Raw genomic sequence first — 72,089 nt, 5'->3', positions numbered from 1 at the left:
GAAAGAAAAGGGGACACACAAGGCACTTCCATGGATGATTCTACCTAAAAAGGGCAAGGGGTTATATTATAAAGGAACAGGTGACCATAGCTTCACTCTTGGGCCTGTAGCAAGACAAGCCTGGGAAGAAAGAAACAAGTCACTCGAACCCTAGAAGAGTGGGGCAGTCTAGCAGCATGTGTGCCTGATGCCACATCAACCAGCAGGAGAGTTAACTTAGTCACATGAGAGGTTGATCTCCTACAGGCCCTATCTTTGGCAGATGCTCAGGTCACAGTAGTAGGTTTGCAGTCCAAACACCGACTTCTGCATTCTCTGTCTTAATTAATTTAATCCCCAACACAGCCTCTGAGGCAGAATGTCATCACCATCCCTTATTATGCAGAGGAGAAGACTGAGACATGGAAATGTAAAGTAATTGATCCAAGGTCACACAGCTGGTTTTTGTCATGGCTGGGCTTTGAACACAGGTGGTCTGGCTCCCAAGCCTGTGCCTCTACCACCAGTCCAAGGCACAATGGTTTGATGGTGAGGTAGAGGACAAAGTGGTTTCACCCTCTTCATCATCAAGTCAGAGGCAGCCCTCAAAAATGGTGACCTCATCCCCATCCTTCTTGGAAATTTTCAGGGGCCTTAGCCACACAGGATTTACCGATAATGATAATAATAATAATAATAATAATAATAATAATAATAATAATAATAATACTAAAGCAAATAAAAAACCCAGAATTTGACAAACTCCTTCCCATGGGCCAACTTTTGTAAATAAATATTTATTGGATCCCAGTCACATTTGTTCATTTACATATTGACTGGCTAATTCCATGCCTTAATAGCAGAGTTCTATAATCGTGACTGAGATCATGTTGCCCACAAAGCCAGAAATATTTATTTTCTGGCACTTTGTCAAGAAAGCATGCAGACGCTTGCCTTAAATGACAAGACAATTATTTTACCATGAACCATGGCCATATAAAGTTACTATTCAAGGAAATAAAGCCACTTATTATTCTACCCATAATATCAGTTTAAATATCATTGCAAACATAAATTTAAAACAATGAACTCATGAATTAATTCTAGTTTTTTTACCAGTCCATAGCATAATGTCTTATCTAAACCCAATGATGAATTAATATTCCTTAGTCAAAAATGTTTTCTGGATACTCTTATAGCCACTATTATTGCTCTCACTGTTGCAGCAGCAATTGTCCTACAGCTGCCAGTATGTTAGCCACTTTCTTCCAAACAGCTTATAAATTGAATACTTATATGCAACACATTACATCAATGACAATTACGAGAAGATGCATATTGATATAGAAATATTAAAAAGATTATTATCGAGGAAAGTTAAGATAAAGAAAGCAAGGAATGTAGGAAGGAAGAAATAAATAGCTTTATTTTGGAAAATATGGCAACAATATGAGAGAATGAAATCTTCAATATTTGTGGCAAATACTTGGTATCATTAATGTATAAAGATTTCTTAAAGATATTTAAAAAGAAGACAAATACCACAATATAACATGGGCAAAAAATGAACAGGCAATTCAAAAAGGGGGAAAATTCAAATGACTTGATTATCAGCCTTAAAAGGTTCAACCTCACTAATGAAATAGATACATGAGCTGGGCATGAGGGTGCACATCTGTAGTAACAGTGATTCTGGAGGTTAAGGCAGGAGGATAGCAAATTCAAGCCCAGCCTGGGCAATTTATCAAGACTCTGACTCTCAAATGCTTTTATCTAATTCTGAAGACAGGGTAACCCAGTGTGAGAGAACTGGGATAAAACCGACTTTTTTCATTGTTTACACATGGAATATGGGCTCTGTAAACGTCAGAAATCTCTGAACTCTCAGGCAATTTACACATGTGGTTTGTGTTTATGGGCTTCTTTTTTATATCTTTCCTTTTTTCGGGGGGGGGGAGTTAAACTGTAGGTTTCCAAAAGGGTCTAAGATTCATGATTATAAAATTATTTAAGGGGTATGGAAAAGTTGAATAAACCCATGTCAGTTGAAGCTTGAGGGTCATGAAATTAACGATTTGCCTTTGAAGTATTTTTCTTTGGAAGAGAATCAAGTCAGGTCTGACTGGAGAGTTATAGCAAAACTAGACAGGAAAACTGGAGAATAGCTGAGAATTGGATTCAGAAAGGCCCATTGTATAAAATAGGGTAACATTCAATTATATAGAATATCTAAAAACATTAAAAGTGACTTGGCAGAATAAAAGTTTATTTCTCATTCACATAAAGATCAGTTTGGAAATTTCTAGTCAGTAGGCAGTCTTGTCTGCCATCATTCAGAGAACCAGGCTCATTGCATCCTGCCCCTGTCTTCTTGTATGGCCTTGGTTCTGTTAGAACCCTGAATCTAGACAGTCCATAGAGGAAGAGAGAGAAGGTGTGGGGCCAAAAAAAAAGAAGGACATCATTTATGCCCACATTCCTTTAGATAGATTTCAGTGACATGAGCAAATCTAACTGTAAGGGAAGTTAGAACATGCAGTCTAACTCTACACTCACAAGGCAGAAGAAATGAGTTTTTCTTAACACATAGCATCTCTACCCACTTAAATAAAACAACAGTATCAGGAAGCAGCTTGAGGTAAAAAAAAAAGGAAAAAGAAAAAAGAAACACTGCTTTAAACACCAAGATAAAGTCCAATGTCATAGACAGACAAGATAGTCCACAGATTAGGCAAAGTAGGCAGGCTTATAGAAAAAGGAAAGTGTACAAAAGACAGGATGTTCACAGTGATATTAAAACCTATGAGCAAAGTGCTCAGAGTTTCAGGCATGAAGGAAAAAGGAGTTTGGGGAATCAATCATTACAAGTGGAGTCGAAGTGACCCAATAGGTATTTAGGAAGATTAGGACTAGGAATGGGGAATAGGAACAGAGTAAAGCAGGAACTGGGATGGAATAACCAAGCTCTGGGAAGATCACAGACATGGGGAACAGAGCACAAGCGTAGATAGTCAGGACAGGTTATCTGTGAGATGGCTTATTCATAAATAGCATGTCAGACAAGAGCTGGTCAAGTTCATTTTGCCCAGGAACAGCATCATTCCTGGAATAATACACAGCCTCTTGACAAGTGTCAGCTGTGAGAGAAAGCATCAGGGAACAGGTAAGACCTGATATAATCCATCAAGTTTTACAGTAAGTTTTCTTAGCTTCTTGGTCACCAAAAACAGTCCTAACTATCACTAACTTCTTCCCAAATATCCTGGGATGAAACAGCATCATACAGTCAGGTCAAACCCTCTAGAGCAGAAATCAAATGCCAATTAAGAGGATGGAGGACCTGAGGTGGTTTCTTTTCTTAGAAGAAACAATAATAAAAATGATGTTCAATATGTGCAAGGCATAATTCTTAGGCTTTTGACATGCTTAAGCATTTAAATTATGATTAAGGTTCCTTTATTACCCCAATATTACAGATTAAACACTGAGCAATGGAGGTTTAAGTGGCTTATCAAAGCAAGTATTAGAGCTGAGATTCAAAGAGAACTGACTCCAGAGTGGATGATCTTAGAAAGACCACATTTAAGTTTCATGGAAACTTTTACTCACTCAGTGGATGAAGATGCACCCTGAAAATCTTTCCCAAATATCTGATGTAACATTTTGTGGTCAGAAACCTACCCCATCCTTGTGCAATGAAGACTGAGTCTCCCACGTCCAAGGAGAAGATATTAACAGTTCCCTAATGAGGCAATATTCTCAAATAATGTAAGCTATCTGCACTCAAAAGTTCTGAAGTAAAATATGTCACAAGGAATGATTGCAGAAAGTCAGGGTTAGAATGAATTTCAGACTTATCTACTTGCACTAGGAAACCACGTTACTCAGCATAACTGAGTCAAGAGGATTATGACTCAGAAACTTCTGACAGTGATACAACTGCTCTAGTTCTTAAATGGCTAAGGGACAATGATAAAAGGGCTCAATTTCATAGAATTTCATTTTTATGAATTGAGGAGTCAAGTATCTTGTCTAGATAATCAAGAATTATATAGTAATCTATTATTTATCTGTCCATGTGTTTATTCATTTGCGAAAATATTCACTCATTCAAAAATATCTACTGAACCAAAACTTGTACTAAATCCTATGAGTTTCTAATTCTTTCAAATGAGATTCTTCCTTATACCTTGTTTTTGAGATTTTGATAAGCTCATAGCTGGGATACCATAATATGTTAATAAAATTTATATTATTTTTCAGGAATCATAATCAGGTCATTAATTATGGCACAGTGTGAAGGTTCCTGCCAAAAAATCCAAAGTAAAGAATTCACTTTTTACTTTGGAATTCTAAGAAGATTTTTTAGAACCTAATTAAAATCCAAGGTGTCTTTTCCATGCCATATGCTTAGTCTCGAGGCATACATGAACAAGGTTCAATCAATGGTATGTTGTTTTCAGAACCAAATAAGTACTCAGTTTTCTTTCTTGTTTTTAAGTTTTCTTTTTTTTATCTTTATTATTTTATTTCCTTATTTTCGTGTGGTGTTAAGGATCAAATCCAGTACCTCACATGTGTGAGACAATGCTCTTTCACTGAACTACAGCCCCAGTCCCAGTACTCAGTTTTCTACAAACAGGGTCTACAAAAGTTGTAAGGTTCTTTTGGTCCTCAGTGAAAAGTGCATCACCCATGACAAAGACATGTATTCTGAGTTAACACCCTAGGCTTGCAGGAGAACAGGAACAAGGCCTAGAGAATGTCTCATGGCCTGGAATACTGACTGGCTTGAAAGACTTTCTACTATCTTGTCCTCAAAGTTATATGCATAGCCATGAAGAACTCACTTGACTAGCAGCATGTCAATCATTTAAAGACTGGATAAACAGAATTTCAGAATGCTATTTCCATTTTGGTTTTCCAAGTCATATGGTTCTAACAGATCATCTTCTAATGTTACATGATTTACTTGTTTTCCTCTGGACACAATTAATATCACAGTGTTGATGCACTGTGGATGAAGCTTATTTTTATTTGGGCTATAATTGATGGAAAAATAAGTTTTCCAGCAGGTTATAAAAGAGTCAACTCATTGCTCTCGACTAGATTATTTAAACAATCAAAGCAGGTTATGACTCTTCTTGTTAGGTACTAGAGCCAGGGTCAGTTGAAATGTGTTTGTTTTTATTATAGTATATACCTAATTAGAATCTTGAAATTGAACTCAGACTTTCTCCTCAGGTGCAAGAACACTGTAAGACAAAACTGGCTGAAAAGAGGCAAGACAATGTCTCTAGGCCTTTTTCCTGATCCTGCTAGCCTAGGGTGGTAAAGAGGCAAAGACATCCAGTTAATTCTGCAGAGGGGCTCTAGGTCAGTGTTTTTGTGGGGACAATACTGCCCTCCAGGGAGAGCTTGGAAACTTGCAGGAGCAGTTTATGGTTATCATAATATCTGAGGTTGCCAAAGGAACATACCGCTGAATTGTTTTTTTTTTTTTTTCTTTTGGTACAAGAGATTGAACCCAGGGTCTTTTAACTACTGAGTCACATTCCCAGTCCTTTTTATTTTACTTTTTTTTTATTTTGAGACACAGTCTTGGTAAGTTGCTTAGGGCCTGGTTAATTTGCTAAAGCTAGCATGAACTTGAGATTCTCCTGCCTTAACCTCCTGCACCACCATATCTGGTTGATATTTATGTAGGTGAAAGCATTAGATTTTTATCATTTTCTGAGTCTAGATAACAACTCTGACTTACACATTAAGAATCATTTGCATGGTGTAGTCATACATTGAGTATACTAGCCTTAGTTCTATCATCCACTGGCACCCTTCCTTATATTTTGTCTTTTGTACATGGAATAGCTTCTAACATTCTTACTTGTCTCACATCCAATATTTTCATTATCTGAGTAAGCATCTGACAATTTTTATATCTTTTCTTATGAAGATGTGCATGATTGTTATATTGAAAGTCATATTATTAAAAATTGTTTTTTTTTTATTTCTCCAGCCTCAAGCTAGTCTCTGAAGCAGGATTTATCTGTCCTAAAATAATCTTTCTGCTCAGTCCTCCTGCCCATACCTGTTGTTTATTTTTAAAAATATTATTAAATTCTGAGAAATACTAGCATTGTTATTGTGTAACAGGTAGCTTACAAACATCTACCTGAGCTTAAAGGAATAAAATTTAGTAATATTAATGAGGTAAAATTAAATTTGAAACCATAATATATAAAAACTGTATATTCATTTTATATAAAGTATCCAAGGATAATTTTTTTCAGAAGGGCCTTAAATTTATATTTCTTCAAACATCTTGGAAAATCATTGTTATTCTGATCTCACTCTGAAGTTTAATCTATATAATATAGCAAATTTATTTTAGTTAATTTGCATATTATTTGTCTACAAGTTTTGCTTGATTTCTGATTAAATTTAGTTTAATGGGCATAGTCCCTATTAGAACTACATTTTTTAAAAAAGATTATGAAAGCAGTGTGGATGGAAAAAAACTCTAAAATATCTAAAATGAGCCATAGAAGGATACAATCAAGACTTGTAAGCATCTTAATATTGATTTCAATTATGCAGATAATTTACACAATAAACGTTTTTTGGCCTTTGTTTTGTACTTTTGAAAAATCGTGTTATTCAAGTAGAAAAATAATTATTGTTATGTAAGATGTAGAAAACTTGCACATATTCTGAAATGAATTTGTGAAAAATTTTTGGCTATGATTTGAAAGACTTTTACTAGCTACCTGTGCCTTTCCTTTTATTCAGCAAGTCTATTCATCTAAAGTCACCCTCACACAATATCTTGAAAATACATGTTCAAGTTTTTTCATTGTAACTTTGTTTATAATAAAAGAAAATTGTTAAAAAATGAACCTAGCCTCAATTATATATAATTAAGGCATGCATATTATTTAGTTCCAATCTTAAGTTTTTACCCTACTCAAGTAATTGTCCTCAAGGCCTTCTCCCCATGCAGTGCCTTGGAGGGAATGTGAGCCAGGTCAGCAAAGCCACACACACCAACAGTTTGACCCAGGACTCAGGTTTCTGAATCTTTTAATCTTCAGAAAAGCAGGCTTTTAGAAATCTTTCCTCCCATCTTATCTTAATGAGAAAGATTTTCTTGAGCTTATTCCTGCCTTAAATATCATCTGGAACTTTTTTTAATGCCATGTATTCACAGAGAGTATAGCATACATCAGGCCCTAATTCTTACATGTGTGTACTAATTCTATTTCAGAGACATCCAGGTCCTAGTATAAGCTCATATAGAGAAAAAACTTGTGTGGTGACCTAGTTTTAATTATACCAGGTGTTGAACAGAGGCTGTGAAATTCCTTGCCAGGTTTGCTTTCTGGGAAAGCAAAGTGGTCACTTGTGGCAGTTTCCCTGAATGGTGATATCAACTTGTACAGCTTGGTTCTATATCCCAGCAAGCTCAGATTAAGGGTTAAGTTAGTAGAGGAAAATTCAAGGCATGGTGGAAATATAGAAATATTCAGAGGCAGCCATAGTAATTAGCCAGTCTCCTTGTCCCTTCAGCTTCAGCTTCTAGCCAGTTTCATTTCAGCCCCTCCTCACATCCATTTCCATAGGCTCTTTTTTATTGTTGGTTGTTCAAAACATTACAAAGTTTTTGATATAGCATATTTCACACTTTGATTCAAGTGGCTTATAAACTCCCATTTTTACCCCATATACAAATTGCAGAATCACATCAGTTACACTTCCATTGATTTACAAATTGCCATACTAGTGTCGTATTCTGCTGCCTTTCCTATCCTCTACTATCCCCCCTCCCCTGCCCTCTCCTCCCATCTTCTCTCTCTACCCCCTCTAATGTAATTCATTTCTCCCCCTTGTATTATTTTTTTCCTTTCCCTTCACTTCCTCTTGTATGTAGTTTTGTATAACCCTGAGGGTCTCCTTCTATTTCCATGCATTTTCCCTTCTCTTTTTTTTTCCCTCCCACCTTTCATCTCTGTTTAATGTTAATCTTTTTCTCATGCTCTTTGTCCCTACTCTGTTCTTAGTTACTCTCCTTATATAAAAGAAGAGATTTGGCATTTGTTTTTTAGGGATTGGCTAGCTTCAATTAGCATAATCTGCTCTAATGCCATCCATTTCCCTCCAAATTCTATGATCTTGTCATTTTTTAATGCAGAGTAATACTCCATTGTGTATAAATGCCACATTTTTTTATCCATTTGTCTATTGAAGGGCATCTAGGTTGGTTCCACAGTCTTGCTATTGTGTCCATAGGCTCTTTTTATATGCAGTTGAAACAAAGAAGGCAAACTACCAACAGGTTACATGGGGTGGGCAGGGGATGCTTCCAAGTTCATGTTTATGACCTTGAGTCTATATGGTGAATTACTGTGTTTCTGACCTTGACTAACCGTAAGAGCCAGTTCCTACCTCTGGATATATAACATAGCCCACCAGAATTCTCAGTGAGGCAGCCTAAATATAGTCATTTCTAGCTTGCCCCCAAATCTACCTCTTTAAGATTCCTTACTGTATAATCTACACATCTGAAGTCTTCTGCAATGATCCCTTTGCAAGGAGAGAAGAGCCCTGTATTCATAACAACATGAGCTGCAACAATATACAACTGAAAGAAAAGCCCCATCCCTTATGATTACTAAAAGTAATTTTCAATTTTATCCTATACTTAGATGGCAATTAAAGTCTTTCCAGCCATGTTCAATTTTTCAGGAATAGACTTGATTAACCAGGGTTGTTCAGCAAAGCTTACAAGCATTTCAGTGCATACCCAGAAAGAATGTCTGGTATAGGTGTGTGTACAGTTCACAATGGTGTTGGTGAGGACACACCTACAGATGAAAGAACAAAGCAGTTACAAGTATTAGCACAGGCAAATCACATGCATTTGGGGAAATTCATGGCAGCTTTCAGTCCTGGGAAAGCACAGTGGCTGCCTGTGGCAGCTTCCCTTATGGTGATATCACAGTTGTACAGCTTGGTCCTATACCCCAGCAAGTTCAGTGTGCACCAGCACCAGGGAACTCACAATGGGTCAAAAGGGAAAAACAAATGTGCACTTTAGAATTTGTGTCCCATCTGTGGTACCTGGGCCTAGTCATCCAGGGGGAGGAGCTTCATTAGTTATCCATGGCATTACAAAAATATCACACTCCAAACATGTTCCCTGTGGGGCTATAAGGGCTACCCAGTGAAGGTGGGAGAACTTTTCTGTCCATAGTCATGTCCAATCCACAGTCTTCCCCCTAGTCATTCCAGTGGTAGCAGGCAATAGAACATTCCTTCATTTCCCAAACCCAGTCTTAAGTTCAGCATCCTTTGTTTTCACCTGGATGCATATTGGTGTTGCTATGTGACACAGCAAAGCTTCCACAATAGCTGTTTTTCCTCACTGGGGACCCATATTCAGAGCTTTCACAGCTACCATAGGCACTGTGCCCACCCTCTTTGTGGAAGGTGTGTTGGCTGCAGACCTAAGTCCTTGCTTAAGCAACCCATTATATCTCTCTATCATGCCTGCAGCCTGTAGGTAACATAGAACACACAGCTTCCATTGAATCTGAATTGCTGATAACTATACATCCTGATCTGTAAAATGTGTACCTTAGTCACTTTCTATTGTGATGTGCTGGTTATTAAAGGCTGATAACACAGGGTGAAATCATAGTGCATTGTGTTGTTTGACCACTGGTTCAGGCAAACAACAAGCCTGTGGTCATATCCACTGCTGTCAAGGTGAACAATACAGGGTGATTGTTAACCTACAATTGTGTCAAAATAATGTGTCTCCACATTACCTGGCAATCTGGAAATTCAAAACATGGTGGGTGTGTACACTCTAGAGCCCAAACCACACATGCCTGGTAAGCCTCTACCAGGGCATCCCATATTAAAGTCAAACCCCACTCTTTGACTACATTACACATCATCTTCATACCTGCAATTTGAAGGCAGCAGTGCAACTAAGCCACAACTTTGGTGGGAGGCACCCACTCTAATTACTGCACCCTAGCCAAAGCATCTGCTTCATCATTCCCTGGGCTAGTCATGGGGGGAAATGGTCCATAACATGTTCCACAGTTACCTGTTCTTGGATGCTTAGCTCCCAAGGCTCTTGACACAGAACTTGTCCCAATACACAGCACAATTATCAGACATATCACTATGGGGAATTCTTCATTTGCTATCACCATTTAGTTCAACTAACTGGCTTTCTTGTCTTATACCTATATAAAACCAAACAGTGCTTGTTTCTGACTTCAGAGCCACTGCCAGCCACATGGGCAATTGTCCACTACTGGAATCATGAGTGTAACAAACACTAAAGAGTATGGATGCCTTACTTCTGAGGTATGGGCTTGTTTCTGGTTAACCTGCATAGGTAATAGGCCCTAGCACCTCTCTCTTTTTTGGCTCATGCCAGCTCCTTATTAGGGCTCTCTTGGCACTGGCTGGCTCCTGACACCTTTGTGTTCTCTGGTGCCTGCCAGCTTCTAGTATACAGTACTCTTCTGGCTCCTGCTGGCCTCCAGTACATCTAAGTCAGAAGTTTGTGCAGGATCCATAACATGTAGCACATGGGGTGTCTTGCCCCTCTTGGCCAGCAGAACCTTTAAATCTCACATACATAACAACAAATTGGCCAGGGGCTCTCTTGGCCTCTGTCCAAATTATTTTCTCAAGTCCACCATTTCCAACTCTACTACAGGTGGAATAAGGTGAACTTGACTACTGGGCCAACCCTGCTGGCAGCTGCCCATCAGAGCCATCGGCTGAACTGTTTGATTTTTCTCCTTGACCACTGGCTGGGCTTGCAGGCATTAGTTAACCTTCCTCCTTTTACTGGGACTCCATCAGCATGATGGGGAAGGCTGAGGGGTATTTTCAAGGTATGCAGATACTCTTCTGGAAACCATACTCTTGTTCTCAAGGCTTTTTTCTTATCTTGTGACTTCTTCTTGGCAGTCTCTGGTAAAGCTGCATCAGTGTTTGCTCTCAGAGTTGTAAGACACAGTTACCCCATGGCCCCAGAAGCTGTGCATGTAGCTCCTTAGTGTGTTACTCTGTCTCACTGGCACCACCACTGTCATCTTTGTCCTTGGCCATGGGCTGGCACCTGGGTACCATTGCTCAGTTCACAGTCTGCTCCAGCAGGTCCACATTCACTGCAGGGTAATCAGAAGTCTTCTCTATGCTCACAAGGGACCTATTCACCATATCCCAACTCTACACAGGAATTTGTGCTAATAGGACCATGGCAACTGAGTGCTACAAGGTGTTCATTAGCCACAGGTCTCTCCTGTCCACCAGGGTTAAAGCATCTCTCACTTGTGGAACATCCTGCCAACTATACCAATTATCATGTGGGGGCTCAGACCCAGGAAACAGATTTAGCAGGTAGAAGATGTAAGACATGGTGGGAATATTGGTCATCCTTTATTCAAAGGCAGCCATAGCCATTAGCCAGCTTCAGCTTCAGCCCCTAGCCAGTTCCATTTTAGCCCCTCCTCACAACCATTTCCATAGGCCCTTTTTATATGGACTTCAAACAAAGTAGTCACACTGCCAACAGGTTACATAAGGGGTGGGGGGTACATGTGTTGCTCCCTGCAACAAGGGTACATGGGAGACAGGCAAGACAACCCTGTCATCTCCAAGGGTTTGAGCGACAAGGTAAGGGTTGCAGCCCAGTCCCCACCCCAAGATTGGGAAGAAACCACACTGAGCCAGGAGTTATGTCTGCCATGAAGGCGCAGCAAATCTCAAGTTTATTGTGTCAGGGACAAGGTTATATAGTGATAGAAAAAGAGAAAGTATCAAGAACCAATAGGGGGCAGTTAGGTTAGTAACACTAGAGGCGTAGGCAGATTTCAGGTTAAACAGGTTGGGCTAAGGTCAAAAGCCCGCACGTGCGGGCTAAAAGCCTGTGTTCGCCAATCCAGCTAGGTCACTTATAGAAAAATGCTCTGGAGAAACCCATGAGGCCACCTCAGCCAACACCCAATAATGGCCGCAGTCCCAAAGGAGGTGAAAGGTTCCAACATACATGCTCACAAGTTCATGTTTATGACCTTGAGCCTATACCCTAAATCTATTTCTTGGGTCAGAGTCCCTGCACAACAGCAGGGCACATCTAAAAACACGACTGTCTGCTTTGCAGCTTCATTACCTAGCTGGTGAACTGTCTGTGGTGACAGTACAGGAAAGAGGTGTGGTCCGAACTGACTGAGATTAGACACTGGTGTTTTAATTTCTGTTTTACTTTTGTCTTTTTAAAGTTAATCAGACATTTCTGTACCTAAAGTATAGGTATGGGAGTGGCTTCATAGAAATTATTTTATGTAATCCCCTGGACACACACACATGCATACTTGACTAGTTTGGTGATAAGCATCAGTAATTTCTACCCATCCTCACTGACCTGAGCATAATAAAGACATAAAAAATCCTCACTTGTCTCCTAAAAAGAAGATCTAGTTCTGTTTGGCAACTGTGCACTAAATCATTTATCTACCATTGATCATTTTGGTATTTCAAAATTTAACTCTGGCTCCTAATATTATGAGCCAGGCTATCTGGGCAATGACCAAACAGACTCCATCTTGCCCTGAGATGCCACATCATGTAAGAAATGCTTTTCCCATGGAAAGCCCACTTCTGTACCCATTAACAGTGTCTGAGCATAGCCTATTTGGCAACACAAAATGGAAATTCTTATACAATGTAAAATTGTTCTCTCTTTGGTTTCTATTTTTTCTTGGACAATGTCTGAGATTGATTGTGTAGATGTTAGTAACCATTCTTTAAATTGTACTCACCTAGGGATGTTTTTGCCCACTCCTTTTTCTGCTTATGATTTTAGATCTCATGATATTTGTTTATGGTTTTGGATCATAGCAACAGCCACTTATGCCTTAATATGGTTTTGGTCTATAAAATAGTGTACTAAAACCCTGGGAAGGGGTCAAATTGTGTAGACATGCAGCCTACCTTTTGGCCCACCAGATGGTGGATCCCGAATGCTGGCTGGTGAATAAAGTTTCCATCTTCTGGTTTAAGATTTACTCAGTGATTTATTGTAATCTCTCCTTAACACTAATGACTTTTGAGAGGTTGTATAGCTGCTAGAAGTTAAATAAATTCAACAGTTCAGTAATGTTCTCTGAAGCTTAGCAGTTGAGTGTTTTTTTTCTATGAGTAATACACTTATATGTGAAAACAGTTTTTAATTATTATACTATTACTAATTAATTAATTGATCATACAGCCATTGTAAAAACAAAGAGTAGAGATTCATTTTATCCCCAAAAAGAAAAAAGAAAAAAGAAACTTTGTGTGTGTGTGTGTGTGTGTGTGTGTGTGTGTGTGTGTGTGCGTGCGCAGAGATGTAGCTCAGTGGCAGAGTGCTTGCCTATCATGCAAGAGGTTCTGTGTTCAATCCCAGCAGCAAGAGTGAAAACAGTGAGTGGTGAACAAAACACCTGTGTAATGAGCACAACAAGCATGTTTTTAAGGTTGTAAGTGTTCTGTATATGCTGCTGAATTTAATTGAAAAATCTTTAAGTGCAAGAGAAAAGCAATTATTTATAAATAAATTGCTTGAGTTGTATTGGACTTACACAGCTTGTGAGCTCAAAAATAGTTGTGAGAATTTGGATATGCAGGTCCACATACCTGTAGTCTCAGTTACTTTAGAAGTTGAGGCATGAGGATCACTTGAGTTTAGGAGTTGGAGGCAAGTCTGAGCAATAAACTGAGACCCTCTTTCAAAGATATACTTTTAAAAAGACATTCATGTAAAACATTGGAGATGTGTGATTTTGCCTTGATCCCCCTTCCTCTCAGCTGGGTGACCATGGGAGTATATATGGATATAGCCACTCTGCACTTGACTCTTTCCTTAAGAGCACATGCTTAATTTCAAAATCCTTAGCCCACTTACCCCCGATTATTTCAACCAGTTGGTGAAAGTGTCATGGATGATTAACCCTTAAATCGCCCAGGTAAGAATCAGAAAGCTGAGGCACAGGAGGATTACATCTTTAACCTGGGCCTACTGATATTTTCATCATTTTACATTTATTGCTAAAATGTAAATAAAATTTTCAAGAAATCCTTTAAAGGCAAAATTAAGCAACATTATCTGTTGAACAAATATGAAGGAAAAACTGATCCAGACATGGTGCTAGGTCCATTTCACTAAAATGGTGAGTTGAAAATAAGTTTAGTCTCTCATCATTTACAGTCTAGTGGAGAAAACATCTAGATCAGCTGTCAAATGAGATTATCAGCATTGGGTAATAAACTTATATGGGTATTACAAATTAGAATCCCATCATTCATTGAATGCATATTATTTCACAGGAGCACTGTCTAAAAATGAAATGGGAAAAAAATTTGACAAAATACAGCACACCTTCATATTCAAAATGCTAGAAAACCCAGGGATAGTAGGAACACACTTCAACATTGTAAAAGCTATATATGCTAAACCCAAGACCAACATCATTCTAAATGGAGAAAAATTGAAAATATTCCTGCTAAAAACTGGAACAAGAATGTTCTATTTTACCACTTCTATTGAATATCATCTTTGAAACTGTAGCCAGAGCAATTAACAAAAGAGATAAATTGAAGGGATACAAATAGAAAAAAAAGAACTCAAACTATCACTATTTGCTGATAACATGATTCTATATCTAGAAGATCCAAAAAATTCCAACAGACAACTGCTAGAACTAATAAATGAATTCAGCCAAGTAGCAGGATATCAAATCAACACCCATAAATCAAATGCATTGTTATATGTCAACAATGAGTTCACTAAAGAAAAAATTAGAAAAACTACTCCATTTCACAATAGTCTCAAAAAATAAAATACCTGGGAATCAATCTATCGAAAGAGGTTAAAGACCTCTACAATGAAAACTACAAAACACTAAAGAAAGAAATTGAAGAAAATCTCAGAAGATGGAAAGATCTCCCATGCTTCTGTATAGGCAGAATTAATATTGTCAAAATGGCCATACTACCAAAAATGTTATACAGATTTAATGCAATTCTTATGAAAATCTCAATGACATTCTTCATAGAAATAGAAAAAGAAATCATAAAATTTATTTAGAAAAATGAGAGACAAAAAATAGATAAAGCAATCCTTAGCAATAAAAATGAAGTAGGAGGCATACAATAGCAGACTTTAAACTATACTACAGAGCTTCAGTACTTAAAATGGCATGGTATTAGCACAAGAATAAACTTGTAGATCAATGGTACACAATAGAGGACACAGAGACAAACCCACATAAATACAGTTATCACATACTAGACAAGGGTGCCAAAAACATTCACTGGAGAAAAGATAGCCTATTCAACAAATGATGCTACACCCAAGTAAAATCTTACTCCACCACACTGTCCACCCACATGTCCCTTTTCAACTTTTATTACACTATTCTCTGACCCCCCTAGATTCTTACCTCCACAGGCATCCAACCCGGCCCATATCCCTGACCCCACTGGCCTTCCACATCTCCTTCACAAGTCCTCCCACTTGACTTCTCCCTCTAGACCTGCCCTTGGTCTCCTCTGTCCCTCCTCGGCTGTTTGCCCATCCCTACCCACCAAAAGCAGCTCTTCTCACGGTGGGCCCTTGGGACTGTGTGGATACGTCTAGGTATAGTCCAGGAATGCCATGTGCCTACTGTGCATGATGAAAACCATGCAGGTGGTCAGCATGGCACCAAAGTAGAGGCACAGGCACAGGAGGAGAAGCAGGAAGAGAAAGATGTTTTGGTGCCCCAAACAAATATTCACCCACCTGCAGTGGTGGTCGAACTCCTAGGGGAGAGGAGGCAGGACTGAGGATTTGTCTGGATTGGCCTTCATCACCCCCTAATCTTTAGGCATATGCCAAATCAACCCTCTAGGCCACCTGCTCTTGGGCCTACACACAGGTTCCAATCTCAGGGAGAACCTGGCATTTCCATGGTTTAGAGCACAGTTAGCCTTATACCTCATCAGTTCACCTGTCCTGAGTGAGGTCTTTAGAGACAAGACCTGCCTGGTATCACTTGGAGCAGGATAGAACATCTCTGGGCCTCCGTTTTCTCAGACACTGGATAAGGATGAAAAAACACCCTTGCCCAACCAGTCATCTGCACTTGTGAAACCATGCAGGGTGTGCACATCAGAGAAAGGCACTCATATTCCAGGAAACCCTCCAACTGTGACACCCAGACCAAGACAGGCAAAGATCCCCAGGACATGGCAGCAATAGCCTAAAGGGCTTAAGATCTACTATCAAAAAGCCAGGGGAGGGGACAGTCACTGCTTTTTCTCTCCCTGACTCCACAAGGCCCAGCCCAGTTGTGATGCCCTTCGCATATCAACACCTGTGCAAACAATGCCAGCCTCCCTGGACAGGTGCACACACAGAGGTGATGACATATATAAGTGCCCAACAGTGGCTGAGAGCCACTTGAAGAACTCTGGGAACATGGTTTGCCACCCCCACCTGGCCTACTCATGATGTGAGGTTCCTGGTCTTGGTCAGGTGCCAGGAGATAGGTTGTTGAGTGGACAGGGAGGAGTAGGAATCACCTCCACACAGATGTCACAGCTTTTGTAGTGGGCAGGTGGTGAAAAATAACAGGTGGGACACCACGGCATTTTGTATAACCTGCCATTCACTCGTGCCATGTAGGGAGACTCAGAATCCTGCTCAAAGGCGCCTGGTAGGGAAAGAGGTTTGAGCAGTGGAGGAGGCCATTGTATCACTCTGCTGCTCATGGCAACCCATAGTATCACTGGGCAATAAGAAGATGGGGAGGAGGTGGGCAGGGGAATCCTGGACCCTGTTGAGCAAACTGACCACTCAGATTAACGGGCAGTCAGAGAGAAGGACTTTCCAGCCAAAAGATATCTACATGGAGCTCCCCCCTTTCGAATAGTGACCAGTTCTTGGAGTCATGTGTGAAATAGGAATGAGGAAGAGTGAAGTTCATGGTTTTGGAATAGCCTGTTGGCCTCTTGTGCTAGTCTGCCCAGGCCTCTCTTCTAAGGCAACTGGGAAACCTCCAGTGTTCTGCTTTTTTCACAATACAGTGGCTTGGTAAATGAAGTGCCACGGCCCAAGTAATGATGACAGGGTAAGAAGAGACCCTGAGGCCAAGGAAGTCTCAGACCTTCAGAAATGACCCCTGTAGGCACCAGCCCTTGGGGTGCCACCTCCCTCTCCCACAGGTCTTAGCCTTACCTCTGTGTAAGATGCCTGGGTCTGAAGCATTCATACAAATGAGGCTGCACATAGTGAAGAGGCAGAGAAGCCCCATGGCCACCGGAAAGACCCACTCTCCATCTTGGGCCAGTGCTTGGCATCTTAAATTAGGGTCAGACTCAGGTCTAGTCTGGGGCAACCCAGAGCCCCCATGAGGCCCGGCTCACCTGAAATCAGACTTATGCAGCTTAATAGCAGATCTGAATATCCAGGCTAGAGACAGACCCCATTCCCTCCACTAAATGTCACAGAATTATCAGACTCCCATATCAGTGCTTCTCACTAAATATCCTCCTTCCCCTCCTGACCTCCCTCCACTTCCCTGGCTCTGCACTCTCACCGTCTATTTCCCATCTGTCTCTTGGAGAGAAAACCGACAGCTAGCATGGAGACTCATGGAAACGTGAAGAACACTAGGCTTAGAGAGACCAGTGCTGCCATAGTCCAACAAGCCCAAATGCTCGAGAAAAGCCAGGATCTGACTGGGGGTCTTGGTGGGGACCAGAAAGCATTTGAGATAGTCATGCTTAGCTGCCTTCTTTCAAACAAATGAGAGCTCCTTCTCCTGGCTTGGTATCCAGAGTACCATGACTACAAGTGTGACATAAGAGAGGATTTGGAATGGGGGCTCTAGCTGCTTCCAGTGCCCTCTGAGAGCAACCCTCCCCTGCCCTCACATACACACTACTAGACTGGGACATCCTGCTCTTACAATGGTGGCTTTGTTGGGGGTGGTGAGGATGGGATATGATTTGTCCCTCAAAGGTTCATAGGCTGGAGGCTTGGTCCTGGTGTGGCACTGTTGAGCTGGTAGCACCTGCAAGAGGTGGGGCCTAGAGGGAAGTAATTGTGCCACTGAAATTCTCATGGGCCCTCATTAGTTTCTGTGAGAGAGGCTTCTTCTAAAAAGAACAAGACTCATCCTCCTCAGTTTCTGGCCATAAGTCTCAACCCCTTGCATGTCCTCCCAATATGATGCCATTCACCATTTTGTGAGCACTCTCACCAAAGGTTAGTCACAGGGACTGCCAAATGTTGGACTTCAGCTAAATACACCTCATCTCTTAATAAAGTAACCATTCTTGGGTAATTTTTTAGAGCCAGAGAAATCAGGCTAATAAAGAGACCATATAATATGGTTCCTGAGGAGATGGCATGGGGAGAAGTTTGGTGATGGTTATCCACTCTCAGGCCCAGTGCTAATTGAACCAGGCAGTGCTGGTTGCTTATTCTATCTCTATTTCTTTCTCTTTCTGTTAAGAGAGAGAAAAAAATAGTATCACTGGGTAACAGAAAGGTGGAAAGGAGGTGGGCAATCTACAGAACTAAATAATCTCCCAGTTTCCCTCATTAACAGGGCAGGCTTTATGGCACAATTCTGTCTCAAAATAAAAAAAAATAAAATATGTTTGGGTTGTGACTCAATGGTTAAGCAACCCTGGGATCAATCCCTGATGATGATGACAATGATGATGATGATGATGATGATGATGATAACTTGTACATGATTATGGCATACAACATATCTTGAAACATATTCACTGAAGAATGGCTGAGTCAAGCTATTGAACATATACACCCTTTCATTACTTTTTTTTGTAATGAGAACCCTTAAAATTGACTGAGTCATTTTCAAGTGTATAAAACATTACCAACTGTAGTCATTCTGTTGTATGTTGTTAACTGTAGTAATTATATTGGATAGTAGACTGTTTTAACTCAACCCTCCCATCTAAGTGTAATTTGGTCTCCTGTGACCAGCACCTTACCAGTCCATAGCCCAACCACCCCTGGGCCCCTGGCAGTCATTATTCTGCTATTTTTTTCTGATTTTTTAAATTAATTACTGCAGAATACTTTATAATTATATTACACATATAGAGCACAATTTTTATACCTCTGGTTGTATAGAAAGTATGTTTACACCAATTCATATCTTCATACATGTACTTTGGATAATGATGTCCATCACATTCCACCATCATTTCTAACCCCCTGCCTTCTCTCTTCACATCCCACTATTCTGCCTTATCTAGAGTTTGTCTATTCCTCCCATGCTCCCCCACTCCCATCCCACTATAAATCAGTCACCTTATATCAGAAAAAAACATTTGGCATTTGTTTTTTGGGAATTGGCTTACTTAGTAATATTTCTTTTTCTCCAACTCCATTTATTTACTCAAATGCCAAGATTTTATTCTCTTTTATTGCTGATTAATATTCAATTTTGTATAAGCCACATTTTATTTTTTGTCCTTTCATCTACTGAAGGGCATCTAGATTAGTTCCATAGTTTAGCTATTTTGAATAGTGTGGCTAATCTTGATCCCGGTGGACAGTGCAGGACAGTATCCATTTGTCAAAGTCCTTGACCATAGATGAAAAAGAGTAAATTATACTGTGTGTAAATTATTCCTCAAGTAACAACTTAAAAAAACTTCTCCCATTGCTCCCAGCTTTTTACTGCATCTAAACTGAATTCCACTCTTGACTTTCTGGACCTTTTTAATCCTGACCCCCAGGAGGTCAACTTCACTGCCTATGCTACCTTGGGTTTCAGTTAGAGCCATATCCTCATCATTCCCTTAACATCCTACTTTTGGGATTCTGTGCCTTTTAGCACTGGTGTGTCTCTCAACAGGCCATGCACTCTGTCCTCTGCCTCTCCGCAATCACACCTAGGATAGGAAGTACGGCCTCGCCACGCTCTCAGCTCCTTTCACTCGGCTGCACCACTGAGGAACAACTGCTCACAGTGTTCCTGGGTGTCTCCGGTGTTATTGTGATTGCAGGTTGCTCATCAACAGAAGTGCACCATGTACTTACTCACAACTCTACCCATCGCTCAAATAACCCACAGCCTAGCACACCTAGCACACAGTAGGCTCTGGAAGAAATGCACCCAGGAGGGAAAAGGACCATCGAGCTCCAAGTGGATGAGAGGTCTGAGCTGCATCTGAAGAGGTAGGTGTGGAAGGACTAATGAGGCCAAGGGAAGTGGAGAAAGCATAGAAAGTAGCGGGTGGCAGAAGTGCAACTTCACTCTGCACAGCCAGGTATCCTGACATCGTCTCTGTGCCCCACTTATATGTCCCTCTGAGGCACCTTTTGGTGCTTACAGCTACAGCCTGGATCAACAGTCTCCAAATGAATGGCAGCAGGGTGGCTGTGGCGGGTACAGCTCCTGGGAATCTGTGCAGAAGCTAAGAAGCCAACCCTGGGACAGTTGCTCACTGGCCCCGCCCCTTGATGAGACTCTGCCCTCCATGGCCCTTCCCTCATATGACCCCACCCACCTACTCTACCTCCCTGCACTGGACAGTTACTCCAGTACACCAACGGAAACCTCACTGTACCACACTGTGTTCCTACCTCTCCCTTTCTTACCTTTATTACCGATCTCTCTGGCCACCTAGATTCTAAACTCCACAATATATCCTACCCTACCTAGCTCCCTGACTCCACTTACCTTCAACTCCTCCTGCACAAGTCCTCCCAAGGGACTTTTCCCTCTAGACCCGCCCACATCAGTCCAGCCCTCTGTTATCCAACCCCTTGGCTTCCTGCCCCTCCCTCCACAAACTGCTGCTGTTTCCAATGTGGGTCCTGGGGAGTGCATGGACAAGTCATGGCCTTGTCCAAGGACAACGGCATATCTCTGGGGTGCAAGAGGAATATGATACATGTCACCAGCAGGGCACCCAGGTACAGACAAAGAGACCCAAGCAGCAGCAGGATCTGCCTGATGTTACCATGCCACATGCAGTTTTTCACCCACCTACAGTGGTGATCAGACTTCTCTGGGGAGAGGAGGCAGACTTCGAGGTTCTATCTAGCCTGGCCTCCATCACCCTCAAATGATCAGGCCTTGCCCAACCCGACCCTCTAGGCTGCCTGTTCTTGGCCCCACATATTGGCTCCCATCTCAGGGAAAACCTGGCATTTCCACTGTTAGAGCACAGTTAGGATGCCATGGCTCATCAGGTCACCCGTCATGGGTGAGGTCTGGTGTCACATGGAACAGGATATACAAAAACTCTGGGCCTATGTTTTCTCAGATACAAGATAAGGACATAAAAATCACCCTTCCTCAGCCAGGCTTCTGCACTTGGAAAACTGTGCAAGGTGTGCTTATGAGAGAAGAGAATTCAGAACCCAGGAAACCCTCCCACTTGGACACCCAGACAAGGACAGGAAAGGATCCCCAGAAGAGGGCAGCTGGCCTAAGGGTCTAGGTATCTAGTATCAACAACCTAGGGGATGAGACGAGCGCTGCCTTTCCTCTCTGATTCCACCTGGCTCAGCACAGATGTGATGCCCACTGCATGTCAGTTCCTGTGTAAAGGGCCACCCTCTCAGGACAAGTGCAGACACAGAGGCAATAAGAAATGTAAGTGATCAAGAGTGGCTGGAATCCACTTTTAAGCAGTGTGGGAAGATAGTCTCATACCTACTCCTTATGCTGTGAGGTTCCTGGTCCTGGCCAGGTGCCCAGTGATGGATTGGTGAGGGGATAGGAAAGAGGGGTGCTCAGCTCCACACAAATATTATAATATTCACAGTGGAAGATCCTGGGTGGGTGGTGGAAGAAGCAATGGGAGCACTTGTGTATTTTAAATACCCTTCGATGCATCCAAGTGATGTATGCTGCCTCAGGATCCTGCTCAAAGTAGCCTGGCATGGGAAGAGGTTTGGGAAGTGACAGGAGGCGTTCCATCATGTGGCTGCCAGAGGCAGCCCCATAGCTTTTCTAGGGCAACAAGAAGGATTGGAAAGAGGCGGGCAGAGAAATCCTGGCCCTTGTTGAGCAAGCTGACCACTCTGATGGGTTGGCAGTCTAAGAGAAGGGGGTTTCCAGGCAAAAGAGCTCTGTATGGAGCTCTCCCCTTTGGAATAGTGACCAGTTCTTGAAGTCATGTGTGAAATGGGAAGAGGCAAGTGTGGAAGGACTAATGTGGTTTGGAAGAGCCTGCTGGTCCCTCTCTCCAGACTGCCCATTCCTCCCTTCCAAAGCAACTGGAAACCCTCCAGGATTCTATTTTTACACACCTCATTACCTTGGGAAACAAAATGCCACAACCTACGTAATGATGACATGGGGAGAATGGACCCTGAACCATAGGTGGGTTTAGCATTTTAGAAATTACTCTTGTGGGCATCAGCCCTTGTGATGCCACCTCCTTTTCTCAGTGGTCTGAGACCTCACCTCAATGTAAGATGCCAGTGTCAGAGAAGTTGAGAGACACCAGGCTGCTGAAGGTTACCAGAAAGAGGAGGCCAGTAACCAGGGTAAAGTCCCTCTCCCCACTCAGGGCAAGCCACCTGCACATGAAACCAGAGCCAGATTCAGTTGTAATCTAGAGCAACCAAGAGCTGTCTATGAGGCCTGGCTTACCTGAGGTCAGATTCACAGACCTTAAGGACAGATCTAAATATCCAGGCAAAAGACAGATCACAGAGACTCCACCAAATGTTCCCAGCATTACCAGCCTCCCACAGTTCCATAAATGCATCAGGTACTCTAAACCTCTGTGCTTCTAACTATAGATCCTTGTCCCCACTTCTGACCATGTCCACTTTCCTGATTCTGCATTATCTCCTTTTATGTCTTTGTAAGCAACTTGACAGCTTGCACGGAGACTCAGAGGAAGGCAAAAAACACTCCACTGACATTCAACAGCAGCTCCACATTGAACATGGCAGGAAGACTGGGTATGAACCAAGCATATCCAACTGAATGTTGGGTTGGGGACTTCAAGTAATTGAAGAACTCCATGGCTTGGCCTCCTTTTCCCAGCAAAATAAAGCCACCAGTGACTTCTGGGTTGCCACTCAGAGTACTGTGACAACAGCAGGAAAGGAAAAAAGTATCAAAGGAACATCACAGAGTTTCCAGAATGGGGGCTCTGGCTGCTTCCTGTGCCCTCTAATATCAACCCTCCCCTGCCCTCACATACACACTTGTAGACTTGGACATCCTGCTCTCACAATGGTGATTTTGTTGCAGCTTGTGAGGATGTGATGTGGTTTATCTCACAAAGGTTCATAGGCTGGAGGCTTGGTTCTCAGTGTGGCAGTATTGAGGGGGTAGAATCTGCAAGAGGTGGGGCGTACTAGGAGGTAATTGTGCCACTGGGGATGAGGCCCTTGGAGGGAGTAATGGACTTCTCATGGGCCCCCATTAGTTCCTGTGAGAGGGGGTTGTTCTAAAAAGAAAAAGACTCATCTTCCCCAGTTTCTGGCTATGCAGTCCTACCACCATGTTGCCATTCACCATGTTGTGATGATCCTCATCATAGTTCAGTTGCAGGGGCTGCCAAATGTTGGATTCTGAGCTAAATAAACCTCATCTCTTTACAGAATACCCATGCCTGGTTATTTTGTTAGAGCAATAGGAAGCTGACTAATACAGAATCTCTGGGGAGATGTCATGGAGAGGAGTCGGCTGATTCTTATCCCCCTTTTGGGCCCAGTGCTAATTGAAGAAGGCAGTGCTCATTGCTCATCCTATCTCCCCTTCTTCCTTTTTGTTCTGACAGAGTTCCAATTTGGGGAAGGAGGTAGCAATCTACCAACTAAATATCTTAGTTTCTCTCATTTATGGGGTGGAAAACTCTCACAATTTCAGAATTTCACAATTCTGGTGAAAAGGATGTGTGCAAATGTCTATTGAGGATTTCTGGAGAAGCTTTTGCATTCTCAATAAAAGGGAAGATGATGCAGTTGGCAGAGATGTGCACCCCCTTCCTTCTGTCTTGAGCCTAGACCTGCTGACTGGAGTGCCACTTGGAAGTGCCACCAAGAGTGCCATCCTTGAGGCAACAAGTCATGCTACCCAGACACTCCTTGGGATATTGTTGAGTCCCTGTCCTGTCCCTCAACTTCCTTCCCATGAGCTGCATATTATGAGAAAATAATTGTGTTTCTTTTATACTGACATGTGTCATTGTATTGGCCATGGAGCACCTAAACCTCTGTTTGGCAGATTCTTCCCACCATAAGACTTGGTGAGGGAAAGAAATCATCTTCCCATCCCAACTGGAGCTGAAAATGGCCATATATTTCTGGTTTTCTTCTCACAATGATTACAGAAACCTGTGATCCAGGTGACATCAATTTCACTCTAGAACTGCTACCACCAACTGACTGAGAAGTCTGTGCTGAGATGCAGCAACTGCACAGTTGTCTAAAGCCCATATGTAGTGACCCCCTTTTTCTGGACCCAGGGGCACTGAGCTACATCTGCAACCCTTCATATTTTGAGGCAGGGTCTCAAAACATTGCTGAAGCTGGCTTTCAACTTTCAATCCTCCTGCCTCAGCCTCCCAAGCCTGTGGGTTTAGAGGGATGTGCCACCACTGTGCCTGGACAAGAAAAATTAAATTGATGAAAGATAGAGCAGTGCTGGTTGCATTGAGACCAGAGCAAAAGGACAGTCAGTGTAGATAAAGGATTGGGTCAGAAAGATGGAGACTCTTTAAAAAGAAAATAAAATGCAAATATCTCCAGAGCACTTCCCCCTTCTCCAACCTGTTGCCAAAGTTACCTGCATCCAGGGAATTGTTTATCCCAGAAAGGAGTTGTTAATGAGTACCCGCTCAGTTGTTCCTTTCCTGACATATGTAAAACAGTTAGGAGGTACCAGCTGGATGGCTCCCTTCCCACCTTTTGGCCACATAGGCAGGATGGAAGTAGAGAGATTTGACAAGAAAGAAAAATCTGGAATCTATTAAAGGTGCAAGACATCTCCACTTCCTTGAGTACCAGCTCTGGATCCCCTCCTCTCCAGAAAACTCAATGTCTCTCTCTCTCTCTCTCTCTCTCTCTCTCTCTCTCTCTCTCTCTCTCTCTCGTGTGTGTGTGTGGGTGTTCTATTTTTTAAATAAAACATTTTACTCTTGCCTTAGTGTTTCTTGGGTGTTAATCTTCAACCTTGGGAGGAACAGAACTTGATCCTGATTTTCTGGTTCCACATTGGCACTCTGCAGGGATTATCACCAGGATAAGCTCCTGCTCACCCTACTTCTTTCAGAGATGCACCTTTCTTTCTTTCTGGAAGACAATAATGGGCACCTGTCAGCTAATTAAATGCAGTTATTGCAAGCCACAGTTCTACCAGACTCAGGTGAAAAGATTCATGACCTATGTGGCTCCTAACAACCTGTCCTGTCAGGCATGTTGGCTTATGGCAAAGCCATTTCTCATCATTGTACCCAGGCTTGTAGCATGTGTGGTATGAGTATACAGTGTCTCTTATCCCATCTGCTTTTGGATTTTGTGGAGCTGAACAAAGGGCTGGTGTAAGCAAAAATAACAAAACGGTTTGCCACTTTAATTAAAGCACAAATTACTGGGGCGGGCACAGACTTCATGGATTAGCTATGCCTTTTATTCAGTAGCAGAGTCAGGCATCAGAGAAGCCCAATTTCTGAGTACAAAATGGAACCTCAGTTACAGAAGGAATGTGGGATTTTTGTATGTTACATTGACAAATGACTTATCTTTTCAACAGAATGTGTCACTTTGGGCATTCAGAAAAGAGATTGAAAAAATTTGAAATTTGTTTTTATTGGGCAAGGGGGAGAGGCCCAGAGTTGATCTTTTCCCCCAGGGGATCACTGTACTGTCACTGGGAAAGGATTCATATCTGCCTTATTTCTCTGAGGCCTATTGTTAACTCAGAGCTTCACTATTTGTTTTTCTCCTTCACAAATAGGACTCATCAGCAATAAGAAAGGGTGAAAGTATTGAGGGCTGCTGCACCCTGGTGGCGGCTGCTCCAGGACTCCCAAGTCCTCCTCCGTGGTGTCCCCGCCTTCCCTCTCGGTGGCCCACCCCGTCTCCACTTCCCTCCGCAGCTCCAGCGGCAGTGGCCTTTTTGCCCGGTTCAGTGACGCCTGCCAGCGGGCAGGAAATCCACGCTGCCCACTACTCCTCCTCTGTGGCCGGGCTGAGGCAAGAGCGGGCCTTGTTCACAGGTGGTGGAGCAAGGAGCAAACCACTCTGAGGAGGCAAGATAGAGGGGCCAGGCTCCACCTGCTTAGCTGATTGGCTCCTCTGAGGTGATCTTCATTGGGCTGTTTCCCCGCCCTTTCAGACCACGGAGCTGCTCATTGGGGGACTCTTTTGGCTCCGCCCACACGACCCAGCCAATCTGCCTCAAGAGGGGGAAAATTGAAAATGACCTAAGAGTTCCCATTGAGTGTGCTCGCTGGAAGTGCTGCAGGTGGCGGTTGGGCTCTCGGGAATTCCTGGAGAGTTCCCGTGGTTTGGCGTGGGTGCTAAAAATAAAGTTCATTCCTGATTGACAAGTGGCTTGTGAATTGTGCCCAGCCAGACTGTGGCAGTCCAGAGTGGTGTCACATATCCACCTCCTCTCTTAAAGACCCATTGTCACTGGGAAGGGATGAATGTTTTGCTTTCTTCCAAAGTTATGGGCCAGGCTACATGGGCTGTGACCAAACAGACTCCATTTTTACCCTGAGACTCCATGTCATGAAAGAAGTGCTTCTCCCATTAGAAAACTCTACCTCTGCTATCTAGATCCTGTATCATATCTTGCTTACAAACACAAATATTTCTGTTCTTAGGCAATGTCAAATTGTTCTCCTTTGGGTTTTTTTGTGGACAATCTACCCTCTCAGAGAATGCTTGTCTAGACATTAGTAACCATTTTTCACTTGTACCCAACCAGGGTCCCCTTCTACTTATGCTTTTAGATATCATGATGTTTGTTTATGATTTTGAATCATAGCTACAGCCACTTATGATTAATGTACTGGCCTGGTATATTTATGGTTTTAAAAGTATACTCAAACCCCTGGAGTGGGTCAAAGGGTATAGAATTGCAATGTGGCTTTTCACCCAGCACTGCTAGATCCAGACAGCCAGTTGATGAATAAAGATGTTATAAGATCCATTCAGTAATTTATTTCAATCTCTCTACAACACCTCCCTCTTTCCTCCCAGGTCACATTGTCTTGGGGGCTGTCATTTTCCGTATCTTTCAGTTGGGACAAATGCGAGATTCTGGCTAGGGTCACTTCCCAGTGAAACTAAAAGGTTTCTCCCCCAGTTCCTGTCCCAATCCCATTTTGGGGTATCCTGTGGCGACTAGTGGATGAAAAGATGCTCTGAAAAAGCCCCAGTGACACACTTCAGAATGAGCCAAACTCTACTCTCCCACATTCATTTCTCTTGAGCATTCCTCTTCCCTCTCTGACCAAACTCTACCCATTGAGAGAGGGGCATTACCTGGAGTGGTTCCTCAGGAAATGGCTGGGTTCCCTTTGTTTGCTTATGAAGCCTTTATAAACCTGTACGGATTCTACCTACTGTTGTTTCTGTGCTCCATTGAGTTTTTTTGACTGCACAAGGGAGGCATTTTCAATTAACCCCTTCTGCAAACGTTAAGCATCTAACAACCATTAGCTGTCCTCCTTACCCTCCAGAGATTCTTTTGGCTAACAGAGTAGAGAAATATGTACCACAAGGGTCATTTTTTCCAGTGGATTATCACATTTGGACATTTATAGTGACAGGAGAGGTCAGTCATGCCTCTAAGTCTGAACTCTCCAAGGTCTTAGCATTAGGCAAAAACCTAAAAAGACCCTTGTTCATTGGGCCAAATGATGCCAGCAATAGATTTGATAGAACCAAGTGGTGAGAGACAGTTTTGCTGCCCATCAGAAGCTCATAGGGAGATGTTTTTAAAGAAAAAACATGACTTTTCTCTGGCCTGGGTGCCCGAGTTATGTTTCCTCCCAAAGCAGGTTTGGAAACTTCTGGACACTAGAGGCTCTGGGAGCTGGATGATCAACAAGTGCCTCATTTTCTTCTGCTGCCAGGCCCAGGAAATGACCTAATTTTCACATTTGGATAAAGGAAATGTCTCACATTTAACCTCACCTGATTACCAACTGGAGTAATGAAAATTGGTCTCCAAAAGGAAACAGAAACTATAGGACCACACCTTAAGAGTGGAGGCAGAGTGAAGATGCTTATGTTTAGATAAAATAGTAACAATCTTTGGTTTTCTTCAATTTTATTAGAATTTTCATAGAAACCAAGAAGGTGGTTCTTTCTTTCTCTCCCAGCTTCTTCAGTAGCCACACTGACTCTCCCCTGCCCAGGCCTGGCCCTTGGCTCTAATCACTCCACCTCCTGCTTCCTAGATAAGGGAGAAGAGATGGGACACTCATCTCCTCCTCATCCCCATGTATGCTCCTGTGCATTCTCTATGCCCTCATTCATTCTGAAAAACATGCTGTTTGGATAAAGGACTGGAGGAGGCAAGCAAAGCACTTGTAGCTCAGTGGTAGAGTGCTTGCCTACCACGTGTGAGGCACTGGGTTTGATCCTTAGCACCACGTATAAATGAATAAAATAAAGATCCATTGACAACTAAAAAAAAAAAAAGTTTTGAAAAAAGTCTTTTTATAAAAAAGCATGAAAGAACATAATTCTCAATGTATTCTTTAAATATAGTATTTTTAATTGAAGTTAATTGTAAAAATTATCAGCATTTTAAATAAGGCAGCATCCAATTATGCAAGTACACAGCATTCTCTCCACCCCGATGATTGTAGCTCTACCTGAGTACTTACTGAGTGCTTCTAACTAGTAGATGATCTTGATTGTGCATTCATAGCTACATCTGAAACAGTTTTACCAAACAATATTTATCATTACTATTTATCCTATATAGTTTCCAGTATCCCTCCCCAATCCCCAATTCTGGGGGCAACTCACTATGTGGATGCCATGAACAATTAATTAGTGAAGACCTGTAATTTTAAGAAAACACCAGTAGAGGGATCCACAGTTCTATCTTTAACTTGATACTTGGCAAAACAAAAGTAAATCCCCAAATTCCAGATAAGTAGGTGATATAATCCAAAAGCATGACTAGTGGATTATAATTGGGGGATATTATATGACTATCAAAAAAAAACCTATGTCATTTAATCATCCAATGTGACTCCAGATTTCTCCTTTTTAGGGAAGTGTAATGAAACGTGCTTATTTAAATGTATCTCTAGCTCCTCTATGTAAATGCACTCAAATTTAGGTCTCTTATTCTAGTCTGAATACACAGTCTGATGTGTATTAGGAAACTGGACTACTGTTCTAACTAAATAATCAGTCCAAGATTCAAAATACCCCATAAAACTGATGAGTTTAAGTTTTGAACATAACTGATAAAATTCCTCTAAGAAGCTACAGCAAAAATCGGTCATTATGCCTGTTACTTTTGCTTTTTAAATCCCATAGTAGGGTGATTCTTGGTTCTTGTCCAGGGATGGCTAGTGAAGAAAGATTAAATTATCTGTAAATTATTTATGTTATCAGTTTCTACATTCTATTTTTCCCTACCTTCTTGTGGTGATATATTCCTGACTAAAGCAATTTGTTCCTGTTAAAAGCAGTCCAGAAGCCAAACTGCTGTCACAAATCATTCAGCGTTGACTGGAAAACTTGTAATTTCAACTCCAGGAATTTTTTCTCAGTAAATCCATTGATACTGGAAAGTGTGAATAACTACTATTTAGTAGTAATTACTTATCCTATCTGCCTAAGAAAGGAGCAACCAACCTGAAGATCAAATTTTCAAACCACATTTTAAGTGTGGAAAAGTTCTGTATCCAGTTGTTATACCATTTATTAATTCAAATTTGAAGTCTTCCAATTTGTTGGCTCCTCTAGAGAAGATAAAATTTTACTTAATTTCTGTCTTTGGGTGTTTGATGACTGTGACTAGCCATGACTGGCTGAGGTCATAGGCAAAAATGAGGGATTTTTCACACAAACACACACACACACACACACACACACACACACACACACACACACTACAACTACAGAGAATTAATTCTTGATCAATGTTAGCCCAAAGACTAAATTGCAATTTTGTGTGAATGCTGGGCAAAGGGAAAACTTGGGTTCTGTTGCCATCTCTCTGTTGGCAACTTGAGACCTACTCTGTCAATTCGGTGACAAGATCCCCAGCTACATAAACTAGTTTATGTGTTTGGTCAGAGTTAAGCAGGAGTGCACAATTCTGTTCATTGGTGTGAAGGAATAAAGGCAGGAAACAGCCAAATGAACAAATAGACATAAGACCGAATATTTAGTTTTTAAAAAAGGATTATAGAGTGTCAATGTATTTTAAAAGAGTTATGTTAAAACCCATTTAAAATTCTCAGGACCTAGTTTGTGCAGACATATAAAACAGGTCTCAGTAAGTTCAGACTCTTGCTTTTTTCCATGGCTCCTGAGTCAGCACTCTTGAGAAAGTTGTCTTGCTGATGGGACTGCTTGTAAATGCCATTCTTGTCTTGTCAGTGTTTTTCTTGGCCCCTTAAGAAACAAAGGTCTCCTTTGGCAGGTTCCTTCCTTGTGTGTACTGCACGCCAGGCACTGTTCCAAGTACTTCACATCCCTGGTAATTCTTCAAGCCTCCCAGCAAATTATGAGGGAGAAATGATCTCTCTGTTTTACAGAAGAAATGGAAACACAAAGATACCTGATTATCCATGTCACCTCCATCAGTTTGAGACCCTATGGCAGTTCAGAGCAGAAAACTGCTCCCATCAGTCCCCAAGGTGCTCACTGGCCTTCCTGGCACTGCTACTCCTGCAGTTCCCATCAGGATGGGAAGGCAGGAAAGTGGGTGGGGCAGTGTCAAGAGCCTAGATCCTTAAAGTCAAAGAATTTCCTTCTCTGTCTAAAGTTTGCATTCATTTATGCTTCACCACTGCCTCATTTTGTTAGCACCTGTCTTCATTTTCTTCATAATGTATCCTTTTCCTAATCCTCTACCTTAACATTTTTAAGTAACTCCACTTAATAAAAGCCACTCTATAAAGTTTTCCCCAGGGAGAAAGTTGGATGACCCAGGAAAAGGACCTAGAGTGGCACTTGCTGCTGCTCTCAGGCATGAGGGGAGTTAAAAGAAAGAGAAGAAAGAGGAGGAGGAGAGAAAGGCATAGCATAAACCATAGCCTATCTATCAGAGAGTGTGTCTTAAAAGAAAATTTATCTTAATGAATTTATATGCTGCCGTACAGTTAGAGATATGTCTCTTCCTACCAAAGATAAATTTGCTTTATTAGAAAGCAAAATTAAAACTTAAAATCTATGTTGCATCCTTTTTTTTTTTTTTTGGTACTGAGGATTGAACTCAGAGGTGCTTAACCACTGAGCCACATCCCTAGCTATTTTTTATATTTTATTTAGAGATAGGGTTTCACTGAGTTTTTTAGGACCTCGCTAAATTGCTGAGGTTGTTGTTGAACTTAAGATCCTCCTGCCTCAGCCTCCAGAGCCACTGGGATTATAGACATGTGCCAGGTGCCAGACATGATTGCTTTCATAGAGCACCACAACATGATTTTTCAATCTTTCCATTTTTATTGTAGATCCCACACAGGGGCATGACTCAGCACTCAGTATTATTTACTTTCAGTGCAAAGTGTAGAGTTTATTGCCTCAAAGTATAAAACATTATTTGCCCATCGAATCATAAAAAGTACTAATTTATAATTTATATCTACAACTTGTTATAAAACCACCAGCATTAATCAATACTCATGTAATTCATTGTTGAATAGAGAACAAATCTCATCTGCTCCTTTGCTCCATCCACTTCAAATATCAATCCTGAGCAGAAGCAGCCTATATTTGGTATACTGAATATATTGTATGCTCAAATGCCCACACAAGTTTATCTTCCTCTCAGGTACTACTCACTTAAGTTCCCATGTCTGAATTGTACCTGCAAAAATACATAGGACCCCACCCCAATTACTTGTGGACTAATAGTCACACATTCAAAATTTAAAACCCACATAATCTTACATATAATAAATCAACCACATAAATAAACACTCTCAGAGTAAGTCAGGAGATTGTTGAAAGGATGTTTGGCTTTTTGTGGAAGAGAAGACAAACAGCGTACAGATGAGAGCTACAGACAACCAGAATGACCCAGAAGGCTCCTCCTGAGGCCCACACATGTACTCACACACAGGGAAGTGGGAGAAAAGGGAGGACCCTTTGCCCATCTGAAAACATTTTCTAGAGGAAACTGGATCCCCAGGGAAAGCCTTAAAGGATATAAACAGAGTAGTATGTTTTATGTTTCCGAACAAAGTGTTTCTGGTGGAAGAAATAGAGTATAGCTGGGCATGGTGGCACATGTCTATAATTCCAGAAACTCTGGAGGCTAAGACAGGAAGATCATAATTGAAACCCAGGCTCAGCAACTTAGTCAGGTCCTCAGCAACTTAATGAGACCCACCCAGACTCAATAAAAAATAAATAGGACTGGGGACAAATCTCAGTGATAAATCGTCTCCTGGTTAAATCCCTAGTACATACCCCCCAAAAATTGTTGTATAGGTGATAGTCTGAGACATTATCACCAAACTGGGAACTGGGGAGATGGCCAAGACTGACTTCAACATCATGGAGGATCACCTAGGTGGTGCTCTTGCAATGAATGCAAGATAAATGTCAGACCATGTCTCATCAGATCATTATAAGAATTGACAATATTGGTAATCACACTTATTATTGGGGAAAAAAGCATTCAAGACATTATAACTCATGCTGGGGTGAAAGACTTTGAAAACAGAAATAAGAGAGTTTCCATACAAAAGAGTTGAAGTTTGCTAGTAGTTTACCCTGAAATTTGGTATACCATTTTCCTAAGCTGAAAATGTTTTCCTGCAGCTAACTACTATGTGTTGAAAGATTTTATATTATAATGCTCATTCTTATCACTTACTATGTAGATAGTTTATACAGTAATTTTCCCCCAGTTTCTTGAACATAGTATCTTTGTGTCTTGGATCTGATCTGTCAAGCTATTAATTATTAAACACAAAAACTTGAAGAAATTGTCAATTATGTAGTACACCACATTAATAGTGGAGAAAAAATATCATACATGATCATTTGGCACAAAAAAAGCATTTGACAAAATCTAATACATTCCATAATTAAAAAAGACACACAAACACACACACACACACACACACACACAGATAAAAGGTAACTTCCTCAAACTTATAAAGGACATTTATGAAAAATATTTCATTATATTTATTAAAAGTTATAGCCACAGAAATTAGGCAAGAAAAATATTAATATCCAGGTGAGAAAGAAAAAAGAAAAACTATATGTTTTCAGGTGGCAAGATCTTGCACATAGAAAACTCTAAGAGACTCATGGCAGGTAACTCCTGTAACTTGGGAGCCTATGGGGAAGGTTGAGACAGGGGACCACAAGTTGGAGACCAGCCTGGCCAATTTAGTGAGAGCATGTCTGAAAATGAAAAAGGGCTCGGGATGTAACTCAGTAGTGAAGCACTTGCCTACCATGCATAAAGCCCTGGGTTTGATTTGATCCCCAGTACCACACACAGTCTCTCTCTCTCTCTCTCTCTCTCTCTCTCTCTCTCTCTCTCTCTCTCTCTCTCTTTCTCAAACACACACACACACACACACACACACACACACACACACACACACACACAGACACACACACACATACTCCTAAAGAGTACACACATGTGCACACACATTGGAGCTACTAATAGATAAGTTCCATTTCTATTTTTTGGAGTAGTAGTTTGTGGTGAACTGGTATTTTACAGGTTGGTCAGTTTTCTCTTCTCTCATCTCCAGCCCTTGCCAGGAAGGCAGACAGTTTAGTCACTGTGATTATTACTGTTGCCATATTTTAAGGATGAGAGAAATGCTAAGTGTCTTCCCAAGGTCAAAAATCCAGACAGTGTTGGTTTCTGAGCTTGGGTCTCCAGAGAGCAAGATCTTCCCTTCCATGAGGGCTCTGTCCAGCCCCTTACCCACAGGAAACTTGCTTCTCCAAACATAGAACAAACAGAGAGAAGTGATAAAAACCAACAAAAAATATATTCTATAAGGCTTAGATAACTGTGGGGGCCATGGCAGCCCCAACAGGGGATTTAGTGAGGGCTCAGGCCCAAGAGACCTTGATGTAGGGCTCACATCCTGGCATCACCGAATGGAATGTTGCAGCACTGGCCTGATGGGAAGATAAACACAGAGTCAGGACATGGGGGCTCTCCCTAATATCCATCCCACTGCTCACAGTCAAGTTCCTCATCTTTTGAAGGCAAAAAAAGGAGAGGGCTGGCACCACAAGTAATTGCAAGGGCCCTTGGGGGGCACTGGGTGTTACCAACCCCACTGCACTCCTAACTCTCCACTCCATCTGATTCATATGGGAATGAGTAAAAATTTCCAATTAAAAAAAAATTACTTTAAAACATTAGAAATTACTGGACTAATCTCAGACCTCATTAGTGGCTGAGGAGGGTAAGGGACTGTCCCAGGCTAACCAGCTAGTTAGCAGTGCAGTCTTTTCTCTTTGTCTATCCAGGGGCAACTGAGTGTGCTCTGAAGCCCTGTGACCTGGACCCTATATCCTCCAGGTCCATAATCCCACTCCTTAGGCTCCAAGGGCTTCAGCTTAAGGGCCAGCCTGACATCGGGGGCTTTCCCCAAAATATGTGCAACCACAGACTCCCATGTTTCAAAGCTCAACCGATACTCCTTACCTTCTCTAAGGGTGCAGACTTGCCACACCTGGGGAGGGCCTGAGTTGCAGACTTGGGCCCAAGGAAATCTTTTAAGATGTAATGTTGGCCCCCAGGTGGTGCCCTGCTTTACTTGAAGGCACAGAGCCTCTGACATGTACCTGGGAAGCAACACACCAAATGCAAGAAGTCACTACCCACCTTGGTCTGGTCTTGCTGACCACTCTCACCCCTCAGCTGGGAAAGCACAGAGCCCAGGGCTCTCATCCAGGAGCCTTATCCAGGCTGCCATTCCCATCTACCACATTTCTTTGGGAAAGAATCTTAAACACCAAGGAAGAATGAAATTCCCAGAAACTTCCAGAGTGCCCTGGAGAAAAGCCAAAAGCAAAGGAACAGGAAGTGTTAAGGCCTGGGAGCTGGGGACAGGGACCAGGGAAATAGACCCAGTGTCATACCATACCACCAGCCCCACTTGAGCCCTTGGATTACCTACTCACTTGGGTCCCAAGGGTGTGCAGAGAATGATGAAACATTTTCTTCTGCAGCCTGCATTATATGGGTTATCATGCTGCAGGAAGATGAGGAAAGGAAGAACAGCTCAGACACAGCAGGACTGGGTGAGGCCATCTCCCAGTGCCCCTCGCTAAGTTGGTCTGTTAAGCCAGGGCTCAACATGGCAAGGCTCAAAGAGTGACCAGGGCCTCCTGCCTTTCCAGGCTCCAAGGAAGAGTTACCTCCTTCGACGCACTTGTGAGCAGCTCTCCCGAGACAGTGGTGACTTAGCACCCACCTCTCCTGCCTTCTCAGGATTCCTCATCCCCTTGTGCTTCCCTTTGCAGAATCCTTGCTCTGTCTTCATTGGCCACACCTGTCCTCTCACCTCATCCTTCCAGGTACCTTTTAAGATCTTTCTAGTGCTGTTTTGCTCAACTGATCCAAAAATGGTTTCACCACCCTGCTTCCAATTTACTCTTTTATCTCAATTTTTTTCTAAAAATCTACTTCATTGAATTTAACTATCTGGGAGACTAGTAGCAGAAGGGAATGCCCAGACATATTTCCCTAATCAAAAATCAAATTTTCCAGGCAAATATGAGCTGAAGATCTTCAGTACACAAAGCAGGAAAGGTCAAGCTCAAAGGTCATGTCCTTCCCTGGATACTGACTGTCTTCTCCTCTCCCTTATTTTACTTTCTCTTTTCCCTGATTTCATCCATCACCCTCGAGCCCTCCTTCTTCCAGACAAAGTGGAGTTTCAATCCAACTTTATGAGCTTTAGGTAGCAAATACTCTGTTATAATGGCAGGTGGGCCAGCAGCACTTCTATCCACTTCTATCCAGCACCTCTATCCAACACTCTTCTCCACTAAAGGAAAGATGATTCCACATCAGAATAGCTCTGGAATATGTCCAAAAAGCAATATGATTCATTGTCCTCTATGATGTTCTGCCTCCTAAATGGTGTTCATAACACTTAAGAAATGAATATACCACCAGGTGCAATGGTGCAAACAGAATCCCAGAGACTTGGGATTCTGAGGCTGAAGGATCGCAAGTTCAATGCCAGCCTCAACAACTTAGCATGGCCCTCAACAATTTAGTGACACTCTATCTCAAAACAAAATATACTAAGAATTAGGGATGCAGCTTTGGTGGTAAAGCACCCCTGGGTTCAATCCCTAGTACCAGAAGAAATGAATTAATGTCAGAGTATTAAAAAGTTGCAGAATTTTTAAATTTAGAGAAAGAATGTTTGATTAGATATATATCATGCATAGGAAATATTGGTTGTACATAAGGCATACAAAATGCTTAAGGGAGCCAACATGGTGGAAGGCGGGGAGGCAGCGCTTTCAGTACCTCCTCAATAACAGGGTCAGAAAGTCGCATTAATACGTTCAGATTCTACCTGCTAAGAAACTTCTAGCAAAATTCCGCTGAAGTGAGACCTGTTAGTGAATTTGTAGGATTATTAGAGGTGAAGTTTGCCCCAGACGAGTGAATCTCTGCCACGCGGTGTGGAGGTCCATACCCGCCACCCACCGCTGCTGCGCAGGGACCAGCCTCTGGGGCAGTTCAACAGGCGCGGAGCTGAGACCCTATGAAGAGGTCTCGAACCAAGCCTTCATGAAATAGCAAACCTGGAACCAAAACCAACTGAGACTGGGTCAGACCAGAGACAGGCCAGACCCACCCCTCCCTTTGGATACTCAGGCAAGGAGCCTGGGGCCCGGCATGGCAGAGAGGTGATGTCACCAGAATTCAGCTGATGGTATTCCTTCCCAGCTGAATCGGCTTTAGAAGGTGTGTGTCTCCCACCCCCACCCCCACCAGATAAATACAGCCGGGAAAACTCAACCCAGAGCCCGTGGGCATGACTGTGGGGGCCGAGGGAAGCAGAGGAGACTCCCAACACCCAACTCCCCCTACCGCCAGTGGTGGATGTATCTGTAGGGGCCGAGGGAAGCAGAGGGGATTCTCGATCCCCAACTCCCCTTACCACCAGTGGCAACACCCAAGGTCTTAGCCACCAGTTCCCGGGGGCGTGCCCACCAAAGGGGTCCGGAAAAATTAAACTGTCAGTTCCCAGATCACCGCTCCACAGCACTGGAGCTTGTATGAGTGACAGAGAGAGTGCTCAGTTTTTCGGGAAATAGGGCATTCAGTGGGGCTGCAAGTGTAACCAGATCCTTAGAAAGCACCTCCGGTGAGCGGGCTGGGCTGACTGGCAGGAGGAATGGGGGGAGGGGCTGGTGAAGAGAAATGGCTCTGTACTAACAGGATTGAGAGAATCCAAGGAGCTGCCTTACAGGGATTGCTGCCGGCACAGAGGGCAGAAGCACTGCTCAGAGGGCACAGCTCCGCCTACTGGAAGAGAAAAAAATGAATCTCTAAGACTTCATTTCTTTTAAAATTTCTATTTTATTAGTTTTTCTCCCCTTTTCTTTCCTTCTTTTTTTCCCTTTTCAAGTTTTATTGTTCTTTCTGTTCTCCTCTATTCTATCTATCTCTCTCTCACACTCTTTCTTTTTAAGAGCACCTTCCTTCAAACTTCCCCTCAACTTTCATCCCAATTACATGTAATTGTCTAAATGCAAATAGGTGATTGTTTCGAGGCTGTCTATAGGGCTCCTAAATACCTAGCTATTACCAAACACCGTGATCCAATCGCCTGGTAATATTCCCCTTCAGTACAGCAATCTTCCAAAGTAACCAAGACATACTAACCTTCATACCATCATAGCAACTAACCTAAACATAAAGTCCTAAGACCAAAATGCTTAAGGAATGATAATTAATAAATTTCTAAGGACTGAGCAGTAAATTTGAATACCTTCCTCTCCCCACATGGAACCCTATCACACACAACTGGAATCCAACAGCTCTGAGGCACCCAGACAAGCCTCTCCCGCTGGCTCCACTCCTGGGACTCCTGTTCCAATTGTGTGTGTGTCAAACACCCTCACACTCCACAGGACCAAAATCCAGCAGCATCATCTTCTTGCCCCATCTTCTGACCAACTTCCTGCTGCCTCTTCTTCTTCCCCTTATCCTGGGGGATCAGGGCACCAGGCCTCTCTCTGTTTCTTTCTCTCTTTTTTTCTATTCCCAAATGTTGATTCTTATGTATGTAGCTTCACTCATTGATACAGAGGTCTTCTCAATCTGTGCTGGGGATTGAAGAATTCAGGGCCTTGCACATGCTAAGCACACACTCTACCACTAGGATGCACCCCCATCAGAAATATTTCAGGGCCTCAAAAATGCTTCTGTCCAACCAGGCATGGTGGCACACACCTGTAATCCCAGTGACTTGGGACACTGAGGCAGGTTTGAGAGCAGCCTCAGCAAATTAGCAACACCTTGATTTATAATAAATAGTAGCAGGGACTGGGGATATAGCTCAATGGTAAAGTGCCCCAGGGTTCATTACATAGTAGCAAAAAAATAAAACCCAGTCACTGCACTGGGGATGGAAAGCACCCTGCATACAGCATGGCCAGCCTCCTTTCGGTGGTGAGGGCAGCTGCAACACAAGGCCCTGAGCAACATGGAGAGTGCCCAGGGTAGAGAAGAGAGAGGGTATCATGGGAATCATGTAGGCAACCCAGCTCACAGCTCATGAATTAATCCATAATTTCCTGATTTACAGCTAGGAAAATTGAGTGACTAGGGGCTAAGTAGCATACCCAAGGTATCCCTGATGGTCAATTTTACAGCTGGAATTTGAACTTATGTGCTCTTTTCCAGAGTCTTTGCCACCAACCACCAAACAAGTGACTCCAGAAGGAGTTGCAGTCAGGGAATGGAGTATGGTTGGAGTAAAAGTTGGAGCATGGGATGAATGCCTGAAATGGGTGCTGCAGGTAATGGAAAGAAGCCCTGTCTGAAGAATCCAAGAGTGCATTTAGGTTCCTTGAGCCTTGGGGACCCTGGATTTGGAGGGCCTCACTCTGAGCAGATGAGGAAGGGCAATGGTGTATGGCCTAACCTGGGGCTGGAAGAAACACAGGATGGGGGAAGGGAAAAATCTGCCAGGAAAATTCAATGGTGATACTAGAAGCTGGAGAGAGGAGAAGAAAGGCAGACAACAGGGCTGAGGAATAAGGGTCAAGCACAGGAGTCACAGGTGGGAGGGAACCACATATGGCAGTGGTGGGCTAGTGACTAAAAAAAATGGGAGGTGATGAGCAGACAGGCTCCTCTGTCTGTTCAGCTGTCTTGGGGTCTTCAGCTTCTCCTCCCTCACTGATGCTGCCCACCAGTCTTCCTGAAAGAGCCTTTAGTCAAGTGATTGCCATACTAAAGGAATCCCATGGCAGAGATGCCCACTCATCATTCCTAGTCAAAGCTCAAAGAAAAAGCAATAAAGACACACAGATGGGGAAGAAAGCAATGAAAATGTTCCTCACAAAGGACATGAGGTTCCATTAAAAATGAACAACAAGGAATGCTGTTGAAGAATCACAGTGGTCCAGCACCCAGTCTTAATCCCCAGTGCTGGAAAAACAGCAACACTAAGGACTCCTGCTCTTTGGAAGATGCTATGAAGAAAATGAAATTACAAGCCATAAATTGCAAGAAAAGGTTTGCAAAACATAGATCTGATTTCAGTATACAGAACTCCTGAAACCCAATAAGAAAACAACATGAAAATATGCTGAACATCATTAGTCATTAGGAAAATACAGACTGGAGCCCTAGTGAGGTACCATTACTCATTTATTGGACAGGCTACAATTTGAAAACAAGAAAGAATAGTAACAAATGACAGTGTCAAAAGCTAGTGAGGTTGTGGAGATACTGGAATTCTCATTCATTGCTGGTAGTAAGTAGAAATGGTACAGTTGTTTTTCCCAGAAAGTCCCACATATGTTGACCTTATGACTCAGCAATGCCACCCTTAACAATTTATCTAACAGAAATATAAACTTATGTCCGCATGTCTGTGCACCAATAGATATTGTAGCAGCTTTATTTGTATCTGCCCAAAACTGGCTGGGCACAGTGGCCTGTGCCTGTACTTTCAGTGGCTTGGGAGGCAAAGGCAAGATGGTGGCAAGTTCAAAGCCTCAGAAACTTAGTAACTTAACAAGACCTTAAGCAACATAGTAAGACCCTTTCTCAGAATTTTAAAAATTTTTCAAAAAGGAAACATAAGGGTGCGGAGCGTGGTGGGGGGTGGAGGGGTCTGGGAATGTTGCTCAGTGGTTAAGCACATCTGGATTCAATTGTTTGTACAAAAACAAAACAAAATAGACCACAAAAACACTGCCAAAAACTAGATGCAAAGTAAAAATTCCTTCAGTTTGTAAATGTATAAATAATCTGTAGGGAAACACAATACTACACAGAAACAAAAGAAAATAAACTACTGATATGAGCAACTACATAGATGAATCTCAAATGTGTTGTGCTCAGTGAATGAAGGCACATTATAAAGCCCACAACACTATTTATGCATGATTCTGGAAAGAGAAATACCACAAGGACTTGGGGAGAGAATGTGACAAGAGATTAAAGGATTTTCTGGGGTAATGAAACTGGTTAACCTTGATCTTGGTGGAGAGTACATGTTGACATTAGTCAATATCCCTAACTATAGATTAAAATGGGTGAATTTTACTGTTTGTAATTACCCTCAATAATTGACATTTTTACAAAATTTTACCATGGCTCCCAGGTTTCCACTACTTGAAAACTACATTCCACACTTGAGGTTCTTGGTCTTTTTAATCTTGACCCCCTTGGGGTCAATGTCATGCCACCTTGTGCTTGAACTAGATCCGTTTCTTCATCATTCTGTTAATACCCTACTTTCAGTTTTCTGGGCCTTTCTGAAAAATTGTACCTCTCACAGTAAATGCCCTCCTGTCTCCTCTCCAAAAGCATTCAGGACACAGAGTGTGGCATGTTTACTCTACAGCATTGGCTTCGTCAAACTCCCAGTCTCTTCCAGCCTGTTACACCACTCAGGACTGACCCCTCTTTTCATAGTGTTCCTGGGTGTCTCCCGGTGTTATTCTGATTGCCGGTTACTGATCAACAAAAGTGCATGACATAATTACTCATCTCTACACCCATCCCTCAAATAACTGCCACCTAGCACACAGTAGGCTTCAATGCAATGCACCCAGGAGGGAGAATGGCCACCAAGCTCCAGGGTATAGAGATATCTGAGTTGCATCTTCAGAGGTGTGTCTGGAAGGACTCATGAAGCAACATCAGGGCAAAGGGCAGTGGAGAAAGCAAAGTGCCTAATTGCAGAGGTGCAAGATGCCTCCACACAGTCAGGGACACACACACAGACCAATTACCTGTTCCTTTTAGGGTCACCTGGCAGTGCCCACAAACACTCCCTTGATGAACAACTACAGGATGAGGGGTAGTAGGAGGGCCCCAGCAGGTACAGCCACTAGGATGCTGTGCACAGATTAAAAAGTGAAACCATTAAATAGCTCTTCCCTGGCCCCGCTTTTCTACCAAACACCTCCCTCACTCCTCCCACCCCAGTTAGCACTGCCCAAACACTCTCCCTTCCTGAATTGGACAGGTAGTCCAGTACACCCAAGTGAAACCTCACTCCATCAAACTGTCTGCCTACATGTCCCTTTTCAAATTTCATTACCCTATTCTGTAGCCCCCCTAGATTCTTAACTCCACAGGCATCCAACCCAGCCCATGTCACTGACCCCACTGGACTTTCACATCTCATTCACATGTCGTCCCAAGTGACTTCTCCCTCTAGCCCTTCCCTTGGTATCCTCTGTCCCTTCTTGGCTGTTTGCCCCTCCCTCCCCACCAGAAGCAGCTCTTCTTAAGGTGGGCCATTGGGACTGTGTGGATACGTCATAGTATAGTCCAGGAATGCCATGTGCCTCCTGTGCATAATGAAAACCTTGCAGGTGGTCAGCATGGCACCCAGGTAGAGGCACAGGCACAGTAAGAGTAGCAGGAAGAAGAAGATGTTTCGGTGCCCCACACAGTTATTCACACACCTGAAATAGTGGTTGAACTCTAAGGGAAGAAGAAGTAGGACTGCAGATCTTTTCAGATTGGCCTCCATCACCCCCTAATCCTGAAGCATCCCACAATTCAGTCCTCTAGGCTGCCTTCTCTTGGCCCTACACACAGGTTCCAGTCTCAAAGAGAACCTGGCATTTCCATGGTTAGAGCACAGTGAGCACAATAGCTCCTCAGTTCACCTGTCCTGAGTGAGGTCTTTAGAGACAAGACCTGCCTGGTATCACTTGGAGCACGATAGAACATCTCTGAGCCTCCGTTTTTTCAGACATTGGATGAGGATGAAAAAACACCCTTCACCAACCTGCCGTCTGCACTTGTGAACCCGAGTAGGGTGTGCACATCAGAGAAAGGCTCTCAGAATCCAGGAAACCCTCTAACTGGGACATCCAGACCAAGACAGGCAAAGATCCCCAGGACATGGTAGCAGTCAGCCAAAAGGGCTGGGGATCTACTATCAACAAGCCAGGGGAGGGGACAATCACTGATTTTCCTCCCACTGACTCCACAGGCTCAGCACAGTTGTGAAGACCTTTGCATATCAACACCTGTGCACACAATTCCAGCCTCCCTGGACAGGTGCACACACAGAGGTGATGACATATATAAGTGCCCAACAGTAGCTGAGAGCCACTTGAAGCACTCTGGGAACATGGTCTGATACTCCAACCTGGCCTACTCATGATGTGAGGTTCTTGGTCCTGGCCAGGTGCCCGGAGATAGGTTGGTGAGTGGACAGAAAGGAGGAGCACTCACCTCCACACAGATGTCATATTTTTTGCAATGGATGGTTCGGTGCAGGCAGTGAAAATAACAGGTGGGTCACCATGGCATTTTGTATAACCTGCCATTCACTTGTGCCATGTAGGGAGCCTCAGGGTCCTGCTCGAAGGCGCCTGGCAGGGGAAGAGGTTTGGGCAGTTGAAGAGGCCCTTTTATCACTCTGCTGCTCAGGGCAACCCATAGTCTCACTGGGCAACAAGAAGATGGGGAAGAGGTGAGAAGGGGAATCCTGGTCCCTGTTGAGCAAACTGACCACTCAGATGTATGGGCAGTCAGAGAAGAACTTTCCAGCCACAAGAGACCTTTCCAGCCAAAAAGCTCCCCGCTTTGGAATAGTGATCAGTGCTTGGAGTCATGTGTGAAATGGGAAGGAAGAAGAGTGAACTGCGTGGTTTTGGAAGAGCCTATTGGCCTCTCGTGCAAGTCTGCTCAGGACTCTCTTCTAAAGCAACTGGGAAACCTCCAGGATTCTGTTTTTTCACAATTCAGTGGCTTGGGAAATGAAGTGCCAGGGCCCAAATAATGATGACAGAGTAAGAAAGGATCATGAGGCCACAGGGGACCTCAGCCCTTTAGAAATGACCCCTGTAGGCACCAGCCCTTGGGGTGCCACCTTCCTCTCCCACAGGTCTGAGGCCTTACCTCTGTGTAGGATGCCTGAGTCTGAAGCATTCATACAAATGAGGCTGTACATAGTGAGGAGGCAGAGAAGCCCTGTGGCCATGGGAAAGCCCACACTCCATCTTGGGCCAGTGCTCAGCATTTGAAATCAGGGCCAGACTCTGTTCTACTCTGGGGCAACCCAGAGCCCCCATGAGGCCTAGCTCACCTGAGATCAGACTTACCCACATTAAGGGCAGATCTGAATATCCAGGGTAGAGACAGACCCCATTCCCTCCACCAAATGTCACCACAATTACCAGCCTCCCATAGTTCCCAGATAGGCTCCCCAAATCTCTGTGCTTCTCACTAAATATCCTCCTTCTCCTCCTGGCCTCCCTCCACTTCCCTGCCTCTGCACTCTCTCAGTCTATTTCCCATCTGTCTCTTGGAGAGAAACCCAACTGCTGGCATGGAGACTCACGGAAATGTGAAGAACACTAGGCTTAGAGAGACCAGTGCTGCCATAGTCCAACAAGTCCAAAGGCTCGAGAAAAGCCAGGATCTGGCTGGGGGTCTGGGTGGGGACCAGAAAGCTTTTGAGATACTCATGCTGAGCCTGCTCTCAAACAAATGAGAGCCAACCCCTCCTTCTCCTGGCTTGGCACCCAGAGTACCATGACTACAAGTGTGACATCAGAGAGGTTCCAGAATGGGGGCTCTGGCTGCTTCCAGTGCCCTCTGAGACCAACCCTCCCCTGCCCTCACATACATACCTATAGACTGGGAAATCCTACTCTTACAATGGTGGCTTTTTTGTAACTGGTGAGGATGAGATGTGGTTTGTCCCTCAAAGGTTCATAGGCTGGAGTCTTGGTCCTGGGTGTGGCACTGTTGAGCTGGTAGCACCTGTAAGAGGTGGGGCCTAGAGGGAAGTAATTGTGCCACTGGGGATGAGGCCCTTGGAAGAGAGTAATGAAATTCTTAATGGCCCCCATTAGTTCCTGTGAGAGAGGCTTGTTCTAAAAAGAACAAGACCCATCCTCCCCAGTTTCTGCCATGAAGTCTGGACCCCTTTCATGTCCTCCCACCATGATGCCATTCACCATTTTGTGAGCACTCTCACTGAAGTTCAGTCAGAGGTGCTGCCAAATGTTGGACTCTGATCTAAATAAACCTCATCTCTTAATAAAGTACCCATTTTTGGGTAATTTGTTAGAGTCAGAGAAATCAGGCTAATACAGAGACAATATAATATGGTTCCTGGGGAGATGGCATGGGGAGAAGTTTGGTGATGGTTATCAACTCTCAGGCCCAGTGCAAATTGAACCAGGCAATGCAGGTTGCTCATCCTATCTCTATTTATTTCTTTCTGTTAACAGAGTTCCAGTTTGGGGAAGGAGGTAGCAATCTACATAACTAAATAATCTCCCAGCTTCCCTCATTAACAGGGTGGGCATTATGACAGAATTCTGATAAAAATAAAAAATAAAGTATGTTGAGGATGTGACTCAATGGTTAAGCAACCCTGGGATCAATCCCTGATGATGATGACAATGATGATTATGATGATAAATTGAACATGATTATGGCATACAACATATCTTGAAACATATTCACTGAAGAATGGCTGAGTCAAGCTATTGAACATATACACTCTTTCATTACTTTTTTATGATGAGAACCCTTAAAATCAACTCTCTGATTCATTTTCAAGTGTATATAACATTACCAACTGTAGTCATTCTGTTGTATGTTGTTAACTGTAGTCATTATATTGGATAGTACACCCTTTAAACTCAACCCTCTCATCTAAGTGTAATTTGGTCTCCTGTGACCAGCACCTTACCAGTCCACAGCCCAACCACCCCTGGGCCCCTGGCAGTCATTATTCTGCTACTTCATTTTTTTCTGATTTTTTAAATAAATTACTGCAGAATACATTACAATTATATTACACATATAGAGCACAATTTTTATACCTCTGATTGTATAGAAAATATGTTCACACCAATTCGTATTTTCATACATGTACTTTGGATAATGATGTCCATCACATTCCACCATCAATTCTAACCCCCTGCCTCTTCTCTTCCCATCCCACTACTCTGCCTTAGAGTTTGTCTATTCCTTCCATGCTCCCCCACCCCCACCCCACTATGAGTCAGTCACCTTATATCAAAGAAAACATTTGGCATTTGTTTTTTGGGAATTGGATTACGTCACTTAGTATTATCTTCTCCAACTCCATTAATTTACCTCAAATGCCAAGATTTTATTCTCTTTTATTGCTGAGTAATATGAGACACATTTCTTTGTCCATTCATCTACTGAAGGGCATCTAGGTTTGTTCCACAGTTTAGTTATTGTGAATTGTGCTAGTACTTTTAGCACAATTCACAATAGTACTTCTATCCTAAGTACCAATTATTATGCATGGGCTTATTGCAGAAAGGCAGTAGGCATTCAGTGAATTGATTTAATAGTAATTCTAGGTTGGGAAATAAATCAAGGCTGTGGTATTGATTTTGGCTGAATCTGTTAAAGATGTAACTTTTGGAATAGGATTATTGGAAGTGAATTTTCAAGGGTGTGTAGAATTGGAGAGATGTGAAAGACAGTGATATAATACTGACCTTACTCAGGGATCAAAAATTTTTTCTGAAAAGGGCCAGATCAATAATACATTTTTGTTTGTGTGTGTGTGCCTCTGTGTGTGTGTGTGTGTGTGTGTGTATGTGTGTGTGTATGCCCAGTAATTAAACTCAGTGGCACTTAACTACTAAGCCACATCCCTAGCCCCCCCCTTTTTATTTTATCTAGACACAGGGTCTCACAGAGTTGCTTAAAACCTTATTAAGTTGCTGAGGCTAGTTCTGAATTGACATTCTTCCTGCCTCAGACTTCCAAGCTGCTGGGATTACAAGTGTGCACCACCTTGCCAGGCAGGGATGGTAAATACTTCAGGCTTATGCATCACATGGTTTCATCACGATTACTCAACTGTGTCCTGGTAGCACAAAATCAGTCATAGACAACAGGGAAACAGTGTCCATGGCTGTTCCCATAAAACTTTGTTTATGATCAATAAAATTTAAATTTCATTTACTTTTTATGTGTCACAAAATAGTATTCATGTTCTGAATTTTTCAACCACTTAAAATGCAAATACTATTTTCAGCTGTGGACCATACAAAACCAGCATTTGATCTGAAAGTTATATTTGTTGAGACATGATAGGAAAAAAAAACACAGAAAGAAAGTGGGAGTGATTTGAGTGCTGCAAAGGACAGAAACAATGCTTGGAAAAAGAAAAAAGAAAAAGAAGAAATCAGATGACATTAGAGAGATAAATAATTAGAAATGGGGCTGTATAAGATTCTATAGGGGGGCTGGGGATGTGGTTCAAGCAGTAGCGCACTCGCCTGGCATGCGTGTGTCCCAGGTTTGATCCTCAGCACCACATAGAAACAAAGATGTTGTGTCTGCCGAAAACTAAAAAATAAATATCAAAAAAATTCTCTCTCTCTCTCTCTCTCTCTCTGTCTCTCTCTCTCTCTCTCTCTCTTTCTTTCTCTCTCAAAAAAAAAAGATTCTATAGGTTTTTTTTTTTTTCTTGAGAACTCGGCTTTAGCAAAATAGTGAATCATTAAAAAGTTTTAGGTTTGAACAGAGAAATGCCCTGATTTGATTTATAGTCTGTAGAGGATCATGAAGTCCAAGTTTAAGCTGGTTTTGGAATAGGAAGTAGTTAAACCTGAATGGATGAATTTATGAGTGAAAAACCTAAGGGAGATTCTCTTCTGATACAAAAATCAATTTTATCCCCATTGTGTGTGCTCAAATAATTCATGGTTTGGGTAAATCACTGGGGGCGGGGTGCAGTAAGGAGGTGGCACTTTCAGAGACTGTCCTTATAGCTTTCAGCCAGAATGAATTTAATTCTCTCCAATTTGGAAAGACTTTTCTCTATTGAATTCAATGCATAACAGGAAGGCATTTGAATCCCATTTAATCCTGACTGATCAGAAACCGGCTGCAAAGTCTAAATACTCATGCTGAAAAAACTAGTTTTCTTCTCTGGAACCAGTTTGGGTAAATTCAGCAATGGAAGTTCTTTTTTATCACAAACTCTATAGAGGCAAAGCACTAAGGTTTATATTTCTGTATTAGTCTCCACTTTCCTTAACAGAATGTTGGTGCAGAGATAAGGCCTGAATAAATAACCTCAGTGACTCAGTGCAATTGCCTTGTGCACCCTACATCAAAGCATGACTGTTAGGAGTCAGTGAGGCTTACATCCAGGTGAGGAACCTGGCAGATGCTGATTCAGTGTCCCTCCTACTGCTGTGTTACTTGGAAGCCAGATAACCAGATTGGAAGAAAAAAGGCCTTGGCCAATGGCTTTTGTGATTACTGGCTCCCACAGCTCTGGCTCTTTGTTTCTGGATCAGGCTGTGTGTTAAGTCAATTATCCAGAAGTTATCTGCCTGTTTGCTCAAGAAGTATAGAACTCTATCACATTAGTTCTCACTGCCAGGAATGAAAAGTTGAGCACCTCCAAAGAGGTCTCTTTCTAGTGTCACTAGATTTACTCTCCCAGGCTGATCCTTCATTTGAGCCTGGTAGTTATATCTGAAATACATATGCCTAGAGAATGTCCAGACAACAAAATGATGGCACTTTTCAATCAAAACAGAAGTGACACTTTAGAGTCCCCTGTGCAAAATAAATAAATGAAGTTCACAGAATAGCACCTGGCTTAGTGTCAATTTTCTCTCATAATGTTCCTTTCTCCAAAATAAGAAATGCTTTAGGTTCAGACCTTCAGTCAGGGAAATGGAAAACTTCAGTGTGTTATAGAGGGTCCTTGGAAAATTGTGCATAAATTCTTGACCTTTCTTTCTGGAAGGAAAAGAAAAATCTTGGATGGAACCAAATTTCCTCATTTTAAACCTGTGTGAGAAGAGCTGACACTGAACTGTGGGACCTGCTGTGGTCCCATTCCACCATCTAGCGAACATGAAGAGAAATGCCAAATTTAGAGTAAAATTGGCAAACATGTCATAATTTTGTTTTCAAAATCTGTAATTCACCAAATATGTGTTTTCTGATCCAGATAACTAAAATCCTATGTTATGTTTGCTCACGAAGGTATTTCACTTGTGAACCTAAATAACAATCAGAGATTCTCTAAAGATTAATAAAGTTTACTGAAGAAAAGCAGACCTATTCCAGAGGAAACTATGGGTGTATTCAAAGAGATTGAGGCAAAAGGAAGTTTTGTTTTTGTTTTTGTTTTTAATAAATAAGATATTTTGAACAATAATATTTAGATGCAAGGATCAATGAAAGGGTGGTGTCAGTCCAAGGTAAACAGAGTTTACACAATTTTCTGTGTAAGGTTGTGGTGGCCTTTGTCTGAGGTTTGGATTCTGGCACAGTCTTTTCTGAATAATAGTTCTTGTGACCATCACACATGTATGAGACCCCTTCTTTATAACTGCCTGGCATGGTTATATTCTTATTGTTAGGGCTTGACAAAAAAAAAACTCCATTTTTATTCTGAAAATTTTCACATATTCAATTTTTTAAACAAAAATGACTACTAGGTTTTAAATGCTAAGCCCCCCCCCAAATGATTTCCTAAATTATTTTCTGTGATTGCCTCTGAGGGGAAGAACAGGGCTTCCCATCACTCACATAAATTTTTCCTCCACCTTTCCCATTCCTCTTATCCTTTTGTCCCAACATACTGTATTTATTCTGGTGCATAGACTGGGAGTGGCTCAGAGGCCAGGATTATATCCTCCCAGCATACCAGGGGGCTTGGGCTGGAACCAGAGTCTTTCTGTTTATTTTCCAAGAATGCAGCTATCACTTGTAACCAAAGGAAATGCTTGTCATGGGCTTGTGTCCTCTGCTTGGTTTCATGTGTGTTTTTCCTCTCCTTTTATTATTCAACCTGTTCACAAACATAATCTGCTTCCTCCCCGAAGTTTTTATGAAAGTTTTCTTTTTGCTTGGGATGATGCAAAAAATGGCAACCAAATTTCCTCCAAAGCTATCACAGAGAGTTATCCAGAGTTGTTTTGAGACCCACCAGTTAGAATCATTGTGATTACTATTAACAATAATCATAGCATGTGCCATTTTTTAGTTCACATCAATTCAAAAGAATTGTACATTAGATATATTTTTTCCTCTTCCTCACACTAACCCTACAAAATAGGCAGTGTCAGCCCCATTTTAGAAATAAGGAAACATGGACTGGGATTTTGGCTCAGTAGTAGAGCACTTGCCTAGCACATGTGAGGCCCTCAGTTTGATCCTAAGTTCAACATAAAGATACATAAATAAAGATATTGTGTCTATCTACAACTAAAAAAAAGAAATAAGGAAAGTGTATATAGTGTCAAAGGAGCATACCCCAAATCACAGCTTGTGATGGCAAAGGCAGAAACACACTCAGGTCTGGCTGGCACCAAAGCCCCTTATTCCACCAGTGGGCAATGGGGAGTGAAAAGTGGGCCTCTTCTCTGTTCATTCACACTCATGCCCATGACTGGCCAGACCCTGAGTCTGAGATTCTGTGTTGTGTCTCTGTGCCAGCTCTTTAGAATCTAAGACTTAATACCAAAAACTCAGGTCTGCAGGGCCCAGGGCCATAAACCAGGAATAAATTAAATGTACAAGTGATTTTAACTAGAGTAAAAGGCAGCCCTGGGAGCTGAGACTGGAAGGGTCAAAGTAAGGAAGGAACATAGTCTAGGGGCCAGGACCCACAGCCCCTAACCCCAATTTGTGAACTGAGAAGTCCCCACAGGTCAATTACCATAGCTGGCTGGATGCTTGTGAGCCGAACCTTCCTCCCCATAAACCAGACTTTGCCCCCAGGATCTTTTCCAAGGTTTGCAGATTCTAAGAATTCCAAGTTTCTTCCAGGAGCCATCAGGATAGAGAGTGAATAGGGCATTGTCTCTGCTGCCCAGAGCCCAGGGCCATAGGAGAAGACACCCAGAGCAGCTGCAGTTTGGGACTCACCCTGGAAGAACTCTGGTGACCCCTCACACATGCCCACAGAGCTTCACCTGCTTTGCCTCTAGAGTAGAGCAGAACACATGGGGATGGGGTGGGAAGGACAGATGAGGCCATCACACTAAGGGTAAATATCATCCAGGAAGCTGTTGGTTTAATTTCATAAATGTACTTATAAGTGTACACTGTGTTATGGTGTAAAGTTTTGCATCTCCCTTTAGGGAGAAAGAAAATTCAGTTCTACAAAAACTGAGGTTCTTGTGGGTGCCCCAGTTGTCCCCATCCTCACCTGAGGCACTAGGAGCTGAGGGAACCCAGTTCCTCCATTACTATCCAACATTGGTCTTCTTCTTTCTCTCCCCTGTCACAGGCAGCACTGACACTGGGAGATGGGATCTGGGTCTTTATGGAGCTCAGAGTATCCTTTCTTTCTCCAGGCTAAGGCAAACCTTGGAGTGGGGGCAGGGTGGCCTAGATGACCCGTTACATGGTTCAGTCAAGTGTCTGAGACCCTCTTGTGTCCTGACCTGCATCCCCACCCCTCCTCTTTCCTGTAGGGCCCAGCAGAAGAGTGGGACAGCAGCCCCAGCTCCAGGTGATCACCTCAGCTCAAGGTGCCAGCTGCCTGCAGGCCTCTCAGTTCCCATCCTGCCCACCTGTGGGGGTTCCAGGCTAAGCCAGGCCTCAGAGCCAGGCCAGGATCACCACCAAAGCCTCCCAGCAGGGAGCTCTGTGGTCCCTGACAACCCCTGCAATGTCTGGGACACTGAGGCTATTGAACCCTGGAGGCTCAGCCCCTCTGGTTCCCGCAGGGGGTGATATAGGACACAGCTCCCTCCATCCCTCCAAGACTCCCTTTCAGACCTCTCAGGAAAAAAGTCATTTTACTCTTCTCACTATTTGCTGCTTGAGTAAGGGACCACTGAACTGGATGATAGCCCAGAAGAGGAGTCTCATGGGGTTCCTGCAGAGTCTTATCTGGAGAATGAAGGTAGGGCACATCCCTGAGCCAGGTCCCTGCTGACAACTACCCTTCACCCTCTATATGTGTATGTATTTGTTATCCACATCTATAAATGTAGTAAGTTCATTAATAAAAATAATTAGTTTCAGTAATAAATTCCCTGATCCTTAGTAGCTTAAAACACTAAATGCTTATTATCACAGTTTCTCTTACAACTCAATCATTGGAAAACAAAATAGCCCAATTTAAAAGAAACAAAAGATTTAAACAGACATTTCTTCAAAGATATTTGAATGGCCTATAAGCAGAAAGATACTCATTATTGATCATTAGGAAAATACACATTTAAAAGAGTAGTATGAGGAGATACAACTACAGACTCACTGGGATGGCTATAATGGAAAAGACAGACAACAGCACGGGCTAACAAGAAGACAGAGAAATTGGAGAGCTACACTTTGCTGGAGGGAATACAAAATGGTTCTGCTACTTTGAAAAATAGTTTGGCTGTTTCTTGGAATATCAAGCAAGGAGTTACACTGTGGCCCAGCAATTTTATTCCAAGGTATATATCTGAGAGAAATGAAAAATATGTCTACACAAAAATTTGTATTTAAATATCTAGAGTGGCCTTATTTATAATAGCCCAAGTGTGAAAGTAACCAAAATTTTTATCAATGGATAAATTTGGTATACCCACATAATGGAATACTGTTCAGACACGAAAAAAAGGAAGCATTCAAGAAATATTGTATTGTATATCATTCAACTACATAAAATATGTTTTATATTGTGTTGAATGTATTGTGTTATATGTATTATATATTTTATGTACATACACATTTTGTATCATTCAACTATATTAAAAGTTAAGAATAGGCAAACCTGTACAGACAGTACAGAAGTGGTTGCCTAAGGATCAGGATGGAAATGTATGATTTCAAAGAGGTATCAGTTGTCTTTGCAAATGATGGAAATGTTCTAAAATTAGAACATTGGTGATGTATGCATAGCTCTGTACATATAATGAAAACCATTGGATCATTCACTTAAATTGGATGAATTTTATGGAAGGTAAATAATATTTCAATAAGGGCTGTTTCCTTTTTTTAATATTTACTTTTTCAGTATAGTTGGACACAATACATTTATTTTACTTATTTATTTTTATGTGGTGCTGAGGATTGAACCCAGAGCCTCACACGTAGTAGGTAAGTGCTCCACTGCTGAGCCACAACTCAGCCCTGTTTTCTATTTTTTAAAGAAAAAAAAATTAGTGTTTTGATACAAACAATAATGATAAATCTCAAAAGAATTGCTGAGTGAAAGAAGCTAGAGGAGGTGAAAGGCATATATTTACAATTACATTTATACTAGAAAGTGCAAACTGATCTGTACTGACAGAAAGCAGATCCCTGGCTGCCTGTATACAGGAACGGAGGAGGGGATGTGTTCGCAGGAGGGGTTGTAAAGAGGCAGGAGGAAACTTTTGGACTGGACCGTTTCATTACCATGTTTGTGATAATGGTTTCAGATATATGAGGACATGTACTTTAAGTGCAGTTTATGGTATGTCAATTATACTCCCATAAAGACTTTCTAAGAAATTATTTAATGATAATAATGCTCTGATTTGGCATTGAAACCAAGTTATATTCAGAAAAGCATAGAAATAGAGCAATGGTTCCTGGAGAGACGGCATTGGGAGAAGTTTGGTGATGGTTATTCACTCTCAGGCCCAGTGCTCACTGCTCATCCTATCTCTGTTTCTTTCTCTTTCTTTTAACGGAGTTCCAGTTTGGGGAAGGAGGTAGCAATCTACACAACTAAATAACTTCCCAGTTTTCCTCATTAACAGGGTGGGCTTTATAACACAATTCTGTCTGAAAATAAAACATAAAATATGTTTGGGATGTGACTCAATGGTTAAGCAACCCTGGGATTAATCTCTGATGATGATGATGATGATGATGATGATGATGATGATAACTTGTACATGATTATGGCATACACCATATCTTGAAACATATTCACTGAAGAATGGCTGAGACAAGCTATTGAACAGATACATTCTTTCATATAATTATTTGTGATGAGAACCCTTATAATTGAGTCTCTGAGTCATTTTCAAGTGTATATAACATTGCCAACTGTAGTCATTCTTTTGTATGTTGTTATTAACATTATTCATTATATTGCACAGTAGATCCCTTAATTGTCTCCTTCCCATCTAAGTATAATTTTATCTCCTGTGACCAGCATCTCCCCAGTCCAAGACCAGCCACTCCTGGGCCCTGGCAGTCATTATTCTGATCTCTATTTTTTTCGTTCTTTTTTAATTTTTAAAAATAAATTATAGCAAAGTGCATTACAATTCATATTAGACATATAAAGCACAATTTTTATACCTCTGATTCTATATATACTATGTTCACACCAAATCATGACTTCATATATACACATTAGATAATGATGTCCACCACATTTCACCATCATTACTAACCTTCTGCCCACTCCCTTCCTGTCCCACCCCTCTGCCTTATCTAAAGTTTGTCTCTTCCTCCCATGCTCCCCTCCCTATGCAACTATTAGTCAGCCTCCTTATATCATAGAAAACATTCACCATTTGGTTTTTTTTTTCTGGGGGGGGATTGGCTCACTTCTCTTAGCATTATCTTCTCCAATTCCACACATTTATCTGCAAATGCCATAATTTTAATCGCTTTTATTGCTGAGTAATATTCAATTGGGTATATTTGCCATATTTTTTTATCCATTCTTTTCTGAAGAGCATCTAGGTTTGTTCCACAGTTTAGTTATTGTGAATTGTGCTGTTGTAAACATTGATGTTGCTGTGACCCTTTAGTATGCTTTTTTTTTTTTAAGTTCTATGAGTTCAACTTTTCTAGATCCCACATGTAGCTGAGTTCATGGGATATTTTCCCTGTGCTTGCCTTATATCACCTAGTAAAATGTTATTTGGGCTCATTCATTTAACACAAATGACAGGAGTTCCTTATTTGTTTAAAGACTGAGTAGTGTTCCCTTATGTTTCTAAACCATATTTTCGGTGTCCATTCATCCAAGACTGCTTTTTCCATATCTTGGTTATGAGAATAGTGTTGAAATGAACATGGGGTACAGATGTCTTTTAACACACTGATGCCATTTCTTTGGATATATACCAAGTAGAGAGATTGCTGCACCATAGGGAAGTTGGGTTTTTTTTTTTTGTTTTGTTTTGTTTTGTTTTTTGTTTTTTGTTTTGTTTTGTTTTTGTGCTAGGGATCAAACCCAGAGCCTTGTGCATGCAAGGAAAGCACTCTAACATCTGAGCTCTATTTGTAATTTTTAAAGACACTTCCCATACTGATTTTCATAATGGTTGTGTTAATTTACATTCCCTCAAACATTGTACACGAATTCCAATTTCTCCACATCCTGACCACACCTCAATATTCTTTTGTCTTTTTTTCTTTTTCTTTTATATTTACTGGGAGTTGAACCCAGGGGTACTTTACCCCTGTGATACATCTGTAACCCTTTTTATTTTTTTATTCTGAGACCAGGTCTCACTAAGTTGCTGAGGTTTACCTTGAACTTGTAATCCTTTTGCCTCAGCCTCCTGAATTACTGGGATTAAAGGCATGTGCCACCAAGCCTGCTTCTTTTGTCCATTTAATAATATACATTCTAATAGGTATGTGATGGTGTCTCATTTGGGGTTTAATTCTCATTTCTGTAATGATTAGGAATGTTGAGCCTCTTTTTCAAATTTCTGTTGGCCAGTTGGGTTTCTACTGAGATGCAGTAATGTTTAGGCCATAGTCTACCATTAATTTTTATGTTGATTTCTGTTATAGCACAGGAAGGAGGAATCATATGCATTGGTTCATGAAAGAAGGTCAGAAGTGGTACTAGAATCATACTAACCAGTTTTATTGAGCTTTGGGGCACATCATGCAAGCCTTAGTTTTCTTTTTAATTAGGTATATAAGACAGCAGAAAGCATTTTAATTAATCATGCACAATTGTAGCACAACTTTACATTTCTATGGTTGTACACGATATAGCATCGCACCATATGTGCAGTCATACATCTCCTTATGGTAATGATTTCCATCTCATTGCACCATCATTTCTAAAAATATGCCCCATCCCCACCTCTGCCTCCACTTTGCCCCACTAAAGTGCCTCCAATTATCCTATGCCCCCCACCCTCATTATGGATCAGTGTCCAATTATAAGAGAGAGAACATTCGACCTTTGGTGTTGGGGGATGGGCTTACTTCACTTAGCATAATATTCTCTAATTTCATCCATTTATCTGCACATGTCATAATTTTATTCTCTTTTAATGCTGAGAATAATTTTATTCTCTTTTAATGATGAAGGACATCCAGACTGTTTCCACAGTTTAGTTATTGGGAATTGAGCTGCTATAAATATTGATGTAGCTGTGTCCCTGTAGTACGCTACTTTTAAGTCTTTTGGGTATAGACCAAGCAATTAAATAGCTGCGTCAAAGAGTGGCTCCATTACAAGTTTTCTAAAAATTCTCCATACTGCTTTCCAGATTGGTTGCACAATTTGAAGTCCCATCTGTAATGAATGAGTGTGCCTTTCCCCCCATATCCTCACCAACATTGTCTGTATTCTTGATAACTACCATTCTGACTGGCGTGTGATGAAATCTTAGAGTATGTTTGATTTGCATTTATCTAATTACAACAGATGTTGAACATTTCTTCAATATTTGTTGCTTGAATGTATCAAAATCAAATTTATTTCTACATCTCAATGATGAATCCCCTGAGAGAGAATTAGTAAAACTCCCCCATTCACAATAGCCTCAAATAAAATAAAATACTTGGGAATCAACTTTATAAAAGAGATGAAAGACCTCTAAAATAAAAACTATGAAACACTAAAGAAAGAAATTGAATAAGACTTTAGAAGATGGACAGATCTCCCATGCTCTTGGATAGGCAAAATGAATAATGTCAAAATGGTGATACTACTTAAAGTGCTACAGAGATTCAAAGAAAATCCAATTAAAATTCCATCATCATTTATTTTAGTAATAGAAAACGGAATAATGAAATTTATTTGGATAAATAAGAGACTCAGAATAGCAAAAGCAATCCTTAGCAACAAGAGTGAAGCAGGAGGTATCACAATACCAGACCTTCAACTATACAACAAAGCTACAGGAACAAAAATGGCATGGTATTGGCACCAAAATAGACATGTAGACCAATGGTACAGAACAGAAGACACAGACAAACCCACATAAATACAGTAATCTCATAGTAGACAAAGGTGCCAAAAACATACTTTGGAGAAAGGATTGCCTATTCAACAAATGGTGCTGGGTGAACTGGATATCTATATGCAACAAAATGAAAATAAACCCCTCTTCCTCACCATGCACAGTACTCAATTCAAAGTGGATCAAAGACCTAGGAATTAGACCAGAGCCACTGCACCTAATAGAGGAAAAACTTGGCCCAAATCTCCATCATGCCAATTAGGCCTTGACTTTCTTAACAAGGCTCCTAAAGTGAAAGAAAGAAATTCAAGGAATGATAAATGGGAGGGTCTCAAACTAAAAAGCTTCTTCTCAGCAAAAGAAACATCAATGAGGTGAAGAGGGAACCTACAATTTGGGAGCCAATTTTTACCACAGACATGTCAGATAGAACAATAATCTCCAGGATATGTAAAGAACTCAAAAAACTTAACACTAAAAAGAAAAATGGCATGAGGTTTCATTGGACCAAAGACTTCCTACCACTACAATTTTTTTAAATTTATTCATTTGTTTATTTTGTCTGTCTCAACAGAAATCCTTCCTTGAATGTGGGAGTCCATTCCATATGGTTATCCCCTTCCTTCCTTCTATAAGGCTTATGGCAACTCTGGACTCTGGCCCAGCCAGTGTACCCTCCCTGACATTTTAATAATAGTATAATTATTTCTAAATATTACTAATGTTCATAAGTTGGCACATGATCCAAGCAGAGCCAAACTGTTTACACCAAATCATCTCATTGAGCTGATTTGGTAGCCCCTTTGCCATAAGACAGGGGGAGTCTACTGGAGGATAAAATCATAGAAGGGGAAAGCAGGTGAGGAGGAGATGAGGATAAATAAATGTGTTGTTGATGGTGTCCTTTGGACCCTTGAATCCAATCAAGTGTTCAACCTGTTGCACCCTTCCAGATTTTCTAGTTATTAATTTACTAGTTATGAGAATTTACTAGTTATTAATTTACTAGTTATGAGAATTGATATACCCCTTTCTCACTGGACATGCTAGTTTGATTTTCTATGATTTGCAATTGCAAGGATACTGACAACAAATGCACTGGGTGGGATATGGGGAAAGATGGTGGGGCTGACCTCTATGCAAACTCATAGCCAGCACATGGCCAGCACAGGGCCCACCATGCCCCCAGCATGCTGCTGAGTGGACTTGAAGAAACACCTACATAGTGAAGCTGGCTGGTAATACAAAATCACAGAGGCTGGTCTGACCCTTTTTCCATGGGTGGGAAGCAGGGTCTGCCTGGGTGACCTGGCAGCATCCCCTCTCTGCCTGCTTTAGGATGTAGAGCATTTTTTTTTTATCTTGCAGAGCCAGCTCATCAGGACAGCTTTGAGATGAAGGAAAAAACCCAACACCACATCTGGAAAAGCACCTACTTCCCCATTCTTCCCAGGCCCTGAGCCTTGGGGAGGTGGACTCCCAACTTTAGCCCCAGCCAACCCTTTAAGAGTTCCCTAAGTTCCAGAAACTATTTTTAATAATTAACTGAGAGGACACAAACACACACAAAAAAAATCACAGGATATCATATGATAGGGCCTTAGAAAGCATCTAGCTGGGGAAGTGTCCCAGCTCTAGTTGCCATAACAAAGTGCCACCAGTTGGGTTTATTAAACCACAGAAGCTTAACAAATAATCAGATTGACAGGGTTAAACAAGAGGGGGATTTCTTTCTTTCTTTTTTTTTTTTTTTTTTTTTTTTTTTTTTTTTTTTTGCAGAAATGAAGGGTGAAAGTCTGAGGTCAAGGGACCTGAGGCCTCTACTCAGCTTAAGATGTGCTGCTTTCTCCCTAGGTTGTGAGGACACAGGCCCATGTGTCCATGTTTCCTCTTCTTATCAGAGACCATCATATTGGATTTTATACATGATCATTTTTCTGCAGGCCATTTTTCCTATGACCAACCCAAAATGTACATGGTTGGAGAGGCCGATCCTTAGACCCCTGCAGGGTCTGACATCAGAATGGGGTGTGACACCAACTCTGGGTAAGTTTCATGGCAATACACCCAATTCATCTCAGCTGGACACCCCAGTAAGGTGAAAGTGGCCCATACTTTTCTTCCCAAGAAGCAGGAGATGGACACCAACATGCAATAAATGAGGTAGGACTAGGCACCAGCCCTCAGGGGTGGAAGACATTAAAGAAATCATACATTCAACAGAATGATTTTGTTTTGTTAAGTGTTAGAAGCTGTAAAACTGAAGCAAGCCCTCTCACAGAGCTTTTACCTAACAGAAAATAAGAAATTTCCAGCAAAGACAAAGAGAGACTCAAGAAGCCATAATTTCAATTCTGGGCACTCTGAAATCCAGAGGCTAATTTCCCTCAACACAGACATCTCTTTGGCAAGGATAGGGATAAAGCAAAATAGAAGCAAAAGTTCTATAATTGGGGATCAAGAGAGCTGGGTGTGAAGCTGAACCTGGCCTCCCCATCTCCCTGGCCTCTTTTCTGCCAAACTGTGAAATGAGTGCACCAGACCTATGAGCACTGATTTCTCCAGCTCCAAGATTCTGTGACTTTTCCCAGGGACAGGCCCTTCTCTCTTACTCTTTGGTTCCAGAACAAACAGAAAGTTTCTCAGCCAGTTCTCACCCCTGAGCCTGAAGGGAATGCTTTTCTTAGAGTCTGAACTTAGCTCATTGTACCGTATTGCCAGCTTGTGACAATGAAGAGTGTCCATCTCCACCAAGCACTCCTAGCCCCAGGTGAGCTCCAGCTCCTGCTGTCCAGAAGGTTGCCCAGTAAAGACCACCATCCAACCCCAACATTCTAAAATACAAAATTCAAAACACAAAAGACTTTCTAAAGTCTGTTTCAATATAATTCATATACAACCTGGGAAATTACCCCAACTGTGTAAAGCTCTGAAGCATCTCATCTGGAAATAACAAGATCTACAACAAAGTTGTGGCAACAGGTAAGAGGTCCCTGTGTTATTCATCAGCTGCCACAACCTTGCCACATCTTCCCTGACCACACACTTCTCAAACCAAGAGGCTGCTGCAGGGATTGACTGTTAGCCACTCATTCTGTTCCAGCGTCCAGCCCAGGGTACCACAACATTCTGCAACCTCCAATTTGACTATCACTTCTGTTTTGTTCAGTCCCAGCATGAATCTCAGCCCTAGCTGTTTGCTCAAATCACCTAAAAAGCCTTAGAAAGGCACCAAGTTCAGAGCCACAATGCCAGTAACATGAGAGTTCCTGCTGGAGGCAGGACTGGCACCTGAAGCTCTGGAAATTCTGATGCACAGACATTTAGTATTGAGCTATGCTGCCCTCAGAATGCCAGCAGGTGTCCATCCCACCAAGCTCTTGATGTGGACATGTGTCTATTTCTAAATTAACTTTAAATGACACATGAATCTTCAATACATTCCTCACACAGTGCTCACTAGTGCTCTATCTCTATTTAATTAAATTAGAACATTACAACTAAAAGTTAAGTCCTTTTAATTAATCCCTCAATTATATTCTCTCAACTCTTCTCTGGAGAAACTCATCTTTCTGTCTTTGGCCTGTACCCTTACAGCCTTTTTGCTCTAATTTTTTTTGTTGTTGTTGTTTTTTGTTTGTTATTTATATATAACAGCAGAGTGCATTATAATTCTTATTACATATATACAGCATAATTTTTCATATCTCTGGTTGTATACATAGTATACTCACACCTGTCTTCATACATGTACTTTGGATAATACTGATCATCACATTCAACCATCATTAATTACCCCATGCCTCCTTCTTTCCCCTCCCACCCCTCTTCCCTATCTAGAGTTTCTCTATTCCTCTCATGCTCCTGCTCCCTATTCCACACTGAAGCAGCCTTCTTATGTCAAAGAAAACATTCAGCATTTGGTTTTTTGGGATTGACTAACTTCACTTAGCATTATCTTCTCCAACTCCATCCATTTACCTGCAAATGCCATGATTTTATTTTCTTTTATTGCTGAGTAAAACTCCATTGTGTATATATGCCACATTTGTTTCATCTATTCGTCTATTGAGGGACATCTAGGTTGGTTCCACAGTTTAGCTCCTGTAAATTGTGCTGCTATGAACACTGATGTGGTTGTGTCCCTGCAGTATGCTGCTTTTTAAGTCCTTTGGGTATAGACAGAGGAGAGGGATAGCTGGGGCAAATGGTGGTGCCATTCCCAATTTTCCAAGAAATTTTCATACTGCTTTACATATTGGCTCCACCAACTTGCAGTCTCATCAGCAGTGTAGGAGTGTACTTTTTCCTATAGTGGGAAGGGTCTGAGGAATGGTGCTGGGTGGGTGGGGGCCAGGACCCTAGCAAGGAGCCCAGGCTAGGGACTTAGGGGAGAGACCATGCCAAGGGACATCAGGGAAGGGCAGGGATGGGGAGACTGGTGTCACTAGTGGACTGCAGTGCAGGGACACCAAGGGGAGCAGAGAAATGGCCAAAGAAAGGGGACCACAGTCAATACACAGGGACATGCTGGGCAACAAGGGCTACCAGAGGCTCAAGATAGGAGCCCAGGCACGGAAGAGAGAGAGAAGAGCGTGTCTAGGGAAGAGGACTGAGGACTGAGGACAGTGCTGGGGAGGGAAGGCAGGGGATCCAGCAAGAAGTAGGCAAACTTGAGACCCAGTGCCACTGCCAGGTATCAGAGTTTAGGGTGAAGAACCAAGGGCCCAGAAAGAGCAAGGGGCCCAGGCAAGGGGCAGGGCTCTATTTCCAATAAGGCACCCTGGTTCAGATGAAAATCCTTGGCAAGGGACTTGGAAAAGGGTGCCTGGCAAGGAACGGGGACCAGGAGGAGGAGGAGGATGAGACTGGAGGGCGAAGAGTTAGGTTTCAGGAGGGCTGAGTTGGGGTAAGGGCAGCATGCAAGGCTAAAATACAGGGGAGAAAAGGAAGGGGGTCGCCCAGGGCAAGGTGATGCTAGGCCAATGTCCACTGTCCACTGGGCAGTGAAGGGGGTCCAGGCCAGAGGCATAGTTGTGTTTCCTCTAGAAAGGGTTCAGGGCACAGAGCCAGCCAATTCCAGTCTTCTGTCCCAAGTGAGTAGGTCCTCAGAGAGAGAGAAGGACCAAAGGAGAGGATACTTTTGGTCCTGGATTGGGAAGGGTTACTGGGCAGCCAGAACCCAATCTAGGAGCCCAGGCTAGAAAAAAGCAAGGGGAAGGGAGGGTCTGGGCAGTGCCAGGATATCACAATAGAAGGTTAACAGAGGGTAGGAAGGGGGGGTGAAAAAGGGGCTTGAGATCAAGGGACAGGGACAGGGTCCTTGAGAAAGAATGCCTGGGGCTCCAGCAAGGAGCAAGGCCCAAGAATGGAGAGCCAAGTGCCAGGACTCCTGGGTCCCATTAATTAAACAGGACTGGGGAGAGAAGGGAATGGAGAAAAAAGAGTGGTTGGTACAGGGAGAGGTCTCATGGCCCAGGTTCACTGCTGTGCGTCAGGTTTGGAATGCAGGACCTGGGCTGAAGAAGGCCAAAGGGCCCAGGCAAGAGCCTGGGCTACCTTTTTCCAAAGGAAGCTCGCAAGGCCAAATGTCCAGGTCCAGTCCCTTGACCCTGGTGAGCATCCTGACAAATGGATCTGAAAAGGGGGCCCAGCAGAGACAGGGATGACAGGAGGGCCAAAAGAGGGAACAGCATGAAGGGCCCAGGAAGAGTGTTGGTGGGGTGCGGGCCAGGACCTCAAAAAAGAGCCCAGGCTAGAAACCTAGAGGAAGGCCCAGGAAAGGGGAGAGCAAGGAAGGGCGGGCCGGTACATGAGAGGCACTAGGGTTCTGAGGTGCAGGGAAGCCAAGGGGAGTGGAAAAGTAACTAAGGCTAGGGGCTTGCAGACCAAGCTCGAGGTAGCACAGAGCAAGAAAGGGCCCCAGAGGCTCAAGCATGGATTGAGGTTAGAGAATGGAGAGCCTAAGACAAGTGCTGGGGCAGGGGTTCAGAAAAGTAGACTGGGCTGGGGTGGAAAGGCAGGAGATCCAGCAGGGGGAGGCAGGCTTGAGGCCAGCACCACTGTCAGGTGTCAGGGTTCTGGGTGCTGGACCAAGGGCCCAGAAATAGCAAGGGGCCCAAGTGTGGGGAATGGCTTTGTTTCCCATAGGGAGTCTACAGGAAACCTAGGCCAGTCAATGACATTCCTCTGACCCAGGGGCTAGATCAGCAGAGAGAGTTGTGGACAACACGAGGGCCAAAGGAGGGAATTTTTAGGGGATACCTTAGGGCAGGGATGGTGGGGTGAGTGTGCAGCCAGGACCCATTCGAGGAACCTAGGCTATTGGCCTTAGCATGGGGCCTGAAATCAAGGGACAGGGTTAGGGTCCTTGAGAAAAATGGCTGGGGACTCCAACAAGGAGCCAGGACCAAGAATAGAGAGCCAAGTGACAGGAACCTCTCCTGGGTCCCATGAAAAGAGACAGGGTTGTTGATGGGTATGAGAAAAGAAAGGGGAACAAGTGGCACAGGGAGAGGAGAGCTCAAGGCCCAGGTTCACTGCTGGGTGTCAGAATTAAGGAGCAGGGCCCCAGCTGAGGGAGGCTAAAGGGTCCATTCAAGGGGCAGGGCTACCTTTTCCAAAGGGGAGCCTGCAGGGATAAATGCCCAGTTCCAGTCCCCTGGCTCTGGTGAGCATCCTGGAAAAGGGATCTGGAAAAAGGACCCAGCAGGCACAGGGATGACAGGAGGGCTGAAGGAGAACACAGCAAGAAGGGCCACAGGAAGGGTGTTGGTGTGGTGTGAGCCAAAACCCCAGGAAGGAGCCAAGGCTAGAAACCTAGAGGAGGGCCCAGGCCAAAGGAGAGCAGGGAAGAAAGGGGCCTGAAAAAGGGCAGGAGGGTGACACTAATGCTCTGCACTACAGGAAACCCAAAGGGAGCAGGAAAGTGGCCCCAACAAGGGCCCCACAATCAAAGCCCATGGAAGCCAGGAGCAAGAATGGCTCCCAGAGGCTCAAGTGAGGAGCCAGGACAGGGAATGGAGAGCCAAGGGCCAGCACTGGGTATGGGACTCAGGACAGTGGACAAGGTTAGGGAGGGAAGACAGGGAATCCAGACAGGGGGAGGCAGACTCTAGGCCCAGAGGCACTGCCAGGTGTCAGGGTTCCGGGTTTAGGGAGAGCAAGGGCATAGGCGAGGGGCAGGACACTGATTCCCATAAGGTGCCCTGGCCTAGATGAGAATCAAGGGCCAGGGACCAGGTCAAGGGTGCCTGGAAAGGGACATGGGCTAGGAGGAGTGTGACAGGAGGGCATGGTGGGTGCAGAGAGGAGCAAGAGCCAGGACCCAATCAAGGAGCTCAGTCAAGAGACTGACAACTCCAAAAGATATTAGGGATCAAATAAGCAAGAACCATGCACACCAGCAAAATGCACTAGGGGAAGGAGAGAAAAGAACAGAGCAAGCTAGGATGAGGAGACAGAGGTCCACGCAAAGGGCACAGAATGGAGCATGCTAGCAGGCTAGAGCAAAGGCTCCCAGTTCAGACCCTACATGATGGGATACCATGCAAAGCAATGCCACACGAGGAATGCAGCAAGGGGCTCAGGCCAGCAACCTGGCCTGGGGATTGCAGGGCAAAGGGTCAGGGTGAGGGAGGGCTGGGTTGGCTTAGGGGGTCATCTCTAGGGTCATGTCCACTGCCAGGTGTCAAGGTTGGACAGTGAAGGGGACCCAGTCGAGGGGCAGGGCTGTCTTTCCCATAGGAAGATTTCAGGCCCAGAATCCAGCCAATTCCACTCCTCTGCCACAGGTGAGTAGATCCTCAGAGAGAGACCAGGACCAAAGAAGTGCCCAAGGAAGGCACTTTGAGGGATAACTTTGGTACAAGATTGGGGAAGTGTCAGTGAGGAACCATCACCCATTGAAGGAGCCCAGGCTAGGGAGAAGCAGGGGGAAGGGAGGGTCTAGGCAATGCCAGAAAAACACGTGCAATGGGAACAGAGAGGAGGCATAGGAACGGCAGGCTCAAGGGGCCAAAAATCAATGGACAGTGACAAGGTCCTCGGGAAGGGCAGCCCGGAGGCTCGAACAAGGAGCCAGGTGCAAGAATGGAAAGCCAAATGTAAGGGCCTGGGCCTAGGCTCATAAAAACAAACAGGGTTGGGGAGGGACGAAGATGAGGGAGGGGAGAAAGGGGAGCCAGTGGCTCAGTGGGAAGAAGGTTAAAAACCCAGGTCCCTAGCCAGATGTCAGGGTTCTGGAGCAGGGGCCGGGTTGAGGGAAGGCAAAGGACCCAGGGAAGGGGCAGGGCTACATTTTCTCAAAGGGAGCCCGCAGGGCCAAGTGCCCAGGTTCAGTTCCCTGGCCTGAATAAGCATCCTAGGAAGGGGTTCAGAAAAAAGAGATCAGCAGATACAGGGAAACACAGGAGGGCCCAAGTAGGACACAGACTGAAGGGTCAGAGGCCAGGTGTGGGTGGAGTGGGGGCCAGGAACCCAGCAAGGAGCCCTGGTTAGGGACCTAGAGGAGCGCCCATGCCTGAGGAGAGCAGGGAAGGGCGGGGCCCAGAAGGTGGCCTGGCACTAGAATTCTGCACTACAAAGAAACCAAGGGAAGCAGGGAAGTGGCCGAGCAAGGGGCCCGCAGTCAAAGCCCAGGGACTCAAGGAGCAAGAAGGGAAACAGAGGCTTAATCCAGGAGCCAGGCCAGGGAATGGAGAGCCAAATTCCAGGGCTGGGGAAGCGGCTCAGGAAAGTGGACAAGGCTGGGAGGGAAGGCAGGGTGTCCAGCAGTTGGCAGCTAGCATCCAGGCCCAGGGCCACTGCCAGATGACAAGTTTCCCACTGCAGACCCAAGGGCCCAAGGAGAGCACAGGGCCCAGATGAAGGGCAGGGCTCTGTTTCTCACCAGGTGACCTGGCCCAGGTGAGAATCCAGGGCCAGGGACAGGCAAAGGAGGCCTGGCCAGAAAAGGAGGTCTGGAGTAGAGCGATGAGAGGCCATAGCAAGGGGTCAGTGTGGGTGCAGAGATGGGCGAGAGACAGGACCTAAGCCAGGAGCACAGGTAAGGGACCCATCTGACACATCTAAGCTGAGGGACCCAAGGAGCAGGAGACTGGGGAGCGCCAGGGTAAAGTGGGAGAGGAAGGGGAGGAGGGGGCTGCATTAGGACCAGGAGGTAAAAGGAGGTGAAAGGTCACCTGAGGGATCACTCTAGGTAAGCCCAGCAAGGACCCCCAGTCAAACAGGACACAAAGCACCCCAAGATGTGCCACACAACAGGGAAAACTGGGTCATGGCCTCAGGAGAGTGGCAAGGCCTGGGGACAAGAGCTGGAAGGGCCAAGGTTAGAAAGGGCTGGGTAGAAGAAGTGTCAGCATGCAAGGCCAGAGGGCTGAGGAGGGAAGGGAGGAGATCGCTCAGGACTAGGTAAGTAGAAATCCCACCTCCACTGCCAGGAATCAAGGATCCAGGGGCCTAGGGGACACATGCCAGGGGCAGGGCTATGTTTCCCATAGGGAGCATTGAGGGTGCAAAGGCCAGCCAATTCCACTCCTCTGCCCCAGGCGAGTAGATTCTCAGAGAGTAAGCTGGACCAAAGGAAAGCCAAAAGAGGGAACTGTGAGGGGCTACCTGGCATGCAGGGGGGTGGAAGGTCAGTGGGGAGCAAGAACCCATTGGAGGAGCCCAGGCTAAGGAGAGGCAGAGGTAGCAGAGGGTCCAGGACATTCCAGGATTCTACAGCACAAGGGGAAGAGAGTGGAGGCAGAGGAAGGGCAAAAATTGGGCCTGAAATCAAGGGATAGGAACAGGATCCTGGAGAAGGGCGGCCGGAGGCTCAAACAAAGAGCCATGCCAAGGAATGTAGAGCCAATTGAATACAGAGCCAATGTGAGGGCCTGGGCCAAGATGCATGTAAAGGGACAGGCTGGGGAGGGGAGGGGGGGGAGAAAGGAGAGCAGGTGGCTCAGAGGGAGGAAGACTCAAGGCCCAGGTCCATTGCTGGATATCAGGGATCAGGAGCAGAGCCCAGGCTGAGGGAGGCCAAAGGGCCCAGGCAAGGGGCAAGGCTCCATTTCCTCAAAGAGAGCCCACATGACCAAGAGGCCAGGTCCAATCCCCTGGCCCAGGTAAGCATCCTGGCAAGGGGTTCTAGAAAAGGGGCCTAGCAGATACCGGAACACACAGGAGGGCCCAAGCAGGGCACAGCCAGAAAAGCCAGAGGCCCCTGTGGGAGGGATGGGAACCAAGAACCCAGCAAGGAGCCCAGGTTAGGGACCTAGAGGAGGGCCCATGCCTGGGGAGAGCAGGGAAGGGCAGGGCCCAGCAGTGGCCTGGCACTAGTGTTCTGCACTACAGATAAGCCAAGGGGAGCAGGGAAGCGGCCCCAGCAAGGGGCCTGCAATCAAAGCCCAGAGACTCAAGGAGCAAGAATGGCCACTAGAGGTTCAAGTGAGGAGCTAGGCCAGGGAATAGAGAGCCAAGGGCCAGGGCTGGGCCAGGGGCCTCAGGAAAGTGGATAAGGTTAGAGAGGGAAGGCAGGGGATCCAGTAGTGGAAGCTAGCGTCCACGTCCAAGGCCATTGCCAATATTCAGGGTTCCTGGTGCAGGATCAAGGGCCCAGGGAGAGCAAGAGACCCAGGCAAAGGACAGGGCTCTGTTTCTGCCAAGACATTTTTGCCAAGGTGAGAATCCAGGGCCAGGGACCTGGCAAAAGAGGCCTGGCAAGAAAAAGGGGTCAGGAGTAGGGCAAAAGGTGGGAATGGCAAGGGTTCAGGGTGGGTGCAGATAGGGGTGAGAGCCAGGACCCCAGCCAGGAGCTCAGCAAAGGACCCATCTGACCCACCTAGGATGAGGGACCCAAGGAGCAGGAGACTGGCAAGCACCAGGTGAAAGCATGAGAGAAAGGGGAGGAAGGGGCTGCATGAGGGCCAGGAAAAAGAAGGTGGCACAAAGATCAATGAGAGGATCACCTCAGGTTACCCCAGCAAGGGGCCCCCAGGTCAAACCCGACACAAAGGACCCCAAGCTGTGCCACTCTACAGGAGGAATGCAGTCTGGGCCTCAAGTGAGCGGCCAGGCCTGGGGACTAGAGCTGGAAAGGTCAGGGTTTGAAAGGGCTTGGTTGAAGAAGGGGCAGCATGAAAGGCCAAAGGGCAGAGAACGGAAGAGAGCAGATCGCAAAGGACTAGGTCTGCACAGGTCCCACCTCCACTGCCAGGCATCAAGTTTCCAGCGGGCTAGGGGAACCAGGCCAGGGGCAGGGCTGTGTTTCCCATAGGGAACATTGAGGGTGAAAAGGCCAGCCAATTTCACTCCTCTGCCCCAGGTAAGCAGGTCCTCAGAAATGAGGGCCAAAAGAGTGCACTTTGAGGGGCTTCTTTGCATGCGGGGGGGGTGGTCACTGGGGAGCCAGAACCCATTGGAAGAGCCCAGGCTAAGGAGAGGCAGAGGTAGCAGAGGGTCCAAACAGTGCCAGGATACCACAGTACAAGGGGAACAGAGGGAACGGAAATATGGGCCTGAAATCAAGGGACAGGGACAGCATCCTGGAGAAGGGAGAGCAAAAAGCCATGGCCAGAAATGGAGAGCCAAGTGTGAGAGCCTGGGCCAAGGTGCATGAAAAGGGAAAGGGCTGGGAAGGGGAGGAAAGGGAGAAAGCATAGTGGGGGGCTCAGAAAAAGGAAGACTCAAATCCCAGGTCCAGTGCTAAGTGTCAGGATTCATGAGCAGGCTGAGGAAGGCCTAAGGGCCCAGGCAAGGGGCAGGGCTACGTTTTCGCAAAGGGAGCCCACATGGCCAATATCCCAGGTCTAGTCCCCTGGTCCATTTTAGCATTCTGGGAAGGGGTTTGGGAAAAGGGGCATGGCAGAGAGAGGGACACAAAGGAGGGCCCAAGCAGGGCACAGTCTGAGGGGCCAGAGGCCCATGTAAGTTGGGTGAGAGCCAGGAACCCAGCAAGGAGCCCAGGTTAGGAACCTAGAGACGGGCCCATGCCTGTGGGGTACAGGAAAGGGCATGGCCCAGAAGGTGGCCTGGCACTAGTGTTCTCCACTCTAGCTAAGCTAAGAGGAGCAGGGAAGCAGCCCCAGTAAGGGGCCAGAAGTCAAATCCCAGAGACTCAAGGAGCAAGAAAGGACACCAGAGGCTCAAGAGAGAAACCAGGCCAGGAAATAGAGAGCCAAGGGTCAGGGCTAGGTCTGGGGGCTCAGAAATGTGGTCAAGGCTGGAGAAGGAAAGTAGGGGACCCAGCAGGGGAGAGCTAGCTTTCAAGCCCAGGGCCACGGCCAGGTGACAGGGTTCCCAGTGCAGGACCAAGGGCCCAGGGAAGGCAAGAAGCCAAGTTGAAGGGCAGGGCTCTATTTCTCACAGGGCAACCTGGCGCAGGTGATAATCCAGGGCCAGGGACCCATAAATGAGTACGGGTAAGATAAAGGGGTTCAGGAGTAGGGCATCAGGAGGGCACGGCAAGCAGTCAGAGTAGGTGCAGAGAGTGGCGAGAGCCAGGACCCAAGCCAGTAACCCAGGCAAGGGATCCATGTGACCCACCTAGGATGAAGGACCCAAGGAGCAGGAGACTGGCGAGTGCCAGGTGAAAGTGCGAGAGGAAGGGGAGGAAGGGGCTGGATGAGGACTGGGAGAAAGAAGGAGGTGCAAAGGTCACTGGGGGGATAGGGGTACAGGGCCCCAGCTAAGGGCAACCAGGTCAGGACCGAGACAAAGTGACCCCATGCTCTGCCACATGATATTAGGATTGTGGTCATTGCCTCAGGCAAAAGGCCAGGCCTGAGGACTAGACCTGAAATGGTCAGGGTTAGAAAGGGCTGGGTTGAAGGAGGGACAGCATGCAAGTCCAGATGGCAGAGGGGGGAATGAAAGAGATCACTCAGGGCTAGGTCAGAACAAGTCCCACCTCTACTTGTAGGCTTCATGTTTCCAGTGGCCTAGGGGACCCAGGCCAGTGACAGGGCTGGGTTTCCCGTAGGGAGAATGGAGGGTGCAAAGGCCAGCCAATTCCACTACTTTGCACCAGGGGACCAAGTCCTCAGAGAGGAACCTGGACCAAAGGAGGGCCAAAAGAGAGCACTGTGAGGGGCTACCTGGCATGGAGAGGTGAGGGGAGGTTGGTGGGGAGACAGAACCCATTGTAGTAGCCCAGGCTAAGGAGATGCATGGGTAGTGGGGAGCCCAGGCAGTGCAGGGATACCACAGCACAAAGAGAAAAGAGTGGAGGCAGAGGAGGGGAGGATAAAAGAGCCTAAAATCAAAGAACAGGGACAGGGTCATTGAGAAAGGCAGACGGGGGCTCAATCAAGGAGCCATGCCCAGGAATGGAGAGCCAAGCATGAGGGTCTGGGCAAAGGTGCATGAAAAGGGCCAGGGCTGGGGAGGGGAGAGAGTGGAGAAACAGGAGTGGGTGGTGCAGAGAGAGGAAGACTCAAAGGCCAGGTCCAATGTTTGGTGTCAGGGTTCGGGAGCAGGGCCTGGGCTGAGGGAGGCCAAAGGGCCCAGGCAAGGGGCAGGGCTCCTTTTTCTCAAAGGGAGCCCACAGCACCAAGAGCCCAGGTCCAGTACCCTGTCCCAGGTAAGCCTCCTGGCAAGGGTTTGGGAAAAGGGGCCCGGCAGACACAGGGACACACAGGAGGGCCCAAGCAGGGCACAGCCTGAAGGGCCAGATGCCTCTGTGTGTGGGATGGGGACCAGAAACCCAGCAAGGAGCCCAGGTTAGGGACCTAGAGGATGGCCCATGCCTGGGGAAAGCAGGGAAGGTTGGGACTAGGATGGAGGCCTGGCACTAGTGTTTTGCACTCCAGGGAAGCCAAGGGGAGCAGGGATGTAGCCTCATCAAGGAGCCCAAAGTCAAATTGCAGGAACTCAAGGAGCAAATTGCAGAGACTCTCATTGCCTACCAGAGGCTCAAACGTGGAGCCATGCCAGGGACTGGAGAGCCAAGGGCCAGGGCTGTGCCAGGGGGCTCAGCAAAGTGGACATGCTGGAGAGGGAAGGCAGGGGATCCAGCACGGGGGAGCTAGCCTTCATGCCAAAAGCCACTGCCAAGTGTCAGGGTTCCTGGTGCAGGACCAAGGGCCCAGGGAGAGCAAGGGGCCCAGTAGAAGGGAAGGGCTCTGTTTCTCCCAAGGCATCCAGCCCAGGTGAGAATCTTGGATCAGGGACCTGGTAAAGGAGGCCTGGCAAGAAAAGAGGCTCAGGAGTAAGGCAATGGGATGTCACGGCAGGGTGTCGGGGTGGGTGCAGAGAGAGGTGAGAGCCAGGATCCAAGCCAGAAACTCAGCCAAGGGACCCATCTGACCTACCTAGGATAAGGATCTAAGGAGCAGGAGACTAGCCAGCGACAGGGGAAAGTGCGAGAGGAAGGGGAGGAAGGAGCTGCATGAGGAGCAGGAGGAAGAAGGAGGTACAAAGGTAAGAAAGAGGATTGTCCTATGGGACCCTAGCAAGGTGCCCCCAGGTCAGTCCCAATACAAAGAACCCCAATCTGTTCCACGCTACAGGGGGAACGCGGTCTGGGACTCAGGTGAGCAGAGGTGCCTGGGGTCTAGAGCTGGTAGGGTCAGGGTTTGAAAAGGCTGGGTTGAAAGAGGGGCAGAATGCAAGGCCAAAGGGCACAGGATGGAAGGGAGGGGATCGCACAGGGCTAGGTCTACCCAGGACCCACTTTCACTGCCAGCCATCAAGGTTCCAGCAGCCTAGGGACCCAGGCCAGGGGCAGGGCTATGTTTCCCATAGGAAGCATTGAGTGCCAAAGCCCAGCTAATTCCACTCCTCTGCCTCAGGTGAGCAGGTCCTAGAAAGGAGCCTGTACCAAAGGAGGGCCAAAAGAGGGCACTTTGAGGGGCTACGTGGCATGCAGTGGGGGCAGGGCAGGTTGGTGGGGAGCCAGAACCCACTGGAGGAGCCCAGGGTAAGAAAAGGCAGGTGTAGTGGAGGGTCCAGGTACTGCCAGGATACCACAGTACAAGGGGAACAGAAGGAAGGCAGAGGAGGGGCCGGAAATATGGGCCTGAAATCAAGGTATAGGGATGGAATCTTG

Source organism: Ictidomys tridecemlineatus (genome assembly GCF_052094955.1).
Source record: "Ictidomys tridecemlineatus isolate mIctTri1 chromosome 1 unlocalized genomic scaffold, mIctTri1.hap1 SUPER_1_unloc_2, whole genome shotgun sequence".
In the NCBI taxonomy this organism is placed as follows: Eukaryota; Metazoa; Chordata; class Mammalia; order Rodentia; family Sciuridae; genus Ictidomys; species Ictidomys tridecemlineatus.
This window is presented reverse-complemented; position numbering follows the sequence as displayed.